General features: G+C 44.6%; 2 protein-coding genes and 1 long non-coding RNA gene across 6 annotated transcripts; all 3 read right to left on the bottom strand.

The window, feature by feature from the left end:
• Positions 1-13508: 13508 nt before the first annotated feature.
• Positions 13509-16145, bottom strand: LOC127341074 (uncharacterized). Of its 3 annotated transcripts, none has more exons than XR_007875182.2 (3): positions 15094-16144; positions 14272-14884; positions 13509-14154 (listed from the first exon to the last, which is right to left on the bottom strand). It is a non-coding gene; the product is annotated as an uncharacterized lncRNA (long non-coding RNA). The 3 variants fall into 3 exon arrangements; XR_007875181.2 differs by having other exon boundaries at positions 13509-14884; positions 15094-15636; positions 15781-16142; XR_007875180.2 differs by having other exon boundaries at positions 13509-14884; positions 15094-16145.
• Positions 16146-29518: 13373 nt separating this feature from the next.
• LOC127341079 (uncharacterized) lies at positions 29519-30496 on the bottom strand. The gene is made up of 2 exons (XM_051366853.2): positions 30188-30496; positions 29519-30097 (listed from the first exon to the last, which is right to left on the bottom strand). Exons 1-2 carry the CDS (start codon positions 30483-30485, stop codon positions 29964-29966), a joined length of 432 nt encoding a protein of 143 aa, XP_051222813.1. The 5' UTR covers positions 30486-30496; the 3' UTR covers positions 29519-29963.
• A 968-nt stretch (positions 30497-31464) lies between these two features.
• LOC139838377 (uncharacterized) lies at positions 31465-34768 on the bottom strand. 2 transcript variants are annotated; one of them, XR_011754664.1, is made up of 7 exons: positions 34613-34767; positions 34315-34459; positions 34128-34224; positions 33807-33918; positions 33089-33287; positions 32098-32283; positions 31465-32002 (listed from the first exon to the last, which is right to left on the bottom strand). XR_011754664.1 is itself a non-coding variant. In XM_071827791.1 (7 exons), the coding sequence occupies exons 6-7, from the start codon at positions 32297-32299 to the stop codon at positions 31884-31886; spliced, it is 321 nt and encodes a 106-aa protein (XP_071683892.1). In that variant the 5' UTR covers positions 32300-32937; positions 33089-33287; positions 33807-33918; positions 34128-34224; positions 34315-34459; positions 34613-34768; the 3' UTR covers positions 31465-31883. The 2 variants fall into 2 exon arrangements, 1 of the variants encoding a protein (XP_071683892.1); XM_071827791.1 differs by having other exon boundaries at positions 32098-32937; positions 34613-34768.
• Between the last annotated feature and the right edge of the window lie 37321 nt (positions 34769-72089).

The following is a 72089-nucleotide window of genomic DNA, read 5'->3' as shown; positions in this document are numbered from 1 at the left end:
TGAATATCAACAAAATATACCTGATACCAAATAGATGTTCAATATATTCAAACAGAAACTGAACTTACTCTTCTAGCATACATGCAGTTCATTATGTTGCATAAGTTCCCTAATTTGGCAGTATACTGTGGTTGTTCTGTTTGTGAGCAACGTCCATGTTTTTAATCACATGTATGTACGGTTGCTGCGGTGCTCAGCGAATCCTCGATCGTGGCCGTCTGGTCGGTACCGACACTCTCCCTGCCTCTCCTCCATCTCTTATATACTGTAATCCATGGATCCGAGACTCTTGTGTGTCGTGTTAGATTTCATAGGGCCGGGCTCCACGAATCGTGTTAGACCAGCTTCGTGTTCAGATTTTGAAGTCGGAGTATGGTGAATGTTTGGGGATTTTGGTAGGATTCCTATAGTAGCCACCGAATTCCTTCACATAACATCACGTGCTGTCTTAATTTACATATTTCTTATGTTGTCAATTCGCGAGTGTCATGTAAAAAAAAAGTTGAATTCATAATAATTTCATAATGTCCATTTTATGCTGATCGTAACCTTAAAGATTGACCGGAGGATAGATGGTGGTGGCAGCTTCTGTGACGTGTGCAAGATGTGCTCGCTAAGAGTATACACTCTCCTTTCATGTAGAGTGCGTCACAGGGTACGTCTCAGGGTACGCGATTGTTTTTGATCATGTCAAGTTGGTAGGTGTTGTGTGTTGGCTTTGAGTTATGTGACGCAAGAACTTCGATCACCATAGATCGACCGTCAAGACGAGGGGGCAGTCCCATGATGCCAAGAAATTTAATACTCCCTTTTGGTCGTACATACGTGGCTGGAGTTTGGTCGTACAAGACTTGCACTACACGGCTACTCATATATACGTGGCCAGAGTCGTCGTTGGCAGACGAGGTTGTTTACAGCGATCGAGGTATCGCCGTCGATCCTACACATGATGGTGACTAAAAGATGGAATGCCACGTCCTTTTGGTCGAACAAGTCCAAATAATCCTAGCTTTTGTAGATTGTTACTCCTCCATGTCGTTGACAGTGTACTGCTCGCGAGCGTACATGTGTACTTGCCGGCCGCCGTGGCTCCTTGGGTGCAAATTGGAACGAACCTACCAGACAAATGCTATTCATGTTCTTAACTAAGTTGACAAAACAAAAGCTCTGCTGGATCTCCTTAAAATAAAAGCAAGCTAGTGATACTGACTGCCACTTAGCCTCACTACGGTGACAATTGGTTTGATTGCAACCCTCACGAGTCACGGCTGGCAGGTTGTTCTATGCACGGTGACATGTTGATTTTGATGTTACCGATGGTCGCATGTCGGTTCCTACCGCGAGAACTCTTGGTCTTTGAACTGATTGAGAAGCTTCACTGTAATACAGTATTCAGCATCAATTCTACCGAACAAGGTCCTCAGAAAGTGAAACTCGTGACCAGCACGGTACAGCTAGCTAAGATGCCTCAAGTTTTGGACGTGCGTGAAACACTATATAGTTACGTTCTACATGTAGTTCTGAACAATCAAATGCAAGAAACAAAATTTGTCGCTGTCACACGTGGACGACAGGTAGGAGTTATACTGGCGTTCCCTGCCTAGCACGCCCAACGTCGCAACTTGCAAGCAAGTTTTTCGCTTGTTCGATCTGGCGGCTAAAGTATCAAGTGGAATCCCGCCAAAATTGCACGTATTGTTTGTTTGAATAATGGTGGTTCAAAATTTTAATCTATTATTTTTAACTGGAAACATTCAAGTGGGCTGTAAGTGGGATTTTAGCAGGATCCTGTTCAGTCTCTACCGCCAGTCCATGGGGTATCGCCGTCAATCCTACCCACCCGATGGTGACAAAAGATGACGTGTCAGATACTTTTTGTCACCCAACCCAAGTCCAAACTAACTAACTATGTTTTTTTTTTACATTATCTTCCATGGTCAATATATGTCGTGAAGGTTCAAGTGTACGTATGTGCTTGCTGGACTGTGTGGAAACCTTGGACGTGAAATGGAATGCGTGCAGACGAATGTCTGAATGTCTGCGTTGGTGACAACTTGAAGATGGTGAATCTTGTGTTGGGTTCGTGGTTGCAGGCTGGCATCCTGGTTTTCTTCTCCGACGTTATTGCGTGGGTGTTGGGGTATCTGGAGTTGGATGACGTGTTCGGGGTGCTGCCCCGGCATGATTCTTTCAACGGCAATGGCTTTACCTTTGGCAAGCTATATTGGAGGTCCGCAAAGCTTTAGATCAACAATGGAGTTGTGTCAAGCTCGGGTGAAGTGTTGATATGTACACTTTCCCTTGGGTGGCCGCTACGATGGTTCTGAAGGTGAGTGAAAGGCGTTGGTATTTTGCTAAGGGCATTATTTGGTCTGAATTAATTGTATTTTTTCTTTTTAGCTGAGGGTTCGTTTTGCAAAAGCTAGGATTCTCCTACTTTTTCTATTATGTCAGGTCAGTGTATATGTGGCTTGTAACTTGAACTTTGTTCTATGAATGAGATCGGCATGTATGAGCAATAAGATTAAGTTAGAGGCTAAACTTTAGCTTTTGGTGGGTGATAAATGTATGAGCAATTTGATGTCGTGCGAGTAGATCCCTTTGTATCAAGGGTGTAATCGGGTGCTATGTAAAACTATTTCTACTTCTTAATGAATGGAATAATGCAAAGATTTGCCCTCTTTTTTAAAAAAAAAATCAACACGTATTAACTGTAAAGAAGAGAATTGGAACAAGCCCACGTCACAAATTCTGGGTAACGAAAAAGCATATAACCCAGAAAATATATAACTACAGGAACAAAGCCAGATTAACACACCTCGTTGAGATGTCCATGATCAGGCCCAACGGGCGCACGTATTGACCGCTCGCGTGCCAGCGATTCCCCTCCAGCGCCTTGTTAGGGATTCTCTGTTTTTTTCTACTATTTTTGGAAAATAACTAGATTTAAAAACTTTCAGATTTTCAAAAATGTACAGATGTCGAAATATTCAAAATAAAAAAATGGTTACATTTGAAAATTTGAAATTTGCTGAGATTTGAAATTTCCTTACATTCAAAATTTTCGTAGCTTTAAATTTTGCTCAATTTTGAATTTTGAAATTCGAATTTCTTGTTAAAAAAGTTCATAATTTTCAAAAAAAGGATAAATAAAAAAACAGAAAACAGTAGGAACCAGTGAAGAACCGTAAAAAACCATGAAAAAACACGAACTGGAAACCGGAAAAGACAAGGCTCACGTAAAATGGGCCGCGGCCCAGCTAGTTCAGGCTAGTGTGCTAAGAGTATTCGCTCCCGCACTATAGCAACGAATAGGTTTTGCCTGGCCGAAGCTTGTTTAGGTGAAGTGTCTTTGTCCGGTGCTCGGGGCTTCCCGATGCGAGGGTAGAGCTAGAGTCAGGCCAGAGGCAAGTAGTTGCCTTTGGTCCGATCGATCTTGACATCATATTTTTTTTGCTACTTTTGTCAACTTTATTGGATAATAATTAGATTGTCAAATCAGGAGGATTATCGAACCAAGCCTCTGCCGAACTCCGTTGAGCACCTCCAGCTCATGCGCGCGCCGCTCTATTCATCTTTCGAGCACACTGCTTCAAAGTTTGCCTTGCCTAGAGTCATAATTAACTCTCGACATCGTTGGCCAGATAGGTACTCGGATTCAAACCCACAATGTTTTCTTCAGAACATGCTACCTGAACGTTTGTTTGTTCCTTCTTCAACGTTGAATGACAAATCACATTCACGCCCCCGTGGATCCAAGTTTTGGAGACCGATCGTGATCGAGAGTGGTCTGCAAATGCTGCATGAACGTAGCAGTATCAACTATCAGCATAATGGACATATAATCTTGTGAAACGAAATTGGCATGGGAATACGCAGTGTGTTTTTTGTCAACAAAATGAGGCGATTAAGCACTTGTTCTTCCAATGCCGCTTTGCCAGATCTATATGATCATGCATCCAAGTAGCTTCTGATCTGTATCCCCCAATTAGTGTGGCCAACATCTTTGGTAATTGGCTTCATGGATCGACCAAAGATTTGAATGTTTATTAGGGTGGGGGCGTTTGCCATGATATGGGCGCTATGACTGTGTAGAAATGACAAAGTTTTTAATGACAAGAATTGCTCTCTCCTGCAGGTTATATTTTTTTTCGAAATGGGGGTATACCCCGGCTTCTGCATCATGACGATGCACACGGCCATTTATTAATCAAAAGTTCTAAAAAGTATTGTTTACAACTCACGCATGACCGACAATTGATACAAGAATCAACCATCGAAAAAATGACATACTACGACTACAACTCAACATAGTCTTCTAGTATGCCGCCAACCAGCCTGGCACAAGATATCCTGAGCGACCATCAGGAGCCGTGTGCATCCAGTAGCCATGGTATCCCGCAATCCTTCCGGGGACAGTAGAGCCCAAAGCTGGACCCAATGAGAGACCATGTGAATAACCTGCAAAAAGTGAAAAGAGGCTTTTTTGTTAAAGATTATATCATTTCTAACCCTCCAAATAGACCAACATAAAGCAGAAACCCCAATCCGGATAAAAGCCTTAGATTGTCTATCTACTCCATTTAACCAATTACCAAACATATTGGTAATATTGGTGGGAGGTGGAAGATCATAAGTGAAATTAACTGTGCGCCATAAGAGTTTAGCCAAAGGACATTCAATAAAAAGATGTTGAATGGTCTCCTGTTCCCCACAGAAAACACATTTTGTACACCCATTCCAATGACGTTTAGCTAAATTATCTTTAGTTAACAAAACTTTGTTACTCATGAACCACATGAAAATCTTAATCTTAAGAGGTATTTTAACTTTCCATAAATATTTTCTCAGAAAAGGTGTATGGTCACACATGAGATCCTCGTACATGGACTTGACAGAAAACACTTTGTTAGAAGTCAAATTCCAAGTAAAACGATCATCCTCGTCATTCAATGTAACCATCATGAGTTTCCGACATAATTGTAACCATGAATTCCATTTACTACCATTCAATACTCTTCGAAACGTAATATTCAAAGGTGATTGGGCAAGCACATGTGCAACATTAACATTTTTATGATTAACAATGTTGTATAACGTAGGATATTGTTGAGCCAAAGGAGTAATTCCCAACCAGGTATCTTCCCAAAAGCGGATGGCCATACCATTACCCACTTTGAAAGATCCCCTTGAAAAAAACTCATGTTTTACCTCCATCAATCCTTTCCAAAAAGGAGAATCAGTAGGCTTGGCTTCTACCTGAGATAACGTCTTATGTGCTAGGTATTTATTATGAAGCAATTCTTGCCACACTCCATCTTCGTTAAGAAGTTTAAAGAGCCACTTGCTCAATAAGCATCTGTTCTTGATTTCGAGTACCTCAATACCTAAACCCCCCTGGTCTTTTGGTCGGCACACAATATTCCATTTTGTAAGGCGGTACTTTTTTTTGTTTTCGTCGGACTGCCAAAAGAATCTGGATCTATAGAAGTCCAAACGTTTCCTCACCCCAACAGGTATTCGTAGGAAAGACAACATAAACATCGGTAAGCTAGTTAATACTGAATTAATAAGAACTAACCTATCACCATAGGATAGTAACTTCCCTTTCCAGCATCCTAATTTACTCTCAAACCGTGTTACAACCGGATACCAATCCGAGTTCTTGAGTTTTTTGTAATGGATTGGAATACCTAAGTATCTAAAGGGGAGCTGTCCAGCATCACATCCAAAGATATGCCTATACTGATTCTCTTCCTCCTTTGCCTTTCCAAAACAAAAAATCTCACTCTTGTGAAAATTAATCTTAAGTCCTGATAATTCTTCGAAAATACATAAAATTAATTTCATATTAACTGCTTTGTCAAGATCATGTTCCAGGAAAAGGATAGTGTCATCAGCGTATTGTAATATAGAGAGTCCTCCCTCAACTAAATGTGGAATTAACCCCCCAACTTGACCATCTCCTTTTGCTCTTTCAATTAGGATGGCAAGCATATCCACTACAATATTAAAAAGCATTGGGGATAAAGGGTCCCCTTGCCTTAGACCTTTCTTTGTCTGAAAATAATGACCAATATCATCATTTACCTTGACACCAACACTACCTCCCTGGACAAACTGTTGCACTGCCCTTCCCCATTCTGGATCAAAACCCTTCATCCTCAGAGTTTGTTGCAAAAAAGGCCATTTAACCTTATCATAGGCCTTTTCAAAATCAATTTTAAATAATACTCCATCCAGTTTTTTAGTATGTAACTCATGAATCGTTTCATGGAGTATCACTACCCCTTCCAAAATGTTTCTCCCCGGCATAAAAGCCGATTGGGTTGGTTTAATGACTCTTGGGGCAATCCCCGAGATACGATTAGTGCCAACTTTAGTAAAAATTTTGAAACAAACATTGAGTAAACATATAGGCCTGTATTGTTGAATTTGGACAGCATTCTCCTTTTTTGGTAATAAAGTAATAACACCAAAATTCAGTTTGTATAGGGGCAAATCCCCATTACTAAACTGGGAAAACAAAGCCATCAAATCCTTTTTAATTACATCCCAAAATTTTTGGTAAAACTCAGCTGGAAAACCATCTGGTCCAGGAGCTTTATTCAACTCCATTTGAGAAACCGCCTCGAACACCTCTTTTTCAGTAAAAGGAGCTGTCAAGATCTCATTCTCCAATGGTGAGATCTGTGTAATATCCTGAAAATCATTTTCAACAAGAGAAATATTGGTTGATGCCGGTGCACCAAACAATTTCTTGTAGAATTCAGTAATATACACCTTCAAATTGTCATCTCCAACAATAGTTCCCTCCTGTTGTTCTAACTGGAAGATTTTCTTTTTTCGGTGTTTGCCATTTGCTATTACATGGAAATATCTTGTATTATTCCCCCCTTCTTGAATATGCTTAACTTTCGCCCTTTGGGCCCATTTAGACTCCTCTTCTCTTCTTAATTTATTCAAAGAATCATTAGCCTTTTTGAACTCCTCCCTTTCATTCGTATTCAACAAAGTTGTTTCTGCTTTTAAGTCAAGCCTCTCAATAATATTAAAAAGTCTCTCTTTTTCTTTCTTATACTTGCCACTTTGATTTTTTGCCCACCCCTTGAGGAATCTTCTTAAGTGTCTTAATTTATTTAGCCAAATGTCCATTGGGCTAGCTCCAGCTATAACTGAATTCCACTCCTTTACTACCATGTCAAAAAAACCCTCTTGTCGCAACCAATGTAGCTCAAAAGAGAATTTTGCTTGATTTCCCAGGTGTGCTTTCACCCCAGAATCAATCAGTATTGGAGTATGATCAGAATCAGCTCTAGTTAAGGCTCTAACCGTTACCAATGGAAATTTCTGTTCCCACGATATTGATGCTAGTACTCTATCTAGCTTCTCATAAGTAGGTTTTTCTCGCCGACTTGCCCATGTAAATTGTCTTCCTGTTAGAGAAATTTCCCTTAGATTCAAATGTTCAATAATTGCATTAAAAACAAAGGGCCAACGCGCTTTGAAATTAGCATTATTTTTCTCCTCCCTAGTGCGTATAATATTGAAATCACCCCCTACCAACATAGGTAATGTTTCAGATTCACATGTTCGCACCAACTCCGACAGAAATTCTGCTTTGTGCATGTCTTGGGCAGCCCCATAAACCGGCACCAGAACCCATTCAAAACCATCTCTCTTACATTTAATATGCATCTTAACACAGAAATCTCCTGTGCTTACTTTTGAAACTTGTAAAGTATCAGAGTTTATTCCCACTAGAATACCCCCTGAACGACCATGTGGTGGCAAGCAAAACCAAGAAAAGTTATATCCCGCAGCTAATTGATTCAAAAAAGGAATAGAGAAATTAGATCTTCCAGTCTCCAATAAGGCTATGAAATCTAATTTATGCTCTCTAATTGCTTCTTTCACAAACAGATGCTTAGCAGTATCACCAAAACCCCCTGAATTCCAATTAATTCCTTTTATGTTCTGCATCATGAGTATTGTTTTTTAATTCTTTTCCTAGTACTTTTTCTAATGTTACTTGTATCATATACTTTCCTCTGTCTATTTTTCTTTGCCTTAACCACTGGTTTGAGATGTTCCAATTGATCATCAAAATCCAATGGTATATCATCATCCTCACATAAATCCTCACACAAGGTGGAAACTTTTGACAATACAAGAGTCTCCAACCCTTCCTCTCTGTTCTTAATTTCACACTCATTTTTCTTCAAAATAGTTAAAATTCTCTCCTCTTCCACCATTTTAATCCCCCTAATAGACTGGTTAATCTCTGATTGAGAGGATCCTAAAGACACCCCTAATCTAACAGCTCTCTTAGCAATATCAACATCCGGAATATTAACAATGGAATATTTGGGGCTTGAATACTTACTTGTCTTAAGAGAATCATCTTGAAGTTGCGCATTCTTCATAGCCTTTTCCAATAGAGGTATATCCGCATTAGATTGGCCACCCAACCGAGAACTTGACCTCAGCTCAGCCGAAGGCTTAGGAATCCCCCCAAAAGCAATAACTTCCTCTGTCGAAGGAAAATGTGACATAGTATCATTTTCTACTAGAGTCAGCGAGCAAGAGGGGACTGGAATTAAAGACTCACCATTAGGCTTTGGAGATGAGGCAATCCCCATCGACGTAAGACCTACCCCATGCTCCATTGATACATTCCTCATCACATTATTCCCCACACCCTCCTTGATATTCTTCGGCAAACCTGTATCACATGTATGTGTATCATTAGATACCTTAAACTCGGAATTTGATTGAGCAAGCTCCAAAGCCTCATCATAACCAGGTTTGAAGAAGTAAGAAGAAAGGCCCATACCATTAGCTACAGCATTGGCACCCACAGAAGATCTGCCAGGAATCTCCAATGATGGCCAATCTGTTGCAATCATGTGATCCTGAGTACCTGGATTCTGTGCAGTCAGCCTGGGACCCTCCGAACAGCTCTGTCGGATCCTCTGCGGCGAGAAAGACTGGCCGGGCACAGTCTGCTCAAAGCCACCAGCCACAGAAGATCCGGCCTCCACCCGCGAGTGGCCGACCAAGACACAGGGAGCCAGCTGCGGCAGCCCGCATGATGCTTTCTCCCCCTCCCCATTCGCCCTCGCATCGGTAGCTGGTTGGCCAAAAGGGGATCGATCCCTGTGCGCTGCGTAGCTTCTGGTTCCACCAGCAGCATCTCCCGACGTGGCGAGCACGGACAGGCCCGCCTTGCTTTGGCCGCGCTGTTCCATCAGGCTGGCAGGCACAGAACTGCAGCCATGCGAGACAACCTCAGCACGCTGATTCCGAGACCTGACTGGTGGTGATCCCAAAACAGATCCTCCAGGCATGAAAACTGTATTAAAACCAGAACATACTTTGTCAATATTGCCCAGCTTTTCAACATTACATAGAGAATTAATAGGGGAAAAAAAGTTGCTCAATTCTGAATCAAAAGAAGGACTACCTTTCAGAGAAAGTTGCACACTCATTGAACCAATTTGAATTGCATCAAAATGCTCAATTTGTTCTTGCATCCGTTCACCTTCATTTGTCCCAATTGATCCACCAGTCCCCCTGGCACTCGATGTATCACCCGCCTCATTTTTCTTAGGATCCATGTCCATAGCATTATCATCACCATTCTTTCCATTACCATCTTTAGCATCGTCATTACCATCATTACCATCATTGTCATTGCTAGCTTCAACCATAGTCTCCTCTTGAGACCCCTGAGCATTCTCGACCTCAAAATTTAGCTTGAAAAAACCCCTCCTAATGAACATATCAGTATCAGCAGGAATAAGCCTACTATCCAAGCATCCAATTTTGATTCTCAAAATTTTGTTTTTGCGAGTGTATGCCATATCCACATCCAAGGTTTTCCCAAACAAAGTACCTACCCCCCATAAAGTCAAGTAATCCGCAATCACATCAGAAGGCAACCCTGAGACTCTGACCCAGACCTCTGGCAACATATAAAGGGGATCCTCTAAAGCTGACCAAAGATCAAAAGAAAGACAAGATTCTCTGTCAGTGCAAATGTAGGTTCCAAAGTTCTTCAACCTCTGAACTTCCAACTTGCTAGGTAACTTGACCCTATAAATATTGTCTTTGAAGTGAAAAACCTCCCAATTAAACTTCTCATGAGGAACAATTTACTTCATCTGTTCAATAATCTCGGGAATAGTCATGGCATCACCATCAACAGTAACCTTAGCTAATCTAGGATTTTCCATTTTGGCTTTAAAAACCCCACAAGACAACTCAAAAAACATTAGGCCCTCATTAGCATAACCATGAAGTATCGCAGTGGGCTTAGGGGCATGTAGTAAATGGCAAGCAGAAGTTATATGGTTAACAGACTCACATAAATCACAAAAGGGTATAGGGCAATCATCAATATGGTGACCTGGTTGCTTACATCTGAAACATCCATTCTTCTCTTCTTTCTTCTTCTTTGAAGGACCTTGCCCCTCATCCTCCTTCCCCTTTGATGTTGTGTTCTTAGGATCAGATCCTGCCTGCTGAGCAACCACATCTTGCTGTTGTCCTACCGTATGTGTCGCAACCGACACCACGGCATCTCGGGCCGCAGCCCCAGCCTCAGACAAAATAGTAGTGTTAACATGTGCTCCCTCCTCAGCCACTGGCTTCTTCTGCGCCGCTGTTACTGCTGCTACCACTTCATGCACCGTCTGTTTGAGCAACTCAGCGTCAATACCTCCTCGTGCCCCTCCTCCATGCGCGGTAGCGCCGAAGCGGTTCTGGTAGCCCCCACGACCACCATTAAAGTTGTTGCTCCAACGCTGGTTAGCACCGTAGCCGTATCTAGGTCCCCTCTGATAGTTACTAGGGCCAACACCCCAATTTTCATCCTGAAAACCTTGACCGCCGGCGAAACCAGCAGCACCACCAGCATCTCCGCGGCCAAAATTACGGCCGAAGGAATTCCCGGCAGCCTGACCAACTCGGCCTCCATTCCCCGGTCCTGCACCTTGACCTCCCCGGCCGCGCGGCCCTTGACGGCCTCGCGATCCATAAGCTCCGCGCCCCGCAGCTCCGTATCCACCACGCGGCTGAAACCCGCCCCGCCCGTGATTGAAATTACCACGACCAGGGTTGAAATTTTGGCCATCGTCTCCGTTCATCGTGGGAGGTACAAGCCGCCGCAGTGCCGCCGGCGCCCCAGCCTCGAGACGCTTCCACGTGAACCCTAAAACTTTGTGAAAAGAATGTCCAGCGACAATTCCCCCTACCTCAGCCCTCTGATACCGTGATTCACTGCGATTGCGATTTTTGGCGGCCTGTAAGGCACGATTGACAATTGACAGTGGGCCCCGACGAACCCCCTGCGCATTGTTATCGGCCCACAACTTTTTCTGGCCCGAACATGCCAATTTTGAAATGTGCTGTTTTTTCGGATCGGATTGTTTCTTGCCGATCGCCGGCAGCCAACGCCGCCGGTGAACGACACTCCAACCATGTGTACTTTCATCCCGGAAAACAGTAGGCTCAAGAACCGGCCTAGGTTTGAATTTTGATGTTGATTTGCCCAACGGCCGAGAGGTTGGAGAAATCATACCTTCGTCGAGCTCAATCGCCGCCGTCGCCGCTAACCTCTGAGCATGTATAACTACTCTTCATTCATGGTCTGCGCTACAGAAGGTGGAGAACCGCGACCTGTTTACGGAGGTCTGTACACGGTTGGAGGACACGGCGAGGGATACTTTTTACCTACATGGGTGACAGCATAATCTACGGACTGGGCCTCCGCCTTTACATTCACTCTGCCTGTTATGTAATTCTTCTTTTTTAGCTTTCAAGACTTTTGAGACATGTTGAATAGCCGTGTGCATCTTAGCTATGCAGAGATTGGGTATAATTGCTTCTTATGAGTAACAAAGCGTCCATTATCTAAAAAAAAGAATGGACAGATCGATCCATCGCCAAAGCCCCAGAGGCGAGTGGTCGCGTTGGGTAAGTGTTGCCTGAGGCAGAAAATTCAACACGGTGATGTGGACGCGTCTGTGTCTGTCTGCCAATGCATGGATTTCTGGACGGATCATATAGGTAGCTAGGTTGTGTTCCCTGCCAGATGGCGTGTCAGTATCAGCTGGACAAAGTGGAGCTCAAGTCTACACGCGGTGATCATCGAGAAATTAAGGTATTGTCTGCGGCGATTTACACAAAAATAATCTTTTATGAGAAAAAAACGCACAGAATGACCTTGACGAGTGGAGAAAATCCGCTTGTGGGTCAGGTCCTCTTGGTCTTGTTCTGACTAGGATAGGACAACGATTGGTGCAGATAACTAACTTGGGGGATCGAGTGCCAAGATCAAGGTGGCTGTTTATGTTCCAGTTGGATCGATCGGCGGTCCGTAAACCGTACGCGCGTACGCGCTTTGTGGAAACATGAAAGATGGAACCAGGCGCGGTGATCACACGGCTAGTTTGATTATGCTCCGTGTGATACACCGATAGTACGTCTCGCTTCGATTTATATTACTTATTTTTATGGTAATATAAATATATTTAAAACTAAAACTATGTTTATATAGATTTATATTGGTCATTATTAATATGAACTGAAGAGAGTATAATTTTTATGAAGATATCCTTGATCAAGTGGACATAATGGTCGGTTGAGCACTTACCGAGCATCGCAGTCCAACAATTTTGGGACAACATACTCCCAAGCCAATGGTCGATTCAAACATGCATCTTAGTCTCTTTACACTGATCAAGGTACGTGACCGTACCACATTATAAATAAGATGCGCGATGTAACATGCCCACTTGGTGGCCAAAGTTGATTTCCATTAATACAAATGGACCGGACCCGCTGGCACGATGACAGCAGTGATGAGTGACCACGGAGAAGCCAACTATACCCGGGCATCCTTCCGGCTGGGCCGAATAAAACATGTTGCTCAAAATCTAGGCCCAAACCTTTTCAAAAAGCCCAAAAGCCTGTTAGCCCATGGGCCGGGCCTCTTCCTTATTCCGCAAACTAGGTTTAGCCCGATCATCGGGCCATCATATTTAAGCTTAGACCCTAAAAATTTGTGTTAGGCCTCTTTCTTATTATAGTAAGTGTGCACGTGCACGCACGTTTAGCTAATGTCTCAAATGCAAATATAGAGGTTACATTAATAGTTTCCTAGACAGAAGGAGGAGGATATAGAAATTAAAAACAAAGATATAAGATCTCCCATGTTCAAAAATGACAAAGCTCTTTTGTCCAAAAAGACATTACAGAAATGTGCCTAGCAAAGCCCAGTTACTTGCTATCGATAGATATGTGCCTAGCAAAACCCAGCTACTTGCAATCCGTCCCTTCTTCTGATTTCTATCAGCCCCCCCTTGGAAACAGCTTGCTTGTTGCAATAGTCCACGCAGGTGTTTGTTCAACTCAGCTAAAAAAAGGAGTCTTTGTTCGAGCTACCAGCATTGATCCCATGAGATCATATATAATGTTCAGGCTATGACGCGGGATTTACATCCTGAAAATGGTAACCACGCCTCATCTTGTATAATTTCGTTAGAAGTTTGGTGTACATTGGTTGAATTTAAAACAATGCAATGTCAAACAAAAATCAGGAGGTCATAAAATTTACATTCAACACATTAGAAGAAACTAATCTACAAATTACGATCAACTATAAGGGCCCATGTTGTGCAGCTCCATTATTCAAATTTAGGCACATAAATACTTCCTGCAAGCATACACATGTTTGGTCATTAAAAAAAGATCGATTGTTTATATTGTGTTAGGCAACCTCTCATCAAATCAAGTATCCAGTTTCACAATTATTCTCTCATGGATAAGAACTATTTATTTATTACAAATTCTACTAATACCTGTACGTGGAGATGGTAACAGATGTGATACCATTTCTTTATGAAAACTTCCACTTGGTGCTGCAAAAGGTGGAAATAGAGAAGTCTGCCAACTCACATAAGGATGCATTAACATCGTCTTCAATCAACTGATTTAAACAATCAATAGTAGGAATGCAGAAGTTAAGTCTCGAATCATGTTTGTAAAAGTCAGGCCTGTTCAATTGAGTATGACGCCTCAACCAGATCAGCATGTTTGCACTTGCAACCACGGCCACCCCGATCAACACCATTGATTTTAGGCAAGATACTGCAAGAGAGATTACTCACCAGTCAGACTCGACCTTGATCGATGGCGAAGTGTCACGGGTGCCTAATATGATCTGCGCAGCGACAACGGGAAACAATCACTGTACATAGCCATTACCACCATGTGGTGGGAAATGTGTTCCCTAACTGCTCGCGAAAAGGGTATCCAGCAGCTCCTTCCAGTAAACGACGGCGGTGTCAGATGTGGTTCAAGGCAGAGCCTAACTGATCATGTGAGGAGATGTGCGGTGGTAAAGCAAACAGCCGTAGCAAAGTAATAACTTAGTTTATATGCAAACAATTCAAGGTTGCTTCCATATGATCCTGAGTGGTGGAAATAAAGTAAGAACAACTGAAACCGTAGAAAGCCAAAGAGGCAATTATGTTGACACTCGTATGATATTTGCTCCTTTTATGGTTAATGCTAAATCTAAGCTTAGAATAACTGGAAGTCATGCACAAAGATATTCCATGATGATGTAAGTAATCACATTTAACTTTCTAGCTAAGAAAGGCAGTTTATTACACACCCTTGACATGATGAAACCAACAATTGCGGGAAGTTATCAAAGTGGATTAACAAAAATAAACCGAGGGGAGACCATCATGCTTGTGTGTGGCATGCTCAACTACACCATTTCTCATCTTTGTTAAAAAAAAACCATTTCTCATCACTATCACTGTTTCAGCAGAGGTTGACTTCCTCAGCATCACCCGGAACAGACGAAGCTCTGTCCAATAAATAATTTTGTGAAGTGAAATAACCATAAATATTGTTTGCACAAGCATATGAAATAAATGATGAACTGAACAATAATGTCAAAAAATGGTTTAGTGCTTATGCAATAAGCGGCCCTAGATTCCAAAATTTTCATCAGGTTTGGGGCAGTTTTCGGTTACATAAAGAATACATAAAAAAATATGTATATACTGATTTTACCTCCTGCTAATAGATATTATGGTAGCTCCACTCCATAAATATGATATTCCACATGTTGAAAACCTAGAAAATCAGAAAGAAGGATCTCGCTCAGAAATCTTAGGAACCAGAATTCTAAAAGATAAATACATCAGTCTCACTCTCGGAGCAACTGTGTATAAATAATTAACCGCCAGATAATTTACCTAAGCCTTCTTTTCGGAGCTGGACCGACCCCATTGTGATACTCAATGTTGGAGAATACCAGCACGTAGAAAGCAAATTGCAATGGAGGAGATACAATACATATAGAATCAACTTCTTACGACCAAGCTTAAACAACTATATGATATGAGACGTAATAACCAAATCAAATAGGATTAATCACTTGTTGTGAGGGAGGTATACCACACACGCACCAAATCAAACTTAGGACTGTTCCACATCGCTCCAACACACCGTAAATCATCAATATAAAATTCCTTTTACAGTCACCACCATTGCTGCCAAATTAGCCTTGACGTTGGGCATGGGTGTTCTGGTGAAGAGATCTTGGGAATTAATCTACAAACAAAGTACTTAGTAGAACCTGTTTGACTGCCATACACAAACCACCGCCAGGCTTACTTACCAAAGCATGATGAAATCGTGATCCCAAATTGCAAAATTAACGAAATCGATTCCAATCCATGGGGTGTAGGGACATACCTGTAGCCCGGCAACTTAGGAAGCAATCCATGGGGAGTAGCAGGCCCGATTTCCCCCGGCGGCAGCGACTCATAAGCCCAGCCATGCTGACTGTGGGGAATGCGAGCGGCGGGTGCGAGGGCGTTCGGCTTGGAGCGGCGCGAGGTCGAAGGGGAGGAGCCAAGATGTGAGAGCCGTGAGATGTGAGAGCGGGGATCCAAAAAACCAAACTGCCAGACATAGGAAGGACCGAAGGAGATGAGCAATTAGCGGGATCTGTTTAATTAAGCGCTCGTGGGTGAGGAAGAGATGGAGGGGAGAACGAACGAATCTGGATCGTTTGATGAGTTCGGGTGTACGGTCCAGATCTAATTTTCCTGCAAAGTTTGCTCTTTTATAAGTAGTGGAGATGCGACCAAGGCCTAACCCAGCCATCAGGCCAACATATTTAGGACTAGACCTGGAAATTTTGGGCCCCTTATTCTACGACCAAGGCCTGGTCCGGCCACCGGACCAACATATTTAGGCCTAGACCTAGAAATTTTGTGCCGGGCTTCTGGGCCTAGCTGCCCATGCCCAAGTATACTTCCAACACGGCTTTGTCGATCACCAAACTATTAGATGCAATAGATTAAGTTTAATTATCTGCTGACACGTATGATGCATAAGTAGGTTTTTTGTGTTGTGAAATGTATATGTAGATTGCCTAGCCCTTTCCATCAGTTCGGACTTTTGGTTCAAGTGGCTAGTGCGTGAAGCTTAACATAGTATTAGAGCCCCAGGTCTCGAGTTCAAATCCTGGCTTTCACAAGGTTTTCGCAATTAAGTCTAAAAATTGTTGTTGCCCCCCTCTTTAGCCACCGTTGATGCCCTGTTTCGGTGTGCTCTTATTCTTTCACGTGTTGACTTTCTCTTCTCCCATCACACGCGAGTGGGGGTGTTGTGAAATGTATGTGTGGATTGCCTAGTCATTTCCATCAGTTCGGATTTTTGGTTCAAGTGGCTAGTGCATGAAGTTTAACATCTTGCACAACACATTGGCCAAAGCCAGCTCGCTAACACATACGCTGGAAAATTGAACACTGGTCTAAAACCTATAGGGGTTTCTACAAGAAAAATCCTTTCTTTCTAGTCCAATCTAGAGGGTGCAGACACACCTGCGTGGATGGAGTTCCTGCCCCTAGCACAAGCATATCTTGCATTATCCTGCACGCTGACTGTCACAAACCGCATTTCCATGTTGCACTTGAATTGTGACGTTCGATGTTTTTGTAAGTGCAAGCAAATGAGATTTACCATGGACTCAAAATTGGCTTAACATTTTTTTACTGAATTTATTTCTTTGACCTAACCACCAGCTCTCTAGCCACTCAGTTAGTTACTGTGTAGATATACATATCAGAAATTCATTCACAGTGAAGGGTCCAAACCACACCTCCCTAGCATAAACACACTGGACAAATATGTGTTCTACATTGTGTTCTTGAAGATTGAGTATGGCTTGTCGATCACAGGACCGCTCGATGTTAGAAAGCTAGCCTTACAAATATTTGGCATTTGGCTAGCGCACAACGTTTTAGGACACATTTAACCTCTACAAGGATTTCCTGACCGCAAGATAGCATATTGCAGATGGATTGAGCGGAGTAACTTTCATGTCGGCATGGGTAAGTGAATTTATCAGAAACTTTATGCGGCATGCTTCCTATCTGACGAGTCAGTAATATGATGACCAAACCGAACACACCCGGGGGACACGTACCACAACCGGATTGGTCTCCCTAGCATGTTGTACACCCTTCCCCCATCTTTCTCCGTTTGTTCCTACCCACTCGTTTCTCCCCGCCACACAATTCCTTGCTCTTTGCTATTGTCCGAAAAAGCTTCCGCTACTACATCTTCACATGTCAAAGAATAGTTATATGATAGCATTTGTACTAAACAGTATCTCCAAGACGAAGCTGATGCTAACATACTATTTATATGAAACATTTTTACTTCTTTACAATTGAATCTATGTCTAAATTCTCACTATGTTTTTATGTCCGCCACAATCAAATAATGGTAAGTGATATCAAACTCCGTCTGAATGTTGCCAAATCATAAAGTATGACAACCACATCCATTAAAAAAATAGCTAGTTTAATCCACTTATGGGCAACATAATGTGTTTATACGTTATCTTGTTATTTAGTATATTTAAATATATTTAAAGAATGTTCTACATTGCACGAGTACCATAAATGCAATAATAGATAGCTCTAGAGCACAATTCACCATCTTGGTTGTAAGTAATACAAATTTATAGTTTACAAGGAGTAAATAAGTAATTTGTCCTTGAATCATCTTCTTGCTTTCTTGCTAGTTATTTGTGTCATATGGTAGCACACCACTTGTAATCGGAATACTAGGGGTGCGTAGGTAGATGGGCACATCACTAGTATTCCAATTACTAGTGGCATGTCAGGTGTACATGACTAGCATCTGTTACTAGAGGATACCCCGCGCGTTGCAGCGGGCCCTTTTAGAAAATTATTACTAGACAATATGAATGTTGAAATATCATATATAGATAAGATGACATAACTTGAAAGGTTACAGATATAGTGTTCAACTAAGGATATAGTGTGGACAAAATAATGGTTTAGCAAGCTATATAGAAGTAAGAATTGGAAAAAAAAAATCAATACAGCTGATATTGATTAGAGAAATATATTTTATACCAATTTGGTACATTGTAGACAACATGCTGAAATCAAGTGTAAGCTACATAAGGGTAGGTGGAACGTGAACCCAAAGATGCACCGCAGAGTTTTTTTACTGCCAAGTCATGGTTTCTTATTTTAGTACATCACCTTCTCATTACTTTTATAGATTAAATCTCATGTCATCGTTCAGATATTCTGAAAGTGAACCAAAACAAACATGAGTATTGAGTTATTATTTAACAAAATTGCATATATAGAAGAGGAAACACAATGAATAATAAGTGACCAGGCCAATAGTTGCAGCTTGTCCAAGATGGACAATTGATCAATAGATGTATAAACCGGTCTATATGGACCTGGATGTGAGCAACACAACAGAGACTATTAGAAGCAAAGCACAACTAAACATCTGTGAAGTAGAAGACGAACAAAACAGTTTTTTTCTTCTATATTGCATGAACATGTCAATGTGTAACTACGTTTAACTTTATCATCGCCAGTTCACCATATGCTCCCTGCAAAAAGAATCAATTTTGAGCACCCCCGGTGACCATTTCAAAATATCCTAGGCCCAGCAGATCATGCGACGGTGACCAAAGCATGTCGAGGTGAAATGCTTTGTCCTATGCACGAGACTTCGCGATTCGACAGTAGCGCCAGAACGGAGGCAAGTCGTTTCTGCCTTTGGTCCGGGCAATCTGTACGTCGTTGGGTCAGATAAGCAGATTCAAATCCCCAACGTTGTCTTTAGAAGAGGCTACCTGAACGTTTATTTGTTTCTTGCAGTAACAAGATCACCATTAACTCAATTCAACGTTCAATGACCAATCACATTCGATCAAAGTCTTGGAGACCGACTGAGAGGGGCCGCAAATGCTGCATGCATCCACGTAGTATCTATCACCAGAATGGACAGATGGATCCATCTCTAGCTATTGGGTCGCACTCGGTAGCTGAGGCAGGAAATTCAACACGGTGCCGCGTGACGATGTGTAGGCTTCTGTGTCGATCTGCCTGTAACCCGTTCTGATCAAACGAGATGATACAATCTGATGGCTAATGCATGGACTTTTGGCATAAACAACGGTGATCGTCCAGTAGTGACCATATACCCAAGTTGAGGAGTGGAGTATATAGTACAGGTAGCCAGGTAGGTAGGTTGTGTTCCCTGCCTGATGGCTTGTTAGTATCAGCATAGGTAGGTAATGGTATTTCCAGCTGCCCGACTAAAATTATAGTTTGAAATGAATCGAATCCCTGAAGAGTCACTAGTGTACATGTTGTGATCATAGCGATAACGCATGGTGCTGTATGGCGGAGTAGATTCGTTAATTGCATGCCTTGTCAGGTCTTCTTGGTCTTGTTCATGACAAGGCGCTGAAAAACGACTTTGGGGCATCGAGTACACAGTTGGATCCATCCGCGGGTCCTACCGTACATGCGCGCACGCGCTTTGTAGATACGCGCTACCTTGATTCTGCTCGTGTGTGATATTGAGATGGTTATGCGCATAGATACGCTATTTTTGGTCAAGTGTGAGTGTAACTGGTCTGGTCGGTCGAGCATCGCAGTCAATAATTTTTGGACGACCAACAGGCTATAGCCAATGGTCGATTCAGACATGCACCGATCTTTCCGTTCATCCAGGTACGTGACCGTACTAGCTATACATCGCGACTAAGATGGGCGATGTGACCTGAGACCATGCACGAATATCAGAATGAAGACGGAGGTGATGGTGATGATGATGATGATGATGATGATGATGATGATGATGATCAGACTCTTGTCTCGGTATCATGCTGTAAGATGAAGAACCATGATTTGTTTTGATTTTTCTATTTGGAAAATGTATGAGTCCTGAAGATAATTATCTATTGGATTGTAATCCCATGATGACTAATTATTTATGTTTGTTTTCCACCAACGGCGCTATCGGCTCAGTCTTCCTTGTGCCTGTTAAGCTTCATGCACTAGCCACTTGAACCAAAAGTCCGAACTGATGGAAAGGGTTAGGCAATCCACATATACATTTCACAACATCCCCACTCGCGTGTGACGGGAGAAGAGAAAGTCAACACGTGAAAGAAGAAGAGCACACCGAAACAGGGCATCAGCGGTGGCTAAAGAGGGGGGCAACAGCAATTTTTAGGCTTAATTGCGAAAACCATGTGAAAGCCAGGATTTGAACTTGAGACCTGGGGCTCTGATACCATGTTAAGCTTCATGAACTAGCCACTTGAACCAAAAGTCTGAACTGATGGAAAGGGTTAGGCAATCCACATATACATTTCACAACAGTGCCTACGGCCACCGTCGGCATAGCTTCTTCGTGTGCCGAAAGTGATTGTTGGCACAACAAATCTTGTCAGCACAGGAGGATCCCTTTAATAGAGAGATAAAAGGCGTTAGGACTATGCCCTAAGCCGATGGCAAAGCCGTTGGCACAAGCTTTTTTCTTTTTGCTTCACGCAACCCCTCTCCCTCCTTGGATCGATATCGCCTTTTTAGTTTTGAAAAAAATAAAATAAATGATAGAAAATTCAAAAATAATCGTTCGAGAAGTTGATGTGTTATGTCATCTAGTTTTAAGAAAAACTAAAAAAAATGAATTTGACTTTTTTTTGCAAAATTGTGTCATGTATCGATAAAACGGGTTTTCTGGTTGCATATGACCTCCGATGAAAATGAATCTATGCAAAACTATTAGACAATATTTTGATTGCTCAAATTCAAAACATAAACATGACCTTTTCAGCTTTTAGTTTTTGAGCAAAAAAATAATTAAAAATAAATTTATTTTATTTTTTAAGGTTTATTATCACTTATCTTATTCATTGTTGTTTACTTAGATAATTGTCCGAAATTCAAAAAATAAATAAGTGTGATGTCATGGAACAAGGTTTAATAGGATTGATACGGTGTTATTGTCAATAAAAAATAGCTCCTCTGTAGGAAGCACACCCAAAAGAAACAGTGAAATTAAGCTTGCTGGGATTGGAGTAATTTGAGCATGGGTGACTAACCAGGAAGTTTGACCATGAGTGTAATGTGACCTGAGATTAAGTTAAGATTAGAAATGATCCATGTGAGAGAAAAAATATGGAAAAAAAAGTTTTGAAAAAATCCAAGCCAGAATTGTCAACCGGCCGTTAGTTCTATGCCAAAGTTTGTGCCGATGGTAAATAGGTCTGTACCGATAGGGTATTGTGTCGACATCCACCTTGTATTTTCCCTGTAGTGATGAACCATACTACATGGCGTGGAAACATACGAGGATAAAGTAATTATTCTCCTTCGGATACGGAATTAGTGTCCAAAAATAAATAAAAATAGAGATTAAATTGGGAGTAATTAATTAGCATGATAGGAGCCATTATTATGGAAGCATTCAATATGAGTCCTCGTATCATGCAATGTGTCGCGCGGGCCTTGTTTGTAGTAAAATCTAACATCCATCCTCCTTCTAATAGCGCCACCAGACGTTGGTCCGATGGGAAGACAGGTATCGGACGTCGATCCCTAGTGGTTCCCGTAATCTTAACTTACATAAAAGCTTAACGTAACTTATTCATGGATGACAAGGGAGTATGAAAATTCCTAATTCAAGAAGGAAAGTGAATTTTCAAGCTTGAAAATCATTTCTAGATGTTACAAATGAAACTACAAAGTAAAATTGGCGTGAACAGTTGATTTTGATTACGAAGCAGTTATATCGACGTCGATCCTACTTACCTTGTCGTGACAAAAGATAAAGTGCCACGCACCTTTTGATTGCACAAGCCCAAACAATCCCATTTCAAGAAAATATAGAAGTCCAAAGAGTCCCCTGCTACGTTTTGGACGCTATCGATCATTAACTTCACTTTCCTTGCGAGTGCGCTGGGTACAATCGTACACGTATACTTGCGTTACTTGTAGGTCCGCCCTGGCGTCTGCTATGCAATTGGAACGAACAAACCTGATAAATTCTACCAGTATCATCGACATACAGGGCCGGTCCTGAGATTTTGAAGGCCCGGGGCGGAACCAAAATCTGGGCCCTATGGTGACCAAAATAATTACTATAATTTATATGTGTACGTACATATGAAGTTCGCTAAAGTAATATTGATATATACATATTGATTTGCAATTTTTTTGACATTACTCATCGTCTCGAATGGTGGTATATCAGTAAATATTTTTTGATTATCACATCGATGGTTCCCAGAACCATGTCGTCAAAGAGGTTGTGGGCACAATGCGGCCTACATTCGACCTGGCCGACGATGGTTAGTCTCGATCTCCTATCGAGAAATGGTTGATCGTCGAGACATCCAATGAAAAATTAGACTAGTACCTTGATATGACTTGAAGTTACATTGTGCCATGATCTAAAGAAAACGTGTAATGAAAAGAAAAATAAGTGGTTTTTTTAGCAACGAAAAATAACCGAGTCGATTGCTTGTTGCATTGTTGGATCGACATTCTGCTCTGGACAATTTTCTAATCAACGTGGCCTATTTGATCCCCTTTTAGAGCTAATAAAGGAAAAAAGAAAAGCCCAAGCAAACCAATAAAAAGGCCCAAAGTTAGCAGAAGAAGAAAAGCCCAACTTCTGGTCCAGTCGGACACTCGCGGCATATCTTCGTCTTCTTCATATAGCTGAAGCTGAATAGAACTCCCGAACGAGCTCGATCTAATGGCGCCGCCGCCAAATTCGCCGCTGCATATGCCTGAAGTAGATGGGATCTGAGGGCCCCTTGGTTCGTCGGGCCCGGGGCGGCCGCCCCTCCCGCCTCCCCTAGAGCCGGCCCTGTCGACATAGGCCTCCTTTGATTCATAAAGGTTGTATAGGAATTATGTAGGAATTAAATCCAATGTAAATAATTCTACATAATCAGTTTGATTTATAAGAACATATCCTATAGAAACTAGTCCTATAAGAATCTTATAGTGTAAATCCTGTAGATAAAAAACATTATATCATACCTCATGGAATAATCCTTTGCTACAATCAAACACACTTCATCTTTTCGTAGGATTCAAGTAGGTATGACATTTTAATCATATGATTTTCCTATTCCTATGTTATGAATTAAAGGAGCACATATGTTCTTGATTGGGTTTTCTGAAGAAAAATTGGACTCTTAACAGAAAACAAATGCTATCGAATGGGACTTATTTCAACATTATGACTGTATATATGTCATTTTTTCTAAGAGAAGTTTCATCGCAATATGCACTATGGATTGTCTCAATAAAAGTTTACAACTCACTAGACGTCAGTCGAAAAAAACATAATTTTTCTGTGTGTTTACAACATAGCTGAAACATTTCTTTCGCGATCACATGCTAACCAAAATAAATCAATAAGAACACCAAGATATGGAACACAAAAAGTATGGGCTTGCAATAGAGCACTATTGGTCTCAGAAAAATAGATCTTGTTTTCATCACTACTTTATCGAGGATCAAGTTCATTCAAATATCCATGGGATGCTATCACAAGGATAGAATGTCATGAGGGCAGAGAGGGGAACCGTCGCACCCTAACATGGAGTTTTTTTTTATGTTAGGCTCGTGCTCCTCTATGCTAAAACCTCCTTATAATTGTGTGCTTTAGTGTTCATGCCCACCTTAAATAAATTCTGCACCAATTTTCTTTGATTGCCCCTCCTCAAATAATGTTACTTCCTGGTCTGTCCCCGGAATCTGCATCAGCCTATTGAACTACATGGTTCAGGAGGAGTTTGTTTTCCTGATCATGGAGAAAATGAAATATAAAAAATTTATAAATGAGAAAAATCATGAAACTTACAAAATTAAAAATCATATGTATCTAAAATTATAAAACAGATAAATGAAAAGTGATTATATTTTAAAATCATAATTAAGTGCCACTATGTACTATTGAAAAACCCTAAAAAATAGATAATAACTACGACTAGGAGGCAAGTTGATCGACGAGCAAAGGACGGATATGTTCCTTGCACAGCACGCACGATACATACATGGCTGGAGAGCACCGTCCTTTGCTCTTCGATCAACTTGTGGTGGCGGTTCGTTATACACACATATCGCCATCGATCCTACTATGATCGTGACAAAAAATTCGTAATTCCACGTACCTTTGGACGCACAAGTCAAACCATCCTACTTTTATATCTTATCTGTTGTTGTCAATACAATGTCTCGATGGTACAGGTGTAAGTACATACTTGCTGGCCGCCGTGGCTCCTTGGATGCAAATTGGAAGGAACCTGCCTGACAAATGCTACTAGCATACTACTAGCACTAAGTACATGTTCTTAATTAGGTTGTCTCGAGAAAAACTCAGCTCTTATAATACAAAACAGATGGTGCTGACTCATATTTACAGTCACTCACAGGTACGGTTGGTTTGGTTTGCTAATGTGGTTCTCACGGCATTGTCTTGCAGCCGGGTGGTGTCGGTACTAGCTTGTGTGGGACTGAGGTGGCTCAAGTTTGGAATTTATGCATAGGGCAACATTATGATTGATGTTACCAATCACCGTATCAAGTATGCGTCGGTATCAGCCGTGGTACTGTTTGTCTTTGGTCTGAGAAGCTTCACCGAAATATCCAGCTACCAGCTGCATCAGTTCTTCCAAAAAAGCTGTCACGAAGTGGTACTCGTGAACTCCTAAGGACAAATCATAACGTTAAATGGATGCACAACAGTCAACAAAGCTATGGTTTGCAGAATATCTCATAAATCTAAGAATAATTTATGAAAGAAACGTTAACTGGTACCTTGATCAATCTGCATATCTGTATTCAAAACAGAATGTCAATAGTCAAAGTGGTCCGTTGGTCTCCCTTCTAACGATACTTAGATAGTACTTTATACATAAGCTATGGTTCTTGGCAATCAGGAAAGGTCACTTAACGTGCACTAGTTCATTATACAATGCCATTATCCAACCGATAATATCAGTCGATAAAAACAAGAAGATTTGGAAGATGAAGATACCGCTCAAACTTAAAAATTTTGGCTGGTATTTGCGTCGAGGAGTAATCGTAACCAAAATAATCTTGTGAAACGCAATTGGCGTGCGGTGTGTTTTTTTGTCAACACGATGAGACGATTAAACACTTGTTCTTCCAATGTCGCTTTGCCAGATCTATATGGTCATGCATTCAAGTAGTTTCTGATCTGTATCCCTCGACTAGTGTGACCAACATCTTCGGTAATTGACTCCATGGGATCGATCACAGATTTGGAATGTTTATTAGGGTGGGGGCGCTTGCCATTATATGGTCGCTATGGCTGTGTAGAAATGACAAAGTTTTTAATGATAAGAATTATTCTCTCTTGCAGGCTATCTACAGATGTACCGCTACTCTTCGTTCTTGGTCTGCGCTGCAGAAGGTGGAGAACTGCGACCTGTTTACGGAGGTCTGTACACGGTTGGAGGACACGGCGAGGAAAACTTTTTCCCTACATGGGTGGCAGCATAATCTACAGACTGGGCCTCCGCCTTCACCTTAGGCGTTTTACATTTCCTAATATCTGATATGTAATTCGCCTTTTTTAGCTCTCCAGAATACTGAGACTCTTTGAACGGCTGTGTGCATCTTAGCTATGCAGAAATCGGGTGTAATTGCTTTCTATGAGTAATAAAGCGTCCATTATCAAAAAAAAAAAAACTCGAGACCAAGAACTACATGAGTTGGTGTTAACATCTTTTGTGGTCCTTGTCTGTTGTCAATGTTAACTTGACATGGATTCTAGGATGATATTTGGTATTGTTTGTAGCTTTTATTCTTGGAGGTACCTCTTCGAGATTCTTGTTGCACTATTTTGATATGTATTTACCTTGGTCAAATGTTGCCACAGTATCAGCGCTCACAGGGCTTATGTTCTAGACCTATATAGTCAACAACTATAGTTAAGTTCTACATGCATTTTTGGAACCTAGGTTCACATAGACCCAATAATGAAAATTGGTGAAAACCATAGCTATTAGTCTTAAACGGTTTAAAAAATAATTTAGGCATGTAGACACATATACATATGAAATCTATTGCATACTAAAGGAACATATATGGGTATAAAATAGATACGTCACGTTAATCCACATTATCGGGATTGTCTGGGATTTAAGAAGACTATTTCATCGGGATCTAAGCACGTAATAATGTTTGCCAAAATTTATTTCAATTGGAGGAAAATTTCACTTTCGTATGAGGATTTATACCCAATTGTTGGACATGTACATCTACTTCCCCAACTAACTGAGCTAGGTTCATTACTTCTGTTTGTCATGATTTATATTGAGTAGATAATTGTATTCTCTTCCATTGTGTAAATAAGAGATTTTAAGAATGATATGGGACTCTCATCGATGAGAGCATCATCACAAATAGCAAGTTTATCATTTTCATCCTCACATAACATAGTATTTTCTAAGCATGACGGGTTATCAAGCAAAGATGGGCCAACATTTCAGTTTTGTAGTTATCATCATATGTTGGTGGTAAAAGTGGAAATCCCACTCTTCCCCAAGCTTAATTAGATGGAACTATGGCTTTTTCATTTTCTTCTTTATGTAATAGGCTAGTGTTTTCTTGTGTTGTTGTGTTCCTCTCATTATAGTCAACAACATATATATTATCAGAAAAATTTTCCATACAAAAATCAAGGATAAGAGTGACATCACTATCATGTTTGTTAGTCACACCAGTAGCTTTATAGATATCATCAATGAAGGTTTTAAATTCATAGGCTGCCATAAAGATCACAAATTGCTCTACTTGTTTGATCTCTAAATGAACATAACTATAAGCATGATAGGATGAAATTGTATGTTCTTTATGGGATCTACATTGGAAGTCAAAGTGTTCACAGCAGCAAAAGTAACAAGTCCTTTCATAATATGCAAGCAACTCTTTGTCAATATGTTTCTGAGATTTAAATAACTCATCCAAATGTTTCCCTTCTTTTGAATTTCTGCGTTCACTCCATAAGTCTCCAATAATGGACATATGAGCATTTTCTATGGTATTTTTCATTCTTATGGTTTTTGTGTTTTAAAGAAAACTAAAAATACTAAAAACAAGATGAAGAAAATTACTTTGAAAATCAAAAGGAGAAATAAAAGCTCACAGTGGTGCGACCTCCCCAAGCTTAGGTGTAAGCACAGGGTTGGTGAAGATGTTGATGTGATGTCCCTCTTGCAACTTTGGCGCTAGAAGATGTTCTAGCAGTTGCAGTGGGGATTAACCACACTACAGCCAAAGTGATGTAGCTTCTTGGAATTCCTCGGCAACAACGCCAGAAAATTGTTCTTGATGAAACAATCTTTGTGTATCAATTTGTTGAAATTTCAAGTGCACAATATTGTAGAAGCATATTTTCCCCACAAGGGTGACTCGAGTGTTTATATCGAACTTTCGGGGAATTGACTTACAAGCTGAATTCTTCCTTCTCCCCTTGTAGCAACCTGCAAAATAAAATTCTTACCTGTATCCCCAAATCCACCGCGTGGTTATCAAGCACAAGCTTTCGTATTAGTAATAGGAAATACATGTAAACTAAATAAAAAACAAGTAAAGGCTAAGGGTATTTGGGTTATGTGTGTATGTATGTATTTTTGGTATTTTTGGATTAAAGAAATATAAAGCAAGGTAAAGGTATTGGAAAGGTGTTTCTAGTAATTTAAAATGGACCGGATTTCATGGGTTCGCTTGTCTACTCTCTTTTTAAGTTGTAGTGGACACTAACAATTCATCAATGGCATAATATTGGTGAAAATTCAATATGTGTTTTATAAGCATTCATATGAGTATTACGTCCTAACATAGAGATGATGCAACACATCTCTCTTATACTGCTCAAGAAAGGGAAAACTCCAAGCAATCTTGAATTAAGAATCAACATAGTATGGCCTGCTTTTATCTTTTACACTATGTAATTCTGGAACTTCGGTTTGTGTACGGCTGTGTGCATCTCAGTTATGCAGAAGTCGAATGTGATACTTAAAACTTTTAAGTAATAAATCGCCCATTAGCAAAAAGAAAGCAATATGACATAATGTTTGAATATCAAATATGCTACCTTGAACAAACAAGATGATCACAATGTCGGATGGGGCTATGGGAGACGCTGCAGTCGGTGAGAGGTGACGGAGCTGGAGGCTGGTGGCGGCGTCGGAGACGAGGGAGAACACATGCACGGCTCAACTCCAGCGTGGTGTGCGGCTATTTGTACGGAGTTGGTTTACTATAACACTATAGTTGCTTTTCCATAGCTTCAAAGTTGCTTCTCGATTTTTTTATCGAAAAATATGCCAATGGGATCTACTTTGGAAGATCTCGTCGCTAGAGGCCTAACGGTGGAAACAGATCGCCATTTCAAAAAATGGTTTTAAAATTATGACCTCTTTTCTTAAAAAAATGCATGATATTAAATGCACGTGTAGCCTTCATGTGCTGAACTTTCTATTTTTTAGAGATGGGTGCTTGAATGAGAGTGGATTTTGTACACCCAACCATGGGTGTAGGTGTTTCCATCAACGTTCATTGTACTTTGAGATTCGGATAAAAAGAGGAGAGAGAAAGAAATCTTTCCATCTACCATGATGGGCACGAGTCTCGAGAAATAAATGGTGACGGAAACCCTCACACATATGCGTGAGTGTATAAAAGCTCCTCTTTTTATCCGAATCTCAAAGCACAATGAACGTTAACGGAAACATCTACATCAATGCTTGGGTGTACAAAATCCACTCTTGGTGCTTGAATGGACTAATAGCACCCGAGTGCACGCTAGCAGTGTCCATAATTTAGTTTGTTGAGCTCGGAGTTGAAACAAATTAGGATGCGGAGGTTCACGTCACTTTCTGATCTTTCACGCGCAAACGCTTGACTTGACTTATGCCCACGCTGCTAGTACCCTTTTGTCTCTGCCGGGAGATTTTATCAAGGAGACGACTGGGTTTTATAATATCTCATCATCATCATCAGATGTATGACCATAGTATGGCCTTAATTTCCATCATCTTTTTTTTCTGTAATACATATTGAATTTCAAGAACCCTAGGAAAACAAAGATCCATGTCGTTAATCTGTACAAAAAAAGGCAAGTTTCCCGATTTATTGACACTTGGATTTTGTTACAAGACCCAAGAAAAAAAAAACCTTGTGGAAATGCATGCTAGAAAAGGTGAAGTTGCCACCCCCAACATTACATCACAATCGAAGCGACAGCATCACCTAAACCTTGAGCAGAAGTGGGACTAAATTACAACAAAGTGTACGAATTAAACCAAAGAATTCCTTGTTGCACGCCTCTTGTGCGCTGCTCGCGGCCGGATGCGCGCGCTTGAAGCTGCGCAACATGCTCGGCGATGCAGCGAAGGGCCGCTCAAGTTACTGACCTGACCTGAACACACATACACGTTCTTCGTGTAGACACATACCACGTAATACTAGTAGCTTGGTTAATGTACAGCTTAAACTTCTTGAAGGCGATTTTTCTTAGCCCTTTCATTCGTCGAACATCTTGAAGGCGAAGTTGCCTTGGTTGGCGAGGTCGTCGATGATCTGGAAGTCGATGTCAGGGGTGCCCTGGAACCAGAGCGGAGTCGCGGGGAGCGGCGGCGGGACGGCCGGTGCTGCGTCTGAAGAACAATTCGAACATAAACCATCGAAATTCAGAACATTTCAGAAGCATATAGAAATTGGGGCGAGTGATCTGGTCGGATGCTTACTCTGCAGGAGTGGGAGGTCGTTGCTGCTGTGGCTGGCGTGGGGGAGCATGTCGGCCTCCTGGAGGCTGGCGCGCTGCTCGAACGCCTCAAGAAGCAGCTGGTGCACGTACGCCTTCTGCGCCCTGTTGAGGTGCTGCGGCACGCACTCGACGCCGGCGAGCTCGATCTTGACGAGCTGGCAGATGGAGTTCACGTACACGGTGGCGCCGCCGACGCCGCCGGTCTGCCCTGCGGTGTACGCGTACACCCTGTCGCCGGCCTCGCATTGCCTGGCGTGTTTCGTCGTGGCCTCCCACATCCTGTCAGTCATCCGGTATCCACTTGTTGGTCCAACATGGCTTGGTTAAACAGACCCAAGTCGAGAAAACCAAAACTTCCCAAGCTCTTCGGGGTTGAGAGCCGTTCCCAAGACCTCCAATGGATTTTCTTCTTGCCGTTCTCTGTTCCCCACCACTGATTTGCGATTGATCGCCGCATGGATTCACGGGTGGAAACTGGCAATTGAAAACAGCTCATCATATAAGTAGGTATGGCATAAATAATAGATTTCAGAAACATCTCTGCCCCCGCTCGGGAGAGGGGACGATCAAAGCAACCACTCATACGCTGGTAACGTTGCCACATGCGGGTGATAAGGAACTTGAAAGTGCGAATAGGGGACCTGCCCACATAGCTCCAAAGTTGCTTCTCAATTTTTTTATCGAAACATATACCAATGGGGTCTACTTTCAAAGATCTCGCCGCAAGAGACCTAACGGTGGAAACGGATCGCCATTTCATAAAAATGGTTTGAAAATTTTGACTTATTTTTTTTTTAAAAAAAAATACACGATATTAAGTGCACGTGTAACCTTCATGTGCTGAACTTTCTATTTTTTAGAGGTGAGCACTTGAATGGACTAATAGCACCCGAGTGCACGCTAGCAGTGTCCATAATTTAATTTTTTTAGGGTAAAACACAATATATTAAGCTAGCAACCCGCCTCATTAAGTGTCCATAATTTAGTTTGTTGAGCTCGGAGTTGAAAGAAATTAGGATGCTGAGGTTCACGTCACTTTCTGATCTTTCACGCGCAAACGCTTGACTTGACTTGTCCCCACGCCGCTAGTACCCTTTTGGTCTCTGCCGGTAGCTTTTATCAAGGAGACGAGTGGGTTTTATAATATCTCATCATCATCAGATGTATGACCATAGTATGGCCTTAATTTCCATCATCTTTTTTTTCTGTAATACATATTGAATTTCAAGAACCCTAGGAAAAGAAAGATCCATGTCGTTAATCTGTACAAAAAAGGCAGTTTTTCCCCTTTATTGACACTTGGATTTTGTTACAAGACCCAAGAAAAAAAAAACCTTGTGGAAATGCATGCTAGAAAAGGTGAAGTTGCCACCCCCAACATTACATCACAATCGAAGCGACAACATCACCTAGTAATCCTTAAGCAGAAGTTGAACTAAATTACAACAAAGTGTACGAATTAAACCAAAGAATTCCTTGTTGCACGCCTCTTGTGCGCTGCTCGCGGCCGGATGCGCTTGAAGTTGCGCAACATGCTCGGCGATGCAGCGAAGGGCCGCTCAAGTTATCGACTCCGACCTGAACAGAACTGAACACACATACACGTTGTTCGTGTAGACACATACTAGTAGATTGGTTAATGTACAGCTGAAACTGAAAGGGCAATCTTGGCCCTTTCAGAAGGCGAAGTTGCCCTGGCTGGCCAGGTCGTCCATGATCTGGAAGTCGATGTCCGGGGTGCCCTGGAACCAGAGGGGCGTCGCCGGAAGCGGCGGCGGGACGGCCGGCGCTGCGTCTGAAGAAAAAATGGATGGAACATGAGACTTCAGAATTCAGAATATTTCAGAAGCATATAAGAAATGGGGGCGAGTGATCTGGTCGGATGCTTACTCTGCAGCAGTGGGAGGTCGTTGCTGCTGTGGCTGGCGTGGAGGAGCATGTCGGCCTCCTGGCGCGCTGGTGAACGCCTCGAGAACCAAAGAGGAGGATGTACCGAAGCTCCTTGGCTGAATTCGCCGATGTGCCAGCTGTAGGAGATGACTCGGTAATCGGCTTTCACCTGCCAGGCTGTTAAATCTGCCAGGACATGCATCTCTTCTCTGCTCAATTAATTAATATAAGCCAGACAGCTAGGAGACAGCGACGTGACTGCCAGCCTGGCTGCCTCAACAACATTTAATTAATGGATGGACCGAACCGATCCATTTTTAATCCCTAAACCTTTTTCTTTTCTCCTCTCGCCGCCACTAGTACTGAGCTAGCTAGCTAGCCCACCAATCCATTCACTCACTCCCGTAATCTTTCCATTTCTTCCTCGCTCACCATTCACTTTCAGTTTCATTAATCCTAGCTAATTTCTCACATGACCTCTCCACATCTCCTACACTTGTCTACTGTCAACTCCACTCATACACGATCCATCCAGGCTAAATGAAACAAACAAGTCTGTGCATTTGCGACAACAAACTGCATTTCATACTGTATACTAGTACTGACGAAAAAACAGCAATACATAGAAATACTACAGCCTGGCCTTTTGTAACACCAAAACGGAGGTCAACTATTTCATGTATATGGAGGCTTAAATCATTCTAAACCGACACCTTCCTGATCGAGCTCCAGCTCTTGTCCTGCAACTTCAACACTACTAGTTATTTTCTCAAACAAACCACCGTCGGTAACACAGCAGACGACAAAGACACGCTTTGTGTTCAGCTAATGAATCAGCACCTGCATCGGGTTATATAAGCAAATAATTCAGCATGGACACCTCTAAATTCTTAGACACCAACATTCATAACCCACCCTTCTGCAAACATTTGGGAGGGAGCAACCAACTTCTGAAATATTCCACATGGAGTACTGAGGTTTCAGAGCTTACATTGCTGTGTCTACCAGATGCACCACCACAACGCCTTGACCAAAAGAAGCAACTGGCCAGCCACCGCAAAGCACATCGGCGAGGGACTTCGCTGGACCAGAGCCCCACGCCGCGAGGCTCAGACAATCCCCAAGCGGGTTGCACAAAGTAGAAGAATCTACCGGCTCATTCTTGGGGTCCTCATCTTCTTCTTATTCACCTGAAATGAAATAACACAGCATCATTCAAAATGGTGCACACCATATATACAACAAAACAGCTAGGGACCTAGGCAAACTGAAACAAACTAGAGCGGACAAAGCCTGTGCATTTGCAACAAACTGCAATTCATACTGTACAAGTATACTGAGAAACAAGCAGCAGTACATGCTTCCTCAGGCTGGACAATTTGTAACAGCAAAACGGAGATAAACATTGCATGTACGGAGCCTTAAATCATTCTAAACTGACAGCTTCCTGGAGCTCTACCTCTTGTCCTGCAAGACACTACTAATTATTTACTCAAACAAACTTGCTGTAACAACAACTTTGCTGTCCATGAACAGGAAGCAATGCTAGGGAACATGGCAAATTCCTGTCCAACCAACCTGAACCAAGCCATGAATTTAATCTACAACATATTCATGCATTAATTCTGGCATGAGCAAATGGAAGCTTCGCACTGCATTTAAAATAGAACAATCATAATCAGTATATATACTAGTCGATTCTCAGCCACCTGAGTGGCTCCACACTGCACTTGAGGATGCTGCCGATGGTGTTCGCCACCGACACCGCCTCCCGGTACCCACCTTCACACCCCGCATCTCCTCTTCCAGTATGATTTGAACCTGAAGAATATGCAAGAATCTCAGTACTGCGTATGCATCACAAACATCAAAGCAACTTAGCACATATACTAGTGCCTATGCACACAACCATTTTTCGTTTACTCAAACGCAAGATTCCTATACTGCCTACCAATTCACACCATCAAAAAAGGCAATTTCGTTTAGGAAAATTACATGGAGAAGAGAGGGGCTCAACAGCAGCAGCTTACTGGGGAGGTGGTCGGCGACAGGAGCACGGAAATGTGGCTGCTGGCAGCAGCTCCGGTAGGTAGCAACAGCAGACACGAACACCCAGCCTTGTCTCAACTGTCGACAAATCACAGCACAGAACAGATACGGCATGAGGCAGAGCAGCGATGCATTCTCGCAGCAGAGATGGTAGGAGGAGAGTCTGACCTAGGTCGTGCGTGGGGAAGCAGCGAGCGAACTTGCGACAGAGATGAGCTAGAAACTTCCCCAGCTCCACACAGCCACCTGAGTGCCTCCATGATGTTGGCCACAATGCTTCCTCCTCCTGGTTCCCCTCCGACACAGCCAACCCCTGAAAAAATATGCAAGGGTCTCAGCACCGCATATGCATCACAACCATTTTTCGTCCATAGATGCAAGATCCCTAGACTGCCTACCAGTACAACATCAAAAGGGGAAATTTTGGTTGTGCAAAACACAAATTACATGGAGAAGAGGGGCTCACCACCAGCAGCAGCAGCAGCGCGTTGGGGAGGTGGTCTGCGACAGCCAGGCATGAGCTCGGAAATGTGACCGCTGGCAGCAGCTCCGGTAGACATCAGCACGCCAAAGAGCAGAAACGGCATGAGCAGTCCAGCGATGTAAAAAGAAATAATATTGCAGCAGCGAAGCAAGTGAAGGTTGCTAGGAGGAGAGTCTGACCTAGGTCGTGGGGAAAATCTGCCGAGGTCGACGGCGTACTCCTGGTGGCTCCCCTTCTATCGTGGCTTGGCGCTGATGCGGTAGGATCCGACCCGGCGGAACCGGGACGGCCGCCGTCCCCAGGTCCGATGCGCGCGAGCAGGAGGCTGATAACGGCCGCGGTCGCAGGATCTCGAGGCCCAGCCGACGGACGGTCGCCGGGGACGGGGCGGCCTCGCCGGCCCGCCTTGCAAAGCTTGGCCGTCGGCAGCCGCGGGCGGCGCTTGGACGCGCCCGTTCTTCAGGACCTCGTCGGAGGTGAGGCGGAGCTGTGCGGCCGGCGGGGAGAGGTCGACGGCGGCCGGCGGGGAGGAAGGAGGCGGCGCACGGGGTTGGGTTGGGTTGGGTGAGAGAGGAGGCGGCGCGCGGGGCTGGGTTGGGTGGGACTGAGGATGAGTGAGGGTTCGGTCGGTGTGTTTTTTTACCCAAAGGATCAGATTTCGTCTCGCGCCCACTTTTTTTACCCAAATTTTGGTGGCGCCGCGCCCATTTCACCCAAATTTTGCCGCCGGTCAGATTCTTGTGCCAAGTCAGCAATCCGCGGCACTGCTCTCGAATTGACATATCAGCCCTTCAATTCTTGCAGATCCAACGGGTCACATCTCATCTCTCCCTTCTCACGCCCAGATGCAAATGAGCACAGCCCGCACAAGCCTAATTTGCTCCGACTTTTTTTTTGTATGTGTGTGTACCCTTCAATGCATCTAGTACCTAGCTCCACACACACACACATGCGTGTGTTACCCGGTGTCACAAGCTTGCACCTGTGCCGCATATGTGCACACATCATCGAACTCGACATGGTGGGTACATTCTTTTCTGGAAATGGTCCAATGAATACAGTTTGTTGAAGCACAACAACAACAAGCCCGGGATAACACAAGTTGGCGCGGGAACCTCCATAAGAGCAATCGTGCCATGTTGGTGGTAGAGGACCTATATATGGAGTGTCGAGAATGCGCAACGTGTTGGTGTGATATCCACATCTCCCGCCTAGCTGAAGGAAATGTCGGGTCTTGCGTAAATCGAGGATCCACGAACCGAGACGGTGCCTCGAGAAACCCTCCACGTGAAATGCTAGACTCTAGGAGCTCCACTTACGACCACACAACACCCCAAGGCTCGGTGGTGGAGGGTACGTTTCGGGGCCCGTGGTGAATTGGTGGTCTGTGGGGGTGAGGGAGATTGTTGTTGTGATGGGAGGCCACATCGATGATATGAGACTTCTAGATGACATATATATGACACATGGTGGAAGGTTCAATAGGAGAGAGGCAATTTGAAGATAGTAATTTTTTGGGAAAAGGAGAGAGATGCAACCGAGAGAGAGTACGTGACATCAAAATATTATTACGATGGCGGATACACATGAAATAATAGTCATCAAACATTGGTACACCACGAGTTTATCACTCTAGGAATAAAGCTCATCAAATGAAAATGACATAAAATAATAGGGTTTATCTACTTTTGTATAGTGTGATAACAAATTAAATAAAGTATAATGCATGGCTTGTAAAAAATGTATACAATGTACGCGACCCTCTTTACATCAACCTTATATATTCATATGATATGAGGATCACATGCCCACCTCGCGAGATTTCGAGCGTCGCCACTTGCCGAGGAAGATATAAGCTTCTAAGGGAAGGAGCAGCTCCATTCACCGTAGTTAACTCTGATGCAGAGTTGCTGGTGTTGATGATCTCTGAAGGTCGTTGTAGCTTCCCACGTGCTTTTCACATGCACACTACCCCATCGAGCGCCGAACATCGAGACCTCGAGTTTCCCTCCACCCTCCCCGCCTATCGCCATGACTATAAGGAGATGGTTGAGGAAGCACGATCTCGATGAATCCAAGCCCAACCCCTGAGCTTTTATTGAAGAGGTTTGTAGGAAGATTGAAGCATCCCACCGTATTCAACCAATGGAGCACAAACCTCGACAACATAATGCCACCGACATGAAGGGCAAACACTAGATCTACTAGTACTACTATATATAAGGAAGACCCGGCCTCCCCTCCCCCATATTCTCGAGCCGTCAAAGCCACCGGATAGGAAGATGAGAGGATTCAGAGGGAGGGGGAGATGAATCTCAATTGTGGGGTAGGAGAGGAGTTAATATCATAAAACCACCACTTTATAGTTGAAATTTACCAAATGTGACCACTTTACATTTGCGGGACAAAAAACCACCACAATTTTCCAGTCTTTTTCCATGGAATTTGACAGGTTCGGCCCATTTCTCAAGACCAATTTGTTGAGGTGGTTTGGGCCCCACTTGTTAGCCTAATTACAAAATCAAAATAACCGAATAGTGATTAATAAAGGGAAAAATGGATGTGAATGCATGTAGTAGCTTGCTCCACACACGTGTTTTCCGATATCACAAACGACTTGCACATATGTCAGATATATGCACACGTCATTGAACTAGACACGTTGGATATAACTTCCAAGACATTGTTTTCGGGAAAAGGTCTTATGAGTAAAGTTTTTCAAAGCACAAAAAATACGAGATAACATAATTCGCATGGAAACCTCTACGGGAACAATCGTGGCATGTCTGTGGTAAAGGACATATGCGGACTGTGATGGTGTGATGTCCACATCGCTCGCCTAAAGGCAATGTAGATTCTTGCGTAAACCGATGATCCACAAACCGGGAAGGTGCCTTGATTAGGTGCTAGACTATAGGAGCTCCACTTAACACCACACAACACCGAAGGCTCGCCGATGGATGTTAGGTTTTCAGGTCGATGGAGAGTTGGTGATTTGTGGGGCCAACGAAGATTTTTGAGGTGATGGGAGGCCACATCGATAATGGGAGACTTCCATAAGACATATGAGAGAGGGTGGAAGGTTCAATATGAGAGAGAAAGGTCGAATATGATATGTTTTGCGGAAAAGGACAGAGATGCACCGATTCACAAACCCGCGATTCCAGGAAAAAACACATAAAATGACGCATCCTCGACGTAAAAGCATTTTTCTTGGAAATTCTAGAGCGACGGAAAGTTAACTCCTAGTTTAAATCCGGTCAGTTTCCAGCGGATTCGACGAGACACCGCAGGAAGCCACATGCATTTCCAGAATGCTAATGCACGCATATGACATGTGATAGGTGGAGCGTAGGCAGTCTCCTACCACTGCATAGGGATCTCGCACTAACCTTTAACGCCCCATTTAGCTGCTTCACAAAAAAACCCGTTTTGGCACCCCGTAAATGAAAAACGGGTTTCCCGTGGGTCGGATTGGATATCCGAGCCCAGGGCCTTGCTTTCTATACCAGGGCCCACAGACGTGCCCAATATTGCCTCGTTCCAACAAACTATGTCATGCCTGAGCCAGTTTCCAACGCAATTTCCCTAAAAGCCATAGAACTCCGAACGTGATAGCTCTTTTCGTGAAGAGTTTTTCAAAATAACAACCTTATCCAACGTTTGACAATTGATCTAGCTACTAGGACACATAATGAAGCCCCGCGACGCCACACATTTTTCTGATTTTGTCCAGATAAATTTCTAGCCAAAACAGGCCCCCAGGACATGCGGTATCGTTGTTACGGGAGCGGGGGTGCACCGGTTCATGAACACGCGAATCCTGGAAAAAACAACACATAAAATGACGCGCCTTAGAACTCAACACATTTTCCCAGAATTTCTGCAGCGACGAAAAGTTGACCCCTAACTCAAATCTGGCTAGTTTCTAGTGGATTCAGCGGGACACCGTCGGAAGTCGTAGGCATTTCTAGAATGCCAACGCGTGCATATGGCATGTGATAGGTGGTGCGTAGACGGTCTCCTATCACTATGCAAGGTCTCGCCCAAACCTTAAATGCACCCCATGTAGCTGCTTCACAAAGAACTCGTTTAGGCACCCCAAAAATGGAAAATAGGTTGCCTGGGGGCTTGCTTCCCATCCCAGGGCTCACGCACGTGCCCAATATGGCCTTGTTCCGGCAAACTATGCCATGCCTGAGGCCGTTTCCTACGCCATTTGCCCTAAAAAGTCATAGAACTCCGGACATGATAGCTCTTTTCCTGAAGGGTTTCTCAAAATAACAGCAGTATCCCAAGTTCGACAACTTTTTTAGATACCAGTACACATAAAATGATGTCACGTGATGCCACACATTTTTCTAACTTCGTTCAGATAGTAATCTGGCCAAAACGGGGCCCCAAGACATGCAGTGTCGCCTTTACGGGAGCCCCGAAGATCTAGCCCTTTGACCGGCCACGAATGATAGTTGACCCATGGAATTTTATCTCCCTTTGTGTTGTGTTAGGTCGTAGGAACATGTAATAACAACTATTAGCACATCTTACCTCAAGATTTTCTTCCCAGGACGAAACCCTAATCCGGGAGCCCCCGCAGATCTACCCCTTTGACCGGCCACGAATGACAATTGATCCATGGAATTTTATCTTCCTTTGTGTTGTGTTAGGTCATACGAACATGTAATAACAACTATTAGCCCATCTTTCCTCAAGATTCTCTCCGCAAGACGAAACCCTAATCCGGGAGCACCCGCAGATCTACCCCTTTGACCGGCCTCCAATGACAACTGACCCATGAAATTTTCTCTTCCTTTTTGTTGTGTTAGGTCATAGGAACATGTAATAACAACTATTAACCCACATTACCCCAAGTTTCCCTCCGCGAGATGAAACCCTAATCCGGGAGCCCCGCGGATCTACCCCTTTGATCGGCCTCCAATGACAGTTGACCCATGGACTTTTCTCTTCATTTGTGTTGTGTTAGGTCATAGGAACATGTAATAACAACTATTAGCACATTTTAAAGTACACGGTTAGCCAACACGTGAGACCAATATAAAATCACACATACTATATAAAATAAGGATCACAAACATATTAAATAACTAGACACACAAGAGCGGTATGGTTCCCACGTCTTCGAGATGGTATCTGCGCCACTACACCATGAAGCGATCGTCCGCCTCAGCGATGCAATCTGGCGCTGCCCTTGGCGGTAGCGCCGCACATACCCCTTTAAGCAAAGTGGCGGCTCAGGAGTGAGACTCTCGGCTTCCGTCACAGACTGACCTCCGGGAAGTTCATTTGGTGGTGTGGCCGGGTAAACCTCCACGCCGCATTGTCATGTATATGCGCGGGCAGCCTCCTGCTTAGTGTTGAAGATGCGGAGCCACACATGCACTTTAGCGGTAGTGATTTCAGCTGCGAAATGGCCCCTAGTCTACATGCGAACGCCAATGTAGCATGTGTTGCTACAACGAGGAGGAGCCATCTCAACGACAGCAGTGGTGGTGTTGGAGGATGATTGCTACTAGTGGTGTTGGAGGAACTGCTGACGGTGGTGTTGGAGGAACTGCTGGCGATGGTGTTGGAGGAACTGCTGGCGGTGGTGTTGGAGGAGAACTACCCGAGACATGGCTAGATATATGTAGGGAGTTGAGGGCTCAAACAACGGGAAAACATGGCGGGAGAGAAACGACAGGAGAAAATGGCGGGAGAGAATGGGCGGGGAAACATGGCGGCAGAGAATGGGCGGGAAAAAATGGTGGGAGGGAATAAGCAAGAATTGAGGCTATGCCGATGGTATAACCGTCGGCATAGTTTTGGCGGGAAACCCTAATTGCTGGGAAACCGAAAGTGAAAGTGGGCAGGAAAACGTAGAAGCTATGTCAACGGTTCCCCCATGCACAAAAGAAGGACCCGAGAAGGCGTGGTGACGAGGCGGCACATGGGAGGACGTGGCCCATGCCCGCATAAAATAACAGTGCGCAACACAGATAAGGCACATGGAATCATAGACCATTCAAATTTGTGGACTTCGAAACAAATAGAAGGCAACTTTTTTTTGGCATAGAGCTTTCTCTCGGAGCTACGACCCATCTAGTACTCTTCTACTAGGGAAACAAAGTCCTCTAAATGTCCGCCAACACCTATGCGCTCCCTACGGCTACCCTCACCTCAGTCAAGCTCAATGGCATCCATGTGGCCTGGATTCGCCGTCGACTGTGTACCTGTGTCCCTCTAGAGTACTCACCATCCATGACAAACATGTGATATTTGGATGCGAATGGGTGTAGAAGATGGATCCATGGAGGCCATATGAGGGATGGGTGGAGTCGCCCAACTCCACTGTTGTATGGCCAGATGGGTGATACCAAGGAAAACCTTCCGGTGGTGGCCGCGGTGTGCGTCAATCATGTTACTCCCTCCGTCCCACAAAACATGTCAAGATTTGACTAAATTTGGATGCATCTAGACACTAAATAGTAGCTAGATATATCCAAATTTTGATAAATCCCAGACGCGTGTTGGATGGGACAGAGGGACTAGAAGAATTAGGAACTAAAAAGAAGTCTAAATAGCTACGTGTACTCATGTCACTACCAGAAACCGGTCTTTTCCCCACGGCCATGAACCTACAGAAAATTAGCATAAACCGTCAGGGTAATAATTCCTGTCGGCTGACCGACAGGATAATTCCGCAGGGATTATTTCGACGGGGAAATTAAAAATGCCTGACGGTTGGCTGACAGGAATTATTTCCCTGGCGGGTGTTCCTGACGGTGGCCCACAGGAAATTGTTAGTCCGTCAGGTTTACTAATTTTATTCTGTGTCAATTGACCCACAGGGAAAAGCCTCCAGGAAAACAAAATCATATGAAAACAAGCCCACAGGATAAATGCTTGTACAGCAAGGGATAAACGCTCGCGGATGGAGGGGGAGGGTGGGAGAGGCGGAGCTGCAGGTCGGAGATGGGAGCTATCCGTGCAGGGATATGGTGGCAATCGGCGGTGGAGGGCCTGGAGGCCGGCGGCCGGCAATGGAGAGGAGCTAGGCTAACGGCGGCGGCGGTGAGTACTGAGTACGTGGAGAAGACAAAGAAATGGGGAATTTTTCTAGGGCTTGCCTTATCTAGTGTTTTTTTTCTCCCGTGAAGCCATGGCGCGAATACTCTAGAGTTGGCGCGGAGATGGAAATATTTGCCCGCGAACTCGCCTTTCGCGCGGGCTAACTGTAAAATAATTCCTGTGGGCTGAGCTACACACAGGAAAATGTGTTATCCTGGCGGGCCGGGCGAGTCCACAGCAAAATGCAGTATATTCCTGGCGTCCATGGAAAATCCGTCAGGATTATATTTATTCCTGGGAACTAATCCGGGCCTCAGAGGAAAATAGCCAGCCTAGAGGAAAAGCTCGGTTTCTGGTAGTGTGTTTACTAACTAAATGAGCTTACATATTTAATGTTATTTCTTAATCTTGATAATCATGCTGAACTTGCAGATATTATTTAAGGTTTTCTAAAATAATTGAACTAATTTTATCGATATATAGTTAGTTTACATTGCTTTGATCTCACGGGAGGAAAGAAATACCTGACACGTGCAAACACCAGTATAGATATGAGTTCATGTATGTATTCACGTGTAGTTCAAATAGCAGATAGTAGTCACACACCGGTGCGGCAGTACATACGTACACATGGAATATTAACTCCATCGGTACTAGATACGGTAGCTAACAATTCGTTGGGATTTACTACTAGTAATCCATTTCGGTCAATGTGGATCAAAACTAGTCACGCTCTCTTTATATGCATCAGTTGTAGATGTTTTTTAGCATGCACCCACTAGTATGGCAGGATAGGGTAGGCAGGAAAATACTTGGTTGATCCGGGCGGCATTTGCTCGCCGCGCAAATCGGCTTTTCATTGGTACAAGTAGAATGTACGTAGGTCCAGGAAAGACGCTCACCGGTCTGAGTCGTCACGCGGCCAGCCATATGCGTCCGATGTCGTCAGCGACCCCGGCCTGCACATTGAGCCACCGTTGAAAAATTAACTGGTGGTGTCATTTTTGTGGCTCGTCGAAGTTTTCATTGTCCCTAATGTCAACATTTGGATAGAGGGCTTTGTCGTCGACGCGGACGTGGAGAGGGTCACATCAATGATGCCGGAGCGCAGGCTTGGCGCGGAGGCTCGGGCTACGACCTCGAGGAGATGGATGTCCTGCGCTTTCGGTAGGGCGCCATCACCGAGGAGTGGCGCCGGATAAAGTTGCAGTTGGGATGGGACTTGCCGTCAATCCCGCCTCCCGTCCCGACAGAAAAATCCGCTAAACCCATATGTGCCATCCCTATTTACTTTATTGTTGTAAAAATGTATTTATTTGGGTGACTTAAGTACGTCGTTTTGTTTTCTTGGCGTTCGTGGTTTATTGTTATTGTACTTGTGTGCAAAGGAGACAGATCGGCCGATATCACTGCTTTAGTTTAGGGATGGCACGAGTCTTGACCCACATCAAATTAATTTTGGTGCTCCAACCGAATCATGCATGGTCACGTGTACTTGTTTTACACTCCAACGCCCACTGCTGGCCACTCGACTGAACGCGCCTTTTCCGACGACGTATGTGCTCCTTTTATATAATTACCCATGACGCTATTTTATCTCACCTTTTTCCTCCCGTTGCCACCCTGGATTCGTGCTGCTACTTCAGGGTAGATGTATTTTCTTTTTCTTTCGCGATGTATGGATTTTCATTCGTGAAACCTGATTGATTTCCTTCGCTCGCCATCACCAGCTCAACGGTCAGCTCACCAACAAATTCCTCGTTTCTTCACCATGGATAAAAGCCAGGTTTCCTCATGCTAGCTTAGCTAGGTAGCTAGCTAATTCCTCATAATAAGTTTCTTCTTCCCTCCGATGGATTAGCGCGCGCAGGGCCACATACGCTTGGGCCAATTATTTGGATGATTAAGGAGGAGATGGTTTGGGTTCGAAACAAAAGTCACGTGACTAGCTAGAACCAGCTGTGGTTAATTAATCAGCGCACAAGACGGCGTCCATTCACGCCGAGCCGGAGCTGAAGGCGTCCGCCGGAACCAGCCCAATCGCCGGCGCTCTGCTGCAGAAGAAAACGGAGACGGCGGAGGAGCTGCAACCAGGGGACGCTGTGGAGCCCGTCGGAGCGCCGGCCTCCTTCGCCGGAGCGTCGCCGATTCACGGCCACGGCGGACGTACGGCGCCAGCCACGCGAGGATCCTCACGTCGCCTAATCACGCAACGGCGGCGACCGGAGATTCGACTTCCACGGACAGCACGCCGGTGCGCAGCAGCACAGCCGCCTGCCTCCGTCTTCCCTTTTTTTCCCTTTCTTTTTTGGTGCGTGGCGACCCGTCTGTGAGGGCCGCGATACGGGCTGTGTGTGTGTGTGTGAGAGTGTCCCTGTGGTACGGGCTGGCGGCGCTTCGGTATCCGCCTTGCTGTCCGGCCGCGTTGGGGATGTGGATGCTTGATTGATCTGGGCGATTGGAGGCTTCGACTTCCACGCCGAAACACGAGGAACTTTCCGCCAATCAGAACCGATCTACTCGGGTCCGATGATAGAAACATCGATAACGACAACTATGATATAAACATCGCTTGCCTGTTCCGCCAACAAGGAGCGCTCGGATCCGATGATACAGAGCAACGTCGGCTCTGCCGCAAGCTTAGAAGATCTCGCTAATCTACCCGACGACGTCTCTTTCGGCTCCTGCAGGCTGCAACAGTGCATATTTGGGTCGAACCCCGAGGACCACATGCTCGAAGGACATCATCGACAATGGGCGCGATGATGGCGACAATGCGTACTCCAGAAACATGAAGGTTAACTCATACTCCAATTTTTGTACTAACCAGTTCTACTCAGCATGTCCTCATGTGTGTATGGTTAACATAACTCAAGTCGAAGGAGAAGTCGAAGATGCATGTGATGATGATGAGTACGGGAATTCAAGATTAGATCCCACTCGCATCGACAGTGATGTAGCGTACTCGTCGGTACCTAAGTAGAATCGAAAATCTCCAGAAAAAATCCAGCAACTTTTTTGGTGTCGGCGAACTTGTGGGCCTGTTTTGGAGGCCGAAAAGGCCTCTGTTGTGCCCGGAGATTTTCTCGATGGATCCCGTGGTCTGACTTCTCTACAGTGCAAATAGAATCCCTTGAAGTGTTAAATCGCGGGGTTCCAGAAAAGCGCAAATCCGGTGGCCGGGGAGAAAGTCCAACTTCTCGAGATGGTTCTGACACCTGGTCACACGCCCGATTCGGAGCTCGTATGAGATGGATACGGCCTCACCAAATTACCGGCACATGAAATCATGGGACATCAAATTTCTGGGGAAGACGCAACGAGTATGTAGGCGCTGAAATTTGGGCGGGAAAACCTGACGCTGCGCTAAACTGGGCGGGAAAAGCTGTCTGACAAGGTATCAACTTGTCAATGCCTATGGATTGTAGGCTAGGGTTTAGTTAGAAGTAGAGGGCAAGTAGATCTCGAAGGTTTCAGCCGAAAAGTACTCGACGATTATGAAAATTAGGGTTTGCAGATAATGATTCGATGATCTCCTCGTCCCTCGACTCCCCCTTTATATAGGAGGTGGGGCCGAGGGATTCGTGTAGTACAAATTACAGAGTCCGGGACGGTTTCTAACTCATCCCGCCAGATTACAAAATAACACTTCCTATTACAACTCTATCTTTCCTTAAATACATCTTGGGCTCTCGAATCCTCTTATTCTTCGGGTAGTGGGCCTTCAGTAAACCCCGGGTACTATCTTCGGCAAGCCCATTTGGGATGCCTATGTCAGTAGCCCCCGAGATTTTGCTTGAATCGTAGAGTTAGGGAAAATCTCCACTGTTTATTTTTATTCAAAAGCTTTAACCTTTTTATACTTCTTCATATAAAATTCTATATTGTACAGGGATAATGGTAGTTGGGGCTAGTTCATCTGACGGATCAGGTACTAGTTAACTGCTCTGGTGGCAATCCGCAAAAACCTACTTCAAGATCACGTCCCTGGACATGATCTCGGGATACTGGTGTAAACGTCGACAGGTGCCGCTTAAGGTCTTACCATTCTGTCGAGTCCCAGTCAAATTTATCGGGTACCTAACGCGTCCGTTAGGATTTTTCTTCGTATCTGTTGATACGGATAAAAGCAGAGCGCAGTCTTTGGCGATGCCACGCCCGCAGAACGGATCTGGGGTCTTACCTTCGCAAATTTGCGGCATTCGAGAAATTGATCGCAACTTTGGCGTTACGAGAATATATTGTCGAGTGCTTTTCCGGCTGTTGGAATGGCACATTTTATCGAGTCAATTTTGACTTATATTGTTCTACCGATGGGAGTATATGTAGAGTTAATTATAACTCGAAATATACTCTCTTGCTTTTCTATCTTTTATTTTTGAACTTCATCGGGTACGCGAACAGCGTTCCCGATGGGAGTAGCCCCCGAGGCTACAGCCAAGAACTTGTGCTTGGTTGTAGGCTCAACATTTTAGTCCACCTTGTCACTATATTGTTATTATGTCCCAATATGATCTTCTCTTTATCTCTCGGGTGCGCGAACAGCGCTCCCGATGGGAGTAGCCCCCGAGGCTACAGCCAAGGACTTGTGCTTGGTTGTAGGCTCAACATTTTCTATATTGCCATACTCGAAATTTTACTTTTTGTCGAAGTAGCCCCCGAGCATTTGGGCAAAAACTTGTATTTGGTCAAAGGCTCCCGAAGTATTCAAATAACTCCTCTTGTCGCCAATCTTTTCGAATTCTTGTCGGCATGCTTCAAATTTACTTCATCTCTCGTTTTAACGATCGTGATTTTTCTGCCCTGTGGGTCCATTGCTTCTTCCACGTTGACACGTCGTGCAAGTGGGGGACACACGTCCTCCGCTTTTCTGGCGCACGTACGGTAACGCTTATCTCGGTAAAAATACCTTTTTACCCTTTTATCTAGAAGATTTGCTGTCACCACACGATTTCTTCATCCAACGGTTCATCGCTTCACCCGATTCTTATATAAACCTTTCTTCAACCTCCGTGCACTCCTCGCTTGCGCCGCACATCTGTTTCTCTTCGCAAAGCTTCCCCTGCCCAACTCTCTCTCGTTCTTCCACACTCACGATCACCGCTTTGCCCATTGCCGTTGATGCCACCGCGCACACGACTTACTCGCCACAAAGACGCCGTAATCCAAGATGGCCGCCGAAGATCTTGAGTGGGAGAGATCCAAGATCTCCAACCAGGATGTCAATACGCTGAAGAGGCTTGGCCTCATGAAGAAAGAAGACGCCATCCGCTTTCCTAGCGAGGAGAGCTACCCCAACCCTCCAATGGAGTATCGGGTTAGTTTCGTTGATCACCTTATCCGCGGCCTGTCGGCTCCAATTCATGATTTCCTCCGCGGCCTTCTTTTCGTTTATGGGATTCAACTGCACCCGTTGTCCCCCAATTCCATCCTTCACATTTCCATTTTTATCACACTTTGCGAATGCTTCCTCGGAATTCCTCCTAATTGGATTCTGTGGAAACGCATTTTCTGCCTCCGCCGTAATGGCTCTCACAACGCCACCTATAACATAGGCGGCGTTGTTATCTGTGTCCGAACTGATGTCGATTATTTCGACGTCAAGTTTCCCGATTCTGTCCAAGGATGGCGCAAAAGATGGCTCTACATTCACGAAGAAAGTGCCAACTCTGTGGAGCACAACATAATTCCTTTCGACGGAAGTGCCAAGATCCAGCGCCGCCGTTCCTGGGACGCTGAAGCTTCCGAAGAAGAGAAAAAGGCGACAGAAGCTCTTATGTCTCGTATTCATCAGCTCCAAAATACTCGAGGCAAAGAACTATCTGGTGTTCAAATCACTGCCTACTTCCTTAGGATTAGAGTGCAGCCTCTTCAGGCTCGCAAAAATCCCCTTTGGACGTATTCTGGTGAAAACGACGCCAATGTAATCTCCAACGATCTTTCTCGTAAAGGACTTGGAGAAATTGGTTCGAAGAGTTTCTCGACTAGCCAAGAAGGATCCTATTCCCTCCTCTTGTCGAGTAGAACCATACAGTGCTTCCAATCCTCTTCCCGAGGTATTTTGTCTTCTCGAGTTTTTGTCTTGTTCTAAACTTTTCCTTGCATCTCATTGTATTGGTATCTCGCTAATTTTCTTTTGTCGCTATTTTCTTGCAGAACCATCCTACTATGGCTTCCCTTCCTCCTCTTCCTGAGGATGGAGAAGTCGAAGAAAGGACCATTGTCACGGATGATAATCAGGAAGCTCCATCTTTTGTGAACGAACCCGTGGATTCTCGAAAATCTGCGGGTCATTCTGAAGATACTTTATCGGCACAATCTCCTCCCCCCGCTGTCTCTCCAAGAGGCAAAAGGAAAAGGAACGATGTCGAAGATTCCGGCACTTCCAAAGCCGAAGAAATTGATCCTTCACGTCAGAAGGCAGCTTATGATCCTTATCTTGGATCCTTCGTCAGCTCGTAAGTCCTTTTTACTTTTCTTCTTATTTCTGTACTCGAAATGTTTATCTTGTCTTGATTTTAAGCTGTCGATTTTTAACCAACAGTGATGACGAGGAAGAAGTACCAAGTGTTGACGTGGCTCCTCGAATAAGCACGTCACATACTGTACTTGCCTCAGACACGCTAGTTGAAGGAGAAGAATCCTCGCCTCCTCAACAAAACGTCGTCACCACAACTCCGCCAGGAAGCCCCCTTGCTCCTTCACCAAAAAGGACAAGGGTTGAAAAGATTGTTGAGCCTGCCCCTCAATTGGGCAGTTCGTCGACTCTGCTCTTGGATGATGTAAGTTTGTTGATATCTGTGTTTCCCCTATGTTGCTTTTTTTACGTCTTCACTCTCTTTTTCATGTCGGTGCTTCTTTTCCTGCGTTCTTCTTTAATAGCCCATGATCAAAGAGCTTCTCCGCATTGGGTCCCAATTTATTGGGTACCGTGAGTATGCTAGCAGAGCCGAAGGTAACAACTTTTATACTTGCCGTTTTTCCTTGACTTTTTGCTCCTGTTGCTTGTCGCGATTTTTGATCTTTCCTCTCTCTCTTTTTTATATCTCGACAGAGAAACTTGCAGAGGCCACCAAACGTGCCGACGCGCTTGCTCAAAAATTTGAGCAAAGTGAGGCGGCTCGTAAGAAAGCCGAGCTTGTTGCTAGTGAAGCCAAAGCTGAGGCTGATGACGCTAGAGCAAAGGCTGCTAGTGTCGAGGGATTGCAGAAAAAACTTGAGGATGTCAGAATCGCCTTAGACGAGCACAAAGCTGCACAAGCTTCTCGTGAACAAGGAATCCTCAAACGTCTGAAATCCCAAAGTCGACGCACTTTCGCAAGTTTTTTGATCCCTTCTATTTTTACGAGAGTCACTTGTTTTTGTTGTTTGACCCACATTTTATTTCCTTGGCAGACCAAACAAACCAGGAATTTGATCTGTCGAATCCTGTCGACGACCCTCTCATTGATGCACTTTCCTATCTGGAGCTGCATGGGTCCGAAATTCGTGAAGGCGTGGCCAATGCTAATGCAGGATTGTCGGCGTTGTTCCCCTACTTCTTCCCGAAGAAAGAGGAGCCCTCGACTTTCCTTAATCTCGCCAAGATGTTCAATTCATCAGAAGACCTTGGACTGAAGATGCGCCAAGAAAATATGAAAATTGCTGTCGAAAGCACTGTCGCTTTGGTTCTTTGACAGTCAACGAGCTGTTGATTGGACGAAAGTTGGCGACACCGAAGCGGATAGAGCAATCAAGATGGAGGTCGTTGATTAAGGCAGCCAAGCCCAACACGAAGAAGATCTTGGCCTATCTCGGGATCAAACCAGCGTCGACTCCTAGCTCATCAAGGCCGGAGGTCTAGTTGCATGCCTCTTTATTTTTCTTTCTATGTTTCTTTTGCTCTTGTCGCCAAAGTAGTCATTTGGCGACACGTACTTCCTTAGCTCCACTGTAATGCCTTTGTAATTATTCCGAGAGATCAATGAAAACTCTATCTTTGTTTGTTGTTTGATGTTGTCTTGTCTAAATTTCAGTTGATATTTGATAACTATACTCCGTCTGCCGCTCCTTCCAATATTTCGCCCTCTTCTTCTCGCTCGAGGGAGCTTTTGTCGGTCTGCACTCGTCGAAGATACCTTGTCGCAAGAACTGACGAACTTCGACAAAGAACTTCAGTATGCGAAGAAGCAAACACTTGTGATGATGGAAAAGTCTCATAAATCATCTGAAGCCGAAAAATTGCACTTCACAAGCTCGCGAGGCCGTGGCTGCTAAGGAAATTGCCGCTTCCGAGGCTGAAAAAGGCGACTACTCGAGAAAATTTCATGCTCGAGTTAATGAATGAAGCTTGATCTTGATATGTCGGGTATGCTTGTTTCATCCTCCGATATCTTTTATCTTCATGCTACGTCTCTTGAAGTTTTTCTGCTCCTTTGCTTTAACGAGGTTCCTTTTGCGATCATCGTTGCGGAAGAAGAGAGGGTAAATACTAGGACGAACCTCCTTGTTAACCTTTCTCTTGATCATGGTTCTTTGTTTTGGGCTACGCCAGAAAGGACCCGCCAGGTTGTCAGATTTCAAGATCGCGTTTCTCAAACTCACGATTTCCTTGATTTCTGTACCAAGACCACTGTTCATGGTTTACAATTCCATGTTCCCTCGGAACGTTCAACCAAAAACTCTTCCGAGGTAATGGAAAAATTTAAAGACGCTCACAAGATCCATGATTTTGTCAAAGCTCAACTGGTGGTGGCGCCGTATTTGCTCTTATCATGCTTCGATATGCCACTCGAAACTTGACTCGACCGAAGTTGTTGCGAAAGTTCATGAGAAGGTAAAGCGCCGAAGAGTTGGTGTCAACCGAATTAACACGAAGGTTTCGCCTATAGCCGAGGAAATGATTGAAGACCTTCTTCGGATGGATGCCGACTTTTTGCCGACGGTCATTATGCCGACTTTCTTGGCGCTGCTCCCGAAGAAGGCGAGAATTACCCTTGATGACATACGCATCAGGAGTAATTATTTTCCTTTTGTAGATAACTCTTTTTTTTAACCTATGACTTTGATTATATATTGTGAAGCAAACGTCGTATTTCTATATTTGACTAGCCCCCGAGTATTTCGGTGGCTAGTTGTTGCGAGGTTTTTGAACCAAGGCATTCATTATGGTGAATATCAGCCCCCGAGCGTTTTTATTGAGTACTATTTTGTATTTTGATTGACTCACGAGGTATTTTTAATACCAAGGCGATGCTTTTTCTTTCGACGAACTATATTGAAATTTGTCGGGTTCGAGACTTTGAGCATGTCGATAAAGAAAAAGTTATATTGACACTATCTTTATTATATTGCAGCACCACGAGCCCGCCTCATTAAAAACCTTTCCCGGCCCCACTCGGTGCCCCGAAAAAGGAAAAGAGTGCGTCTGAAAACTCGCGGGCGTTTCAAGATATTGAAGTTTCATAAGGATTGTATTTCAGCTCTAGGCATAGAAACGCACTGAGTTGCGCCACGTTCCAAGGGTTTTGCTCCTCCACCCCTGTCTTCTTGTCCTTTATTCTGTATGCTCCTCCTCCGATTACTTCGTGACGATGTAAGGGCCAAGCCATGGTGACTCGAGTTTTTCATGACTTTTTTGCGTGAGCCGAAGAACTAGGTCTCCCACCGAAAAGACCTCGGCCGCAAACGTCGACCGTGGTAGTTTTTCAAGTCCTGTTGGTATTTGGTTACCCTTGATAGTACTTCGTCTCGAGCTTCGTCGAGTGCGTCGACGTCGTCCTCCAACGCTGCCGTAGAAGTTTCTTCATTATATTCGGTGACTACGGGGAGTCGTGCTCTATTTACGTTGGCGATCTTGCCTCTGCTCCATGGACTAGAAAAATAGGGTCTCTGTGTCGCCGTATTTGGTGTTGTTCGGATGCTCCACAACACACTTGGTAGTTCTTCCGCCAGGTATGCCGAGCTTTTTCCGATGGTCCTAACGGCGTTTCTTGATGCCGTTGCAAATGATGCCATTGGCTTTCTCGACTTGCCCATTGGTTTGAGGATGTGCAACTGATGCAAAGTGCAGCTTGATACCTACTTCCTTGCAATAATCTTTGAATTCGTTGGATGTGAAGTTGCTGCCATTGTCTGTGACGATCTTTGTGGGGTACTCCAAATCTGAAGACGAGGCCTTTTACGAATTTTATCACAGATGCTCCGTCTGGTGAATTTATCGGCTTCGCTTCTATCCACTTTGTAAATTTGTCGTGACTACTAGCATATACTCCTTTCCTCCTGGCCAGGATTTGTGTAACTTGGCTACCATATCAAGTCTCCATTGGGCAAAGGGCCATGACAATGGTATTGGTGCTAGTTCTGCTGCTGGAGAGTGGGGTTTTGCGGCAAACCTTTGACACGCGTCGCAAGTTCTTACTATTTCCTTAGCGTCCTCGATTCTTTGTCAACCGGTAGAATCCTGCTGAAAAACCTTGGCTGCAATAGCTCGACTACTTGCGTGGTGGCCACAGATTCCTTCGTGTACATCCTTCGTAATTATTCTTCCTTCTTCGGGTGTGACACACCTTTGCAGACGCCCTGAAACACTCCGCTTGTATAATTCCCCTTTGACTACCGTGAAGGCTTTGGAGCGTCGAATTATTCGCCTTGCCTCGACCGGATCATCGGGTATTTCTTTCTGAGGATGTATGATATGAACGTCTTGCATCCATGGTATCTCGTATCACCATGACCAGGTCTTGTTCTTCTTCTTCTTCCTCTTGCTCTTCCTTGGTAGCCCCCGAGGGTTTCTTCTCCTTCTTTTTTGACTTTGTTGATTTGGTGGATCTCTCTGTTATCTCTTCCCAGAATACACCTGGCGGGACCGCAAGGCATTGCGACCCGATATTTGCAAGAACGTCGGCTTCGTCGTTGCTCAATCTACTAATATGAGTTACTTCGCATCCATCGAACAACTTCTCGAGCTCGTTGTACACCTCCTTGTATGCCATCATGCTATCATTGACTGCGTCACATTGGTTCATAACTTGCTGAGCCACCAGTTGTGAGTCGCCAAAGATTTTTAGTCGAGTTGCACCGCAGCTTTCGCCATCTTCATCCCGTGTATGAGAGCCTCATATTCTGCTTCATTGTTAGATGCGTTAGGGAACGTCATCCGAAGGATGTACTTCAACTTATCGCCTTCAGGTGATATGAGCACTACTCCTGCGCCAGCCCCTTCTAGTCTTTTGGACCCATCAAAGTTCATGGTCCAGTTTCTCGACAAGTCTGGAGGTCCTGTGTTTTGCAGCTCCATCCACTCTGCGATGAAATCTGGCAAAACTTGCGACTTGATTGCTTTTCTTTTTTCATACGTGATGTCCCGAGGGGAAAGTTCTATTCCCCAAAGGGAGACACGACCCGTAGCTTCTGGATTGTTTAGTATATTTGACAAGGGAGCTTCATTGACCACTATGATCGGATGTGCCGAAAAATAGTGGCGCAATTTTCGTGCTGTTGTGAACACTCCATATGCTAGCTTTTGATACTGAGGGTACCTTTGTTTTGAGGGCGACAGAACTTCGCTCACGAAGTATACTGGCCTCTGCACTCCATGGATTTTGCCTTCTTCTTCTCTTTCGACTACTAGCACCGTGCTAACCACTTGAGGTGTGGCTGCAATATACAGCAGAGAGGTTCCTTTTCCTTTGGTGCCACCAAAATTGGTGGTGTCGAAATTTTGCGTTTCAAATCCTCGAAGGCTCTATCGGCCTCTTCGTTCCATTGGAATTTATCTCCTTGCTTTATCAAAGCGTAAAATGGTAACGCTTTTTCTCCTAGCCTGGCGAAGAATCTGCTCAATGTCGCGACTCGCCCAGCTTAGTCTTGTATCTCTTTCAACTTTGTTGGCTTCCTCATTGTTACTATAGCTTGTATTTTGTCGGGATTTGCTTCAATCCCTCTTGCTGAGACTAGGAACCCCAGGAGTTCTCCTGCTGGGACACCGAAAGAACACTTCGTCGGGTTCAACTTTAGGCAGAATTTGTCGAGGTTGTCAAAAGTTTCTTTGAGATCCTCGATCAGCGTTGCCCCCTTTTTTGACGTTATGACGACATCATCGATGTATACTTGCACGTTTTTCCCGATCTGTGTTGCTAAACACTTCGCATCATCCTACGATATGTTGCTCCCGCAGTTTTTAGACCGCCGGGCATTGTCTTGTAGCCGAACACGCCGTAAGGGGGAATAAACGCTGTTTTGGCTTCATCATCTTCTTTGAATCTGATCTGGTTATAACCAGAGTATGCATCGAGAAAAGGAAAGACGTTCACAGCCTGCCGTGGAGTCGATGATTTGATCGATCCTTGGGAGGGAAAGTGATCCTTAGGACAATGTTTATTGAGACACGTAAAGTCGACGCACATGCGAAGGACTACCGTGTGTTTCTTCGGCACCATCATCTGGGTTAGCTACCCATGTAGCTTCTGTAGATATCTCTTTGATAAAACCAGCCTCCTCGAGTCGATTTATTTCGGATAGCATGGCTTTGCGGTTTGGTTCCGAAAAACGCCGCAAAGGTTGTTTGATTGGTCTTGCTACTGGATCCAAGTTTAGGTGGTGCTCGGCAAGTTCCCTGGGTACTCTGGCATGTCAGCTGGACACCATGCAAAGATTTTCCAGTTCTCACGGAGGAACTTGACGAGCGCGCTTTCCTATGCGATATCCATATTTGTTGCAATGGATGTCGTTTTTCGGTCTGTCGGGTGGATTTGCACCTCCTTAGAATTTTTCTCGGTATTGAAAGTTGACTCTTTATTTGGCCTTCCAACGTCAGCGATACGTCGTAGTCGGTCATGCTTTTTGACGCCAAATACTCAGCTTGCATCCCGAAACTTTCGATAGCCGATGAAAATCCTTGTCGCATTTATCGGCTAAAGCGAAGCTTCCTTTGATCGTGATTGGTCCCCTTGGTCCGGGTAGCCTCCACAACAGGTATGTGTAATGTGGCACTGCCATAAATCTAGCGTATGCTGGTCGTCCCAACAAAGCGTGGTACTGCGACGGAAAATCTACGACTTCAAATTCCAGCCTCTCGATTCTATAATTCTCTCGGGTTCCAAACTGAACGTCGAGGTTGATTTTTCCCAGTGGATAATTTGGCTTCTCTGGTGTGATACCGTGGAACCTTGTGTCTGTTGGCTTCAGGTTCGCTAAGGATATGTTCATCTTCCTCAATGTATCTGCATACATGAGGTTTAAGCCGCTGCCGCCGTCTATGAACACTCGAGAGACGTCAAACCCCGCAATAATCGCCGGTAGAATAAGTGCCGACCGCCCTGGTCGAGGAACTTGTTGCGGATGATCTGCTATGGTGAACCCAATATCTTGCCCCGACCAATTAAGATACTCGACGGTTGGTGGAGGCATTTTTTCTGCCATAAACACTTGTCGTGAGATTACTTTCGAGCTCTATTTGATGGCCTTGCCTTCGAATCATCGACACCGCTCCATGAGAATTGGGATCAACGTAAGGTGGTGGTGGGGGTGCTGCTGCTATTACGAGCTGATGTCGATTGTCGTCAGGATTGCGGGAGGTGGTGGCAGGTGGATCTCGCTCCTGGGTTCCCGAGGATTTCTCTGTCTTTGCTCGAGCATTAGCGTGCTCTGCATGCCTTAGCATTGCCTGAAAATTTCGGCAGTCTTCTCGCAAGTGCCCCGACTGTCTTTTACCGTTTTTTTAAATGAAAAAGTGCATATGTCACGGCCCGTTCATCATCTCTTCAGGTGACATGAAATGCCTTGGGAACCTGGGCCCGCTATTTTGTCCGTTGTTGCGAGAATCATCCTGTTGTCGCTTCGCTGCTCATCGCTTCTCGATAATCATCTCTCGTTGTTTCCTCCTGTATTTGTTCGAAAACCTGCCGAGATTTGTCCCGGAGCGTCGTAATTCTCGGTATCGCCGAGGAAACCGTCGCCTTGGTTGATAGTTTCGCCCCGGCCCTCTTAGCGACTTTGTGTCGTTTGTTATAGACAGCATCTTCTCCATCTGCCCATTTGTTTGCTATCTCCATTAACGCAGATACTGTTCTTGGATTGGTTCTCCCCAAGTCCTCGACAAAATCTCCACGCCTGATTCCTGCAACAAACGCATCTATTGCTCTCTCGTCAGATATATTTTCTGCCGAGTTTTTGATGATATTCCATCTTTGGATGTATTTTCTCATTGACTCATCTGGCTTTTGTCGACATGCTCTCAACTCCTCTAACGACGCAGGTTTTTTGCACGTGGATCTGAAGTTCTTGACGAACACGTCCTCGAAACTTTCCCAGCTGTCGATAGATCCTGGAGTGAGTTTCTTTATCCACGATCGTGCGGCTCCACTCAAATGCACCTGAATGCTTTGCATGGCTGTTGCCCTGGTTCCTCCCGTGAGCTTCACTGTCTCCAGATAGTCGACTAGCCAATCCTCTGGATCTTGAAGGCCGTCGAACTTTTTGAAATTGTCGGGTAGCTTGAATCCTGAAGGGACTCGAGTTTTTCGGACTCTCCTCGTGAAGCATGGCAAGCCGCACATATCTTCGTCGTTAAGCTCCGGAGATTGCCGATGATCCCTTCTGCTTTGTCGTGCTCTGTCGACTCTTGCTTGTGCTGCCGTATCTCTTGCTCCACTTGGTCCTTCAGGGGCTGCCGCCGTTGCTGCCGCAGGTCGTGGGCTATTTTGCCTTGCTGTTCCTTCGGGAGGCGTTGAAACGAACGCTGTCCCCATAGCTCCAACTCCTGCTATCGCCATATTGTATAGTGTTTCCCTTGGATCACCTGGAGGTGGTTTAGACGCGAGGATAAAAGCTTGTGTCGCCATATACCCAGCTTCTGGTGTCTTAGGGATAATGTTTCCTCTTGTGTCTATCGACATAAAGGACATGTCGAGGTTTTGAACCAAGTGCTCTCTTTACGCTTCGGGTATGTGTTGTAACCTTGATCTTCCTCTCTGCTCCGAGCCTCCCTGTGGCTATCACCCGAAGTTCTAGATTGTCGACTCAGATCTGCCCTTCTCCTGCTGGATGCGTGTCGCTTCCTCTCTCCGGTACAACTCAGCTGTCTGTTTTTCCAATTCCCTCGCAGCTCGTGCGAGCCTATATTGATATGCTTGCAATTCCTCTGGTGTGGCCGTGGTAGCCATTGGTTCTGTACCGTTCATAGCTCTCGCGGCTCTGTCCCACGCTGTTTGTGAAAGTTGGACTCTATCTCGCTGCTCTGGCCCGACGTATTTATTGCCCAGGCCTTGTCGCAGATTGGAGGGATCGACGTATGGATTTCCCAGATCGTCGAAAGCCTCAGATGTTTCCTCTTGATCTTCAATGGCATAAATCTGATGATACTTTGTACTCAGATCTATGTTGGGTTTGGTGGCATCATCGTTTAGATTGATGAAGACCTTGCCCACTGTGATAGATTTGTCGATGAAGTCATAGCTGTCGACATCGCTTGAGCCATCGCTTATATATGAGTCCGCAGATGACTCAAACGACATGTCGTTGAAGATCTTGGCGAGTTTCTCTCTTGTTCTGGTGCTGATGTAGCGTGTCGCCGAAGTTTCTTCTTCTCCTGACTCGGTTGACGACGCATAGCTTGAAAAATCGGAATCGACCTTCGACGATCCCGACGAAATCGGAACCTCGACACGATACGATCCTTCCTTCTCGACGCGAAAGTGAAACCTTCCGAACGTCATCTCCATGGGCTCCGCCAAATACGCATATGCATCTAAACGGGAGGGTGGGTGAGGAACAAAATCGACAAGACCAGCAGCGATCTGTTTACCTCGATCCATTGTGTTGCTTGCAGTTGATGATGTCGAAGATCTTGAACGTGCCATCGAGATCAGATCCTTACGCCTCTAATTCCCACAGACGGCGCCAATTGACAAGGTATCAACTTGTCAATGCCTATGGATTGTAGGCTAGGGTTTAGTTAGAAGTAGAGGGCAAGTAGATCTCGAAGGTTTCAGCCGAAAAGTACTCGACGATTATGAAAATTAGGGTTTGCAGATAATGATTCGATGATCTCCTCGTCCCTCGACTCCCCCTTTATATAGGAGGTGGAGCCGAGGGATTCGTGTAGTACAAATTACAGAGTCCGGGACGGTTTCTAACTCATCCCGCCAGATTACAAAATAACACTTCCTATTACAACTCTATCTTTCCTTAAATACATCTTGGGCTCTCGAATCCTCTTATTCTTCGGGTAGTGAGCCTTCAGTAAACCCCGGGTACTATCTTCGGCAAACCCATTTGGGATGCCTATGTCACTGTCGGTACGAAAATTTGGGCGGAACCGACCGGCAACGTCGTGGCCTCCCACATACGGAGCACGAGAGAGCGTTGTTAATCTCCGGACAGCTCGAAATCCGAGGCGGCCGTACACCCGCCGAGCCAGAGTCGAGCCATGCATATCCACAACCCACAACAATGCCACGCTCGGTTGCGACCACCTACTCGATGGTAGGCTAGAACGGCCGTACATCGGTAGTGGCGCGGTAGCCAAATTAAGCATGTGGCCCCGCCGCGGGACGATGTTGAGTTGGAGAGCTACCAGACTTCAACCTTAACTTCTCCAACGACTCCAAGTTGAACTAGGTGTTTGCACCTGACGCGGGTAGGGCAGAGCTAAATGGTAAGCCTAAATAATTTTTACTAGTAGCTAAGTAGTAGTAGCACTCGTACTATAATACTACTAGTAGCTTGAATTAATTAGATTCAGCTAAGCTATAATTAGTTTGTAGCGAACTATAGCTAGTAGCACGTGACGTGAACCAAGACGAATCCATCGCGCGCGCATGGAAGAGAAGTGTTGAGGGCGTACGTGATTTGCATCGATTAATTAATGAAGACTGTGCGCGATCGCCTGGGCCGATCTGTTTTTCATGTTTCGGTTATGTGGCCGTGCTGGCCGTGCGGCCGCGCGCAAGGACACCCAAAGCCAGCAGCGGTCGAGCGAGCCCTCTGCTCCCGGCCTCCAGCCAATGCGGCTGCGTGAACTCATGGTCAGGACAGTTCCCGCGCCGGCGACCCACACCTGTCATGGATCCCCCTGGCCGGCCTCTCCACCGGCAATCCACCGTAGATCCAGTGTAGATCGACCACCGCGAGCTCCGTCCGGCGAAGATGGTGGCGGGTAAGGGCCGAAGCGGGCGCGAGGGCGGCCAGATTGGCCGCGGCGGGAGCTCCGCCGGCGAGAGGGAGAAGACTCCATGGTAGCTACCGCTACCGGAACTACGGCCTCGTGGCGCCGCCTGCCTTCGCCAAGCGCAAGTCGGAGCGGTACCGCCGCGGACGCGCGTCCTCCCCTTCTGTGGCCTCGTCGTCCTCAGGGTCGAGCTCCCCCCAGCACCCGCCGACGGCGTTGGTGGTGAAGATGGAGGTCGACACCGAGCCAGAGCTGGAGCCGCCGCGCCTCCTTTACTTCACCGCGGGCGACTACCTCGACGACGAGCAGTTCAAGCTCGTCCTCCCGCAGCTCGGCGTTAACGCGGGCCTCGCGCCGGACGACTTCATCGCGGAGCGCGAGCTCAACACCGTCGTCGGCCTCGTCGCGCACTCCAGCCAGCAGGATGCGGACAAGGCCGCCGAATGGAGGTGCATCGCCGTCGAGCATGAGCGTGTCTTTGTCGACCTCGTCAGCGACGAGGAGTGAGGAGCCGACGCGTCACCGCCATGGCACAGGGCTCCGGTGAGTATCACGGAGCCGATTTTGCTGCAATGTAGTGTCGTGGCGGCGGGATTTGTAGTTGCTTTTGATGTAAGTAGTTGAATTTAGGATCAATGCAAGCATGAACTCTCCGATCAAACTATTCTTCCGTCGTGCGCGTGTTTATTTTTAATTTGCGTGCGTTTTTTTCAAACCCTAAATCCACGTTAGGGTGCCCTGGATACGTGGATTTCGGGTTTAGGGTTTGCCGTATCTGTAGAGATGCTCTAAGTTGGGCGAGCCCGGAATAAACCCCCTATGTGGTGCGGTGCGGGTTGAACATCTCACCTAGACCAGATGTCCGAGCCAACCAGCAACATAAGTACTAGTTGAGAAGAACGTGCGAGCTCGACTGACAGAATCATGACAAGACATGCTCCTTCTTTCCCGCCGTCACATACATGTCAAACTCTAAATAGTTTTACCAGCGGGCTGCATTGTAACATCTAACACTTGTTTACCTGGCCGGCCGCACAGAGACAACAAGGCCTACATAAGGCCCAGACAACGCGCATGTGGCGATGGCCTTTGTTTTACCCAACATAAAATTGCACAGCCGTCCAGAAACGAGGCAAGAGGAGGGATTTTAGTCCCACATCGGCTAGAGGTGAAAGTTGAGAGCACCTTATAAGACCAGCTTTTGTAGACATGTAAAATGGTACAAACACACATAGGGCTGCGGTATACATAGCGCGTGCGCTCGCGTGAATATTCAAGACTTAAGACGCTTGGCGCGTGGATAGCGGATAGCGGACTACCAAATATTATCTATCCTTTTTTTATTTTGATAGAAAAATTGTTTTCTTAAGATAGTTGTTACTCTAGAGGCAAAATCTGAGAGCACATGTCATTATCTATCCTGTCACGTCTCTACCGCCAGTCTAGGGGCGAAGGCATCGATGTATCGCCGTCAATCCTACCTACCCGATGGTGACAAAAGATGACATATCACGTACTTTTCGTCTAAACTAACCAATTATATTTTTTTTACATTATCTTCCATCGTCAATATATGTCGCGAGGGTACAAGTGTACGTATGTGCTGTTCATCCTGGTTTTCTTTCCGACATCATTGCACGAGCGTGGAGGTGCCAGATCTGGAGTTCGATAGCGTCTCCGGGGTGCTATCCCGGCATGATTCTTTCAACAGCAATGACTTTGCCTTTTTTTTAGATAAAAGGCATGGACTGCCCGACTTTAAATTAATAAAGCCCCCAGGTTCAATATAGACATAGATTAACCATTACATGCTGCGGCATACAGCTTCGCCAAACAAACGAACGAACTAGGAAGAGTAGGGAACAACATCAGGGAGCGCCGATGCAACTCAGGAGGCTTGGTCATTCCTTCTTGGGGCCGCTGCGTCGTGAAGAAGATTAAGCTCGGCGATCGGGTGTTCTATCCACGGCCGATCCAGAGGCTTTGCTGTGGGCTTCCACATTGAAGAAAAAGCATCATTTTAAAGATAATATTAGCGGGATGTTTCATAAACTTCGACTCAATGGTCATCTTGTTTCTAAAGAGCCACAATGCCCAAGATTGAGCAATAAAAAGAAGCCAAACGCATCTTCAAAATCTACCCGAGAGACTAGAGATGATAGCGAACAGTTGCGCAAAGTTAGCGGGGCACCAGCTACACCCCAGCATGGATTTCTGGCAAATTCAACACACGGTGATGTGCACGCATCTGTGTCTGTCTGCCAATGCATGGATTTCTGGCATAAAACCGATGATCGTCCATTATTTGATGTTTAACGGATCATATAGGTAGGTAGGTAGGGTTTAGAGCATCTTCACTCGCGTCCCTCAAAGCGTCCCCCAAAGCAATTTAGGCGTGCCGGATCAAAAAACGGTTCAAGCCGCGTCCCCCAAATCCCTTTTTTGTCCGGTGCGCCCCGATACGATGTCCGGCACCCCGAGTCCGTCTCCGCCCCACATGGGACGGACCGGGGACGCCGGACACAACGAAAAGCGGGGCGGGGAGTGGCGGGGCCGACCCGTCAGCGGCACAATAAATTTTAACCTAACCGTCGCCTACCTCGCGATGGAAGTTATTGGTGCGCAGCGAAGGTGCAGTTTCCGCAGCGACGGTGCAGTTCCCGCATAGGAGCAGCGACGTGTCTCGTCACGCCTAGCTCTGCGTGCCGGCGTTAATGAGCGCCACCGCTCCCCCGCCTCCCTCCGGCCTATGAAAAGGGCCGCCTCTCGCCGTTCCTCTCACACACAAACCCTAGCGCCTCTCTCCCCAACCCTAGCCGCCACCATCTCAACAAGTGACGACACCATGTCTGGTAGAGGCGGAGGCCGAGCTCGCGGCCGTGGTCGTGGCCGCGGCAGAGCGTCACGCTCGCCGTCGCCTGCCACGCTGTCGTCTTCACCGTCGGAGATGGACGTGGAGCCGGGCGTGCTGTTCGAGTTCGTCCTCGTCCTCAAGGGCGACCCATGCGGCATCCAGAGGCTGCCGGACTCCTTCGCCGAGTACGTCGCCGGCAACGACCGCCCGCACACGATGCATCTGCGGGAGGCTGCGTGCGACTACTACCTGTGGATCATCGACGTGATCTACGACGCACGCGGCAAGATGTATCTCAACATCGGTTGGGAGAAGTTCGCGCGCCACCACAGCCTCGAAGCCGGCTTCATCCTCCTGTTCTCCTACTTCGGTGACAGGGACATGAGCGTCAAGGTCTTCGACGAGACGCGCTGCCGCCGGGACTACCACGGCGACAACACCGACAAGGAGGACGGCTGATGATGAAGAGTGTTGTTTCTTTGCAACGAATACGTGCACAGAAGTTTCTGGATGTTCGCCTCATCGGTAGAACCAACAAGGGCGCCATCCTCCCGCTGGATTTTCCAGTTCGGGTGACTGGGTGTGCCCTCGAGTGTTCTTTCTTAGCAACGAACACAGGAAACCTTCGATGCACGGTCTAGTTAGGTTTAGTTTTTTTGCAAAATTTTATATTTGTGTCCACCATGGTCAAACTATGTATTAGTTTGTGGAAAATCATGTTCCAAACTGTGTCTTCCTGTAAACCACGTTCCCAATTATGTATTAGTTTGTGTAAATTAAAATAAAAATGCCAAAAAGAAGTATTTTTAATGTTTAGGGGCGGCGTTTGGGGGACGCGGCTGGGGAGCGACGTCCCCCAAACGCGGCAAGAACAAAACACGTCCCCAAACGCTCAATTTGACGCGGTTTGGAGTACAATTTGGGGGACACGGCTGGAGATGCTCTTAGTACCAGCTGAATGAAGTGGAGCTCACACTAGTAGAAAAAGGGGCTTTAGTCCCGGTTCGCAAGCCATTAATCCCGGTCGCAAGCAACCGGGACTAATTATGCGTGACTAAAGGTCCCCCCTTTAGTCCCAGCCTATTTCTCTGACAGGACTAAAGGCCCCGCCATCAAATGGGCGGGCTGGCATGCGCTGGGGAGTAAGGACCTTTAGTCCCGGTTTGTGACACGAACCGAGTCTAAAGGCTATTTCGAGTTAAAAAAATTTAATTCGTTTGGGTTTCTAATTATTTTTCACTCCCTCTTTTTTTTCTATTTTTTCAGAATTTCTACTATTTTAGTTATTTGCATAGTTTAGTCTCTATCTCTAACTACACTTATCTCTAGTCAAATTACATACTCGTGGTCAAACTTCCCGCTCGGTCACCCATCCTCCCACTACTCTAGCACTAGCACGCTTAACTTCTGAGTTCCATCCCGTTCCGCATCCAAGTGCTTCGCGCGCATGTATGTGATAGTAGTATCATATCAATCCTATTAACATGTTGATCGATGTCACATTTCTTTATTGTTTGAACTTCAAATAATTCTTTTAATAAACAAAAGTAATGATGTAATAATAATCTTATGTTGATCGATGTCACATTAACTTTTTAATTTGTATTATTTTTAATTTTATTAATTAATTAAATATTTTTTTGCCAAACCTAAAACCTAAAAATTTGAAAATCTAAAAATTGGGAAAAATAATAGTAATCTTTATGCATGATACAATTATTAATTTTAGGTTTTAAAAAAATATAAAAAATATAAAATCCAGAATTTATAGCAAAAACTAAAATCTTCCTGCTTTTGTATTTTTATTTGGAATTTTGAGAATCTAAAAATTGGCTAACCAGGTAAACCTGGGTGAATTCGGATGTAACTTTTTCCAAGGATTTTTTTGATATATTATACGTTTTTTTTCGACGTCGTTTGTAAAAGTTATTGCGGTTTTACCATTTTTCAAAACTTTTTTGCAAAAAAAGTGAAAATTCAAATTTGTTAATTTTTCCTAATACTAGGTTGCATAACATACAAGAATCTGAAAATATTTTATTTTTTTAAATTTTCTATCATTTTATTTTTCTATTTTACAGTGTAAAAAAGACGATCCAGGGGGTGGACGTGCGTGGGGAGACAAAAATCAGGAAAAAACCTTTAATCCCGGTTGGGGACACCAACCGGGACCAAAGGGTCCTTTGGTCCCGGTTGGTGTCCCCAACCCCTTTAGTCCCGGTTGGTGTCCCCAACCGGGATTAAAGGTTTTTTCCTGATTTCAGCCCACCGTAGCCCTTTAGTCCCGGTTGCCCAGAGCATTAGTCTCGGTTCACCAGCAGAACTGGGACTAAAGACCCATTAGTCCTGGGTCAAAGTATTTGGTGACTAATGGGTTGGGATGGAAGGTCTTTTTTCTACTAGGGTCAAGTCTACACACGGTGATCATCGAGAAATTAAGGTATTGTCTGCCTATCTGGTGACGACTGGAGAAGATTCGCTTGTGGGCCAGGTCCTCTTGGTCTTGTTCTGACAAGGATAAGACAACGATTGACGCAAATAGCGACTTGGGGGATCGGGTGCCAAGATCAAGGTGGCTGTTTATTTTCGAATTGGATAGATCGGCGGTACGTACCGTAGGCGCGTACGCGCTTTGTGGAAACATGGAGACAGGCGCGATTTTTTCTGCTCCGTGTGATACACCGATAGTACAACTCCTTCCGATTTATATTATTTATTGTTAATATGAATGTATTTATAACTACACTATGTTATGCATTTATGTTGGTCATAATTAATATGAATTGAAGAGAGTACGATTTTTATGAGGGTATCTTTGGTCAAGTGGGTGTAGTGGTCGGTCGAACACTTACCTAGCATGGCAGTCCAAGAATTTTGGGACAAGCTAATTCAAACATGCATCTTGGTCTCTTTCCACTGATCAAGGTACGTGACCGTACCACATTATGAATACGATGCGCAATATAACCTGCCCACTTGGTAGCCAAGGTTGATTTCTATTGCTACAAATGGACCGGACCGGCTGGCACGACAGCAACACTGATGAGTGACCACGGAGAAGCCAACTATACCCGGACATCCTTCCGGCTGGACCAAATAAAACATGTTGCTCAAGATCTAGGCCCAAGTCTTTTCAAAAAGACCAAAAGCCTATCAGCCCATGGGCCGAGCCTCTTCCTTATTCTGCAAACCAGTTTTTGCCCGGCCATCGGGCCAACATATTTATGCTTAGACCCTAAAAATTTGTGTTAGGCCTCTTCCTTATTATGCGACCAAGGCCTAACCCAGCCGCCAGGACAACATATTTAGGCCTAGACATGGAAAGTTTGGGTCGGGGCTCTTCCTTATTCTAAAACCAAGGCCTGATCCGTCCACGGGCCAACATATTTAGGCCTAGACCTAGAAATTTTGCGCTGGGCTTCCAGGCGTAGCTGCTCATGCCTAAGTATACTTCCAACACAGCTTTGCCGCTCACCAAACCGTTAGATGCAATAGATTGAGTTTAATTATCCGCTGACACGTAGGATGCATAAGTAGGGTCCTTGCGCAACACATTGGCCAAAGCCAGCTCGCTAACACAATACGTAGGTAAACTGAACTCTAGTCTAGAACCTATAGGGGGTTGCTCCGAGAAAAATCCTTTCTTTCTCGACCAATCTTGCATTGCCAAGCGGCTCACGGTCACAAACCGCATTTCATGTTGCACTTGAACTGTGACGTTCAATGTTCTTGTAAGTGCAAGCAAATGAGATTCACCATGGAGTCAAAACTGGCTTAACATTTTTTACTGAAATTATCTCTTTGACCTAACCACCAACTCTCTAGCTACCTAGTTACTGTGTAGACGTACATATCTGAAATTCATTCACAGTGAAGGGACAAAACCACACCTGCCTAGAATAAACACACTGGACAGCTATGTGTTCCACATTGTGTTCTTGAAGTTTGAGACTGTCTTGTCGATCAGAGGATTGCTCGATGTTGGAAAGCTAGCTTTACAAATATTTGGCATTTGGCTAGCGCACAAAACTTTAGGACACATTTAACATCTACAAGGATTTCATGACCACGACATAGCATATTGTAGATGGATTGAGCGGAGTAACTTTTATGTCGGCATGGGTACGTGAATTTATCAGAAACTTTATGCAGCATGCTTCCTATCTAACGAGTCAGTAATATGATGACCAAACCGAACACACCCAGCGGACACATACCATAACCGGATTGGTCTCCCTAGCATGTTGTACACACTTCCCCCATCTTTCTCCGTCTCTTTCTACCCACTCTTTTCTCCCCGCCACACAACTTCTGGCTCTTCACTATTGTCTGAAAAAGCTTCCACTACTACATATTCGCATGTCAAAGACTAGTTATATGCTAGCATTTGTACTAAACATTATCTCCGAGACGAAGCTGATGCTAACATACTATTTATATGAAACATTTTTACTTCTTTACAATTGAATCTATCTCTAAATTCTCACTATGTTTTTTATGTCTGCAACAATCAAATAATGGTAAGTGATATCAAACTCCGTCTGAATGTTGCCAAATCATAGAGTATGACAACCACATCCATTAACGAAATAGCTAGTTTAATCCACTTATGTGCAACATAATGTGTTTATACGTTATTTAGTATATTGAAATATATTTAAAGAATGTTCTACATTGCACGAGTACCATAAATGCAATAATAGATATCTCTAGAGCATAATTCTCAATCTTGGTTGTAATTAACAAAAAATTATAGTGTACAAGGCGTGAGTAATTTGTCATCGAACCATCTTCTCGCTTTCTTGCTAGTTATTTGTGTCATATGGGTAGCACACCACTTGTAATTGGAATACTAGGGGTGAGTAGGTAGATGGGCACACCACTAGTATTCCAATTACTTGTGGCATGTCAGCTGCAAATGACTAGCATCTGTTATTAGTGGCGCCATATTAGCGGCATGCCACGCACACGCCACTAATACTAAAAATAGCATCTGTTATGTACTAGTGTGTTTGGGGTTCATATTAAATCCTAAAAGAATTGAGAAAATCACAGAGTCTCTAAACCATCAAGATAAGCTCCATGTATTTTCTTGTTTGAAATATTCTTCGCTTGGCTGCTCATCCAGTCAAGGATCCAGTCGAGGGCCGCACTCCTGAAGAAACACATCCTCACTGCGACGGAGGCGGTGTGCCCCATGTGTGGGTGCGCGGATGACAGCGAAACGCACATCATCTTCCGCTGCCCGTTTGCGGTGGTCTTCTGGGACACGATCGACGTCCGCTTCCCTCCTGGTGTCGGTGTCCGCCGCCTCCACGAGTATGCCGCCCGGCGGCCGGTGCTTTGCCCACCTCCACATCCATCTTCATCATTCTCTGCTGTTGGCATGTTTGGAAGCACCGGAACGGGTCATTTTCTAGCGTGATACCCCGTCCCACCCGCCTCCTGTCCGCTTGCCGCCGCGACGCCGTGTTGTGGCGCGCCAGAGTGCCTGAAGTTGCTCGTAGTGATACTAACTTGTGAGATTGATGCTTTGCTCCCCGTCCCTGGTCCCTAAAACCCCTGTTCTCTCTACTCCCCTACCCCTTGTACCTCTCGTCGTAATGCTTGATTTTGAGCCTTTTTTCATGAATGACAAATTCAGGTGGGGAACCTGACCATTCAAAAAAATCCTATACTAAGAAAATATATAAGTGGGCAGGCCAGATTAACATACCTAAGATCGTTGGCCGAGATCAGTGCCAGCCCAGGCAGATCATGCGGCGGTGACCAAATCATGTCGAGGTGAAATGCTTTGTCCCATACACGGGACTTCCCGGTTCGACAGTAGGGCCAGACCGGAGGCGGCAAGTCGTTGTTGGCTTTGGTCCCAGCAATCTGTACGTCGTTGGTCAGATAAGCAGATTCAAATCCCCAACGTTTTCTTTAGAAGATGCTACCTGAACGTTTATTTGTTTCTTGTAGTAGCAAGATCTCCATTTACTCAATTCAACGTTCAATGACCAATCGCATTCGATCGAAGTCTTGGAGACCGACTGAGAGGGTCCGCAAATGCTGCATGCATCCACGTGGTACCTATCGCTAGAATGAACAGATGGATCCATCTCTAGCTATTGGGTCGCACTCGGTAGCTCAGGCAGAAATTCAACACGGTGTTGCGTGACGATGTGTACGCTTCTGTGCCGATCTGCTTGTACCCGTTCTGATCAAACGAGATGATACAACCTGATGGCTAATGCATGGACTTTTGGCATAAACAACGGTGATCGTCCAAAGTGGTGACCATATACCCCAGCTTGAGGAGTGGAGTATATAGTACAGACTACAGGTAGCCAGTAGGTAGGTTGTGTTCCCTGCCTGATGGCTTGTTAGTATCAGCATAGGTAGGTAATGGTATTTCCAGCTGCCCGACTAAAATTGTAGTTTGAAATTGATCGAATCCCTGAAGAGTCACTAGTGTACATGTTGTGATCATAGCGATAACGTATGGTACTGTATGGCGGAGTAGAATCGTTAATTGCATGCCTTGTCAGGTCTTCTTGGTCTTGTTCATGACAAGACGCTGAAAAACGACTTTGGGGCATCGAGTACACAGTTGGATCCATCCGCGGGTCCTACCGTACATGCGCGCACGCGCTTTGTAGATACGCGCTACCTTGATTCTGCTCGTGTGTGATATTGAGATGGTTATGCGCATAGATACGCTATTTTTGGTCAAGTGTGAGTGTAACTGTCCAGTCGGTCGAGCATCGCAGTCAATAATTTTTGGACGACCAACAGGCTATAGCCAATGGTCGATTCAGACATGCACCGATCTTTCCGTTCATCCAGGTACGTGACCGTACTAGCTATACATCGCGACTAAGATGGGCGATGTGACCTGAGACCATGCACGAATATCAGAATGAAGACGGAGGTGATGGTGATGATGATGATCAGACTCTTGTCTCGGTATCATGCTGTAAGATGAAGAACCATGATTTGTTTTGATTTTTCTATTTGGAAAATGTATGAGTCCTGAAGATAATTATCTATTGGATTGTAATCCCATGATGACTAATTATTTATGTTTGTTTTCCACCAACGGCGCTATCGGCTCAGTCTTCCTTGTGCCTGTTAAGCTTCATGCACTAGCCACTTGAACCAAAAGTCCGAACTGATGGAAAGGGTTAGGCAATCCACATATACATTTCACAACACCCCCACTCGCGTGTGACGGGAGAAGAGAAAGTCAACACGTGAAAGAAGAAGAGCACACCGAAACAGGGCATCAGCGGTGGCTAAAGAGGGGGGCAACAGCAATTTTTAGGCTTAATTGCGAAAACCATGTGAAAGCCAGGATTTGAACTTGAGACCTGGGGCTCTGATACCATGTTAAGCTTCATGAACTAGCCACTTGAACCAAAAGTCTGAACTGATGGAAAGGGTTAGGCAATCCACATATACATTTCACAACAGTGCCTACAGCCACCGTCGGCATAGCTTCTTCGTGTGCCGAAAGTGATTGTTGGCACAACAAATCTTGTCAGCACAGGAGGATCCCTTTAATAGAGAGATAAAAGGCGTTAGGACTATGCCCTAAGCCGATGGCAAAGCCGTTGGCACAAGCTTTTTTCTTTTTGCTTCACGCAACCCCTCTCCCTCCTTGGATCGATATCGCCTTTTTAGTTTTGAAAAAAATAAAATAAATGATAGAAAATTCAAAAATAATCGTTCGAGAAGTTGATGTGTTATGTCATCTAGTTTTAAGAAAAACTAAAAAAAATGAATTTGACTTTTTTTTTGCAAAATTGTGTCATGTATCGATAAAACGGGTTTTCTGGTTGCATATGACCTCCGATGAAAATGAATCTATGCAAAACTATTAGACAATATTTTGATTGCTCAAATTCAAAACATAAACATGACCTTTTCAGCTTTTAGTTTTTGAGCAAAAAATAATTAAAAATAAATTTATTTTATTTTTTAAGGTTTATTATCACTTATCTTATTCATTGTTGTTTACTTAGATAATTGTCCGAAATTCAAAAAATAAATAAGTGTGATGTCATGGAACAAGGTTTAATAGGATTGATACGGTGTTATTGTCAATAAAAAATAGCTCCTCTCGTAGGAAGCACACCCAAAAGAAACAGTGAAATTAAGCTTGCTGGGGATTGGAGTAATTTGAGCATGGGTGACTAACCAGAAGTTTGACCATGAGTGTAATGTGACCTGAGATTAAGTTAAGATTAGAAATGATCCATGTGAGAGAAAAAATATGGAAAAAAGTTTTGAAAAAATCCAAGCCGTAATTGTCAACCGGCCGTTAGTTCTATGCCAAAGTTTGTGCCGATGGTAAAGAGGTCACTACCGATAGGGTATTGTGTCGACATCCACCTTGTATTTTCCCTGTAGTGATGAACCATACTACATGGCGTGGAAACATACGAGGATAGAGTAATTATTCTCCTTCGGATACGGAATTAGTGTCCAAAAATAAATAAAAATAGAGATTAAATTGGGAGTAATTAATTAGCATGATAGGAGCCATTATTATGGAAGCATTCAATATGAGTCCTCGTATCATGCAATGTGTCGCATGGCCTTGTTTGTAGTAAAATCTAACATCCATCCTCCTTCTAATAGCGCCACCAGACGTTGGTCCGATGGGAAGACAGGTATCGGACGTCGATCCCTAGTGGTTCCCGTAATCTTAACTTACATAAAAGCTTAACGTAACTTATTCATGGATGACAAGGGAGTATGAAAATTCCTAATTCAAGAAGGAAAGTGAATTTTCAAGCTTGAAAATCATTTCTAGATGTTACAAATGAAACTACAAAGTAAAATTGGCGTGAACAGTTGATTTTGATTACGAAGCAGTTATATCGACGTCGATCCTACTTACCTTGTCGTGACAAAAGATAAAGTGCCACGCACCTTTTGATTGCACAAGCCCAAACAATCCCATTTCAAGAAAATATAGAAGTCCAAAGAGTCCCCTGCTACGTTTTGGACGCTATCGATCATTAACTTCACTTTCCTTGCGAGTGCGCTGGGTACAATCGTACACGTATACTTGCGTTACTTGTAGGTCCGCCCTGGCGTCTGCTATGCAATTGGAACGAACAAACCTGATAAATTCTACCAGTATCATCGACATACAGGGCCGGTCCTGAGATTTTGAAGGCCCGGGGCGGAACCAAAATCTGGGCCCTATGGTGACCAAAATAATTACTATAATTTATATGTGTACGTACATATGAAGTTCGCTAAAGTAATATTGATATATACATATTGATTTGCAATTTTTTTGACATTACTCATCGTCTCGAATGGTGGTATATCAGTAAATATTTTTTGATTATCACATCGATGGTTCCCTAACCATGTCGTCAAAGAGGTTGTGGGCACAATGCGGCCTACATTCGACCTGGCCGACGATGGTTAGTCTCGATCTCCTATCGAGAAATGGTTGATCGTCGAGACATCCAATGAAAAATTAGACTAGTACCTTGATATGACTTGAAGTTACATTGTGCCATGATCTAGAGAAAACGTGTAATGAAAAGAAAAATAAGTGGTTTTTTTAGCAACGAAAAATAACCGAGTCGATTGCTTGTTGCATTGTTGGATCGACATTCTGCTCTGGACAATTTTCTAATCAACGTGGCCTATTTGATCCCCTTTTAGAGCTAATAAAGGAAAAAAGAAAAGCCCAAGCAAACCAATAAAAAGGCCCAAAGTTAGCAGAAGAAGAAAAGCCCAACTTCTGGTCCAGTCGGACACTCGCGGCATATCTTCGTCTTCTTCATATAGCTGAAGCTGAATAGAACTCCCGAACGAGCTCGATCTAATGGCGCCGCCGCCAAATTCACCGCTGCATATGCCTGAAGTAGATGGGATCTGAGGGCCCCTTGGTTCGTCGGGCCCGGGGCGGCCGCCCCTCCCGCCTCCCCTAGGGCCGGCCCTGTCGACATAGGCCTCCTTTGATTCATAAAGGTTGTATAGGAATTATGTAGGAATTAAATCCAATGTAAATAATTCTACATAATCAGTTTGATTTATAAGAACATATCCTATAGAAACTAGTCCTATAAGAATCTTATAGTGTAAATCATGTAGATAAAAAACATTATATCATACCTCATGGAATAATCCTTTGCTACAATCAAACACACTTCATCTTTTCGTAGGATTCAAGTAGGTATGACATTTTAATCATATGATTTTCCTATTCCTATGTTATGAATTAAAGGAGCACATATGTTCTTGATTGGGTTTTCTGAAGAAAAATTGGACTCTTAACAGAAAACAAATGCTATCGAATGGGACTTATTTCAACATTATGACTGTATATATGTCATTTTTTCTAAGAGAAGTTTCATCGCAATATGCACTATGGA

The sequence above is a fragment of the Lolium perenne genome, chromosome 3 (genome assembly GCF_019359855.2).
Source record: "Lolium perenne isolate Kyuss_39 chromosome 3, Kyuss_2.0, whole genome shotgun sequence".
NCBI lineage: Eukaryota > Viridiplantae > Streptophyta > Magnoliopsida > Poales > Poaceae > Lolium > Lolium perenne.
This window is presented reverse-complemented; position numbering and strand designations above follow the sequence as displayed.

Bases quoted from the DNA above. Each gene is read 5' to 3' on its own strand.
- LOC127341079 (XM_051366853.2), bottom strand. From the start codon at position 30,485: ATGTGGGAGGCCACGACGAAACACGCCAGGCAATGCGAGGCCGGCGAC. The intron at 30,098-30,187 runs GTAAGCATCCGA...ATTGTTCTTCAG, and splicing joins CGACCTCCCACTCCTGCAGA to ACGCAGCACCGGCCGTCCCG.
- LOC139838377 (XM_071827791.1), bottom strand. From the start codon at position 32,299: ATGCATGTCCTGGCAGATTTAACAGCCTGGCAGGTGAAAGCCGATTAC. The intron at 32,003-32,097 runs GTAAGCATCCGA...TTTTTTCTTCAG, and splicing joins CGACCTCCCACTGCTGCAGA to ACGCAGCGCCGGCCGTCCCG.